Source organism: Bos grunniens, chromosome 6 (genome assembly GCF_055505025.1).
Source record: "Bos grunniens cultivar Pamir isolate PY7600 chromosome 6, Bosgru_T2T1.0, whole genome shotgun sequence".
Lineage (NCBI taxonomy): Eukaryota > Metazoa > Chordata > Mammalia > Artiodactyla > Bovidae > Bos > Bos grunniens.
Genome location: NC_141170.1, coordinates 10,774,406 through 10,846,494, shown reverse-complemented (window position 1 = coordinate 10,846,494; position 72,089 = coordinate 10,774,406). Strand labels below are relative to the sequence as shown.

General features: G+C 39.3%; 1 long non-coding RNA gene and 2 pseudogenes across 3 annotated transcripts; 1 reads left to right on the top strand and 2 right to left on the bottom strand.

The window, feature by feature from the left end:
* Positions 1-264: 264 nt before the first annotated feature.
* LOC147370268 (transcriptional adapter 2-alpha pseudogene) lies at positions 265-1,650 on the bottom strand (annotated as a pseudogene). The gene has a single exon (XR_015166087.1). The product of XR_015166087.1 is annotated as a transcriptional adapter 2-alpha pseudogene (transcript).
* Positions 265-2,262, bottom strand: LOC147370267 (transcriptional adapter 2-alpha pseudogene; annotated as a pseudogene). Its single transcript, XR_015166088.1, has one exon. The product of XR_015166088.1 is annotated as a transcriptional adapter 2-alpha pseudogene (transcript).
* Positions 2,263-36,128: 33,866 nt separating this feature from the next.
* On the top strand, positions 36,129-48,724 carry LOC147370266 (uncharacterized). The gene is made up of 3 exons (XR_015166086.1): positions 36,129-36,275; positions 45,574-45,722; positions 48,425-48,724. It is a non-coding gene; the product is annotated as an uncharacterized LOC147370266 (long non-coding RNA).
* The last annotated feature ends 23,365 nt before the right edge of the window (positions 48,725-72,089 follow it).

The following is a 72,089-nucleotide window of genomic DNA, read 5'->3' as shown; positions in this document are numbered from 1 at the left end:
CATTAGTTTTTACCAATGGAATTACAGAGTAAATTACAGAGCAAATCTATGAATATTAAAGTAGAGGAAAAAATTATTGTGAAATGCCACCCTGAGTAGGATGCCCACTCTCAATTCCTTATAAATCTAACAATTTGGATTATTCCTCAGGATTCAGCCACAGAGGTAGGTCAATTACCATCCTTCCAGCCTAGAACTGTTCCAAACACACTTTTCCTTAGAGCTTTCTAAGAATGACTATCCTCATTATATTGGTTGTGAGACTTTTCTTTTTTTTTTTTTAAGTAGCAAAACATTTTAATCAATTCTAAAAATAACAGAGACATTTTATATCCATTGCTACCTCCTCAAAAGTCTTCTGCAGATTAGACAGTCGGACTGCAGATTATAGAGCCAGACATTCAACAAAGTGCAGTTTGGGACAAGACCATCATGGGGAGGTTTTCCTCCTTTCTACTCATAAACATGAGTTGTCAGCTTAAAAAGAAACCCTCAGACAGAAAGAGAAAGCTTTCTCTCACTATAACCTCTTTATTTCAAATCTATCTGTAACGTGAAGGCAAAACATAATCAGAAAACCAACCTCCCAAGCAGGTACAAGGATCTGAGCTGGACTCCTGGGATTACACACTGGTTTAGTTCTATTTCTACTAACACTGTGATGTGAGGTACTATGGTTCTTGTTTTAGTTACAAGAGGTGTTAGGAATGAATGCCCACACACAATTAACAATAGCTTATCTAGCACATAACTCTGCAGCACAATACCAACAACAGGAGTATTTTAAAGCCGGGTGGAGAAGAAAGCAGACACTAATAAAACTGAAGATTTCCTTTGTTCTTCCCCTCTTTTCACAATGAGAATTAGGTTCAAAAACAAGGCTCCAGAATGCCCGTGCGGTCCTTTGGCCCGCCACACTCCTGGGGAGCCTCAGGCTTTGGTGATGTATCCTTCTCGGATGAGGAAATCATAGATTTTCCGGGTTTTGTTCACGTCTATCTTGATGAGTGCTCTTGCCTGTGCCAGTCTCAAGCCTCCTTGCTTGTTACATTCGTTCAATAGAGCAGACTTGTATTCTAAATAGGCTCCCAGGACCAACCTCACCATCTGACAGAGCTCCTTTTCTTTCTCATTCAACTTCTCTGTGCCAGGGAGGCCCGTGAGGTTCAAGGGCAGTGCACTTCGTCTACCTGAATTCGAAGTCATGGGAACAGAAGGACTCAGGCCAGAATCAATGTCAGCCTGCCGGCGGAGCCACTGCTGGCAGGCGCTGCTGTCCTGGATGTACTGGAGGACCTCAGAGAGCATGGTGCGCTTGAGGCGCTCCTCTTCACGAGTCTTCTTGAGGTGATCGTAGGTCCTGGCACTACAAAAATTGGTAATGCCTGCCGTCCTGTATTCCTGGAGCCTTTTGATTTCCCTTCGGAGTTCAAATTCCAATGCATGGCTTTCAATGAACTTGTCATGCTCCACCAGCCCTACTATCCTTGCAAATCGCCTCATTGTTTCATAAAGATCTTGGACTTCCTTGGGATATCGTCGTTCCATTAACTGAAACTTCCTAAGGTTGATTAATCCATGGTCTCTTATAATTTTTTTTCGTCTTTGTCGCTCCTTTAACCTGGAATGATAGATATCCACTACAGCCATCTTCAGAGCGTGTAAAATGTCCGAGTCATCTTCGACAAAATCAATATCTCTCAAGTCCCACTCCGCATAATTGTCAAACTCCTCAATGAAATCTGCTCAAGCTGGCACGTATCCTGCCATGTCCCGAGAAAGCAAGGAGTCAAAGGTAGGTCGGGGAGGGTCATCTGCAGAGTGAAATGGAATGGCTGTGTCAGCAGTTTTTGCCTCCTCTGCTTGCTTCAGGTTCAGCAGGGTAGATGCAAACAGAGGGTTATTGATGAAATGCTTCATATAGTGCTTCTCACACTCCTCCTTGGTTTTGGTGCACATCTGATTGGCTACATCCTGCCAATTTCCAAAGCCACAGTCCATCACAGCTTCTAAAAGAGCCATTTCTTCTTGAGCAGTCCAGCTGGGATCAAGAACAGGAAAATCTGAGGTCATTATTTCATAAGTATGATCACTTTGATGTTTCTTGTACTCAAATCCTCGTGTGAAACACTGTAAGCAGAGGAAAAAAGGAGGTGGACCACATTCTGCACACTTGATATAAGGCTCCATGAGGTAGGAGGAGCAGCCTCGGCAAGGTGGCTTATCAGAGGGATCACTGCTAAAGGAACCCAATCGGTCCATTCCCTAGTTGGCAAAGACTCTGTTGCTTTGATCTTCTTTAATTTGAGTTGCTTCAAGGAGATTTCACAACTTGCCAATACCAAAGCTGATGACCGCTCCTTGTGAACAAACAGAAGTGGCACCTAGTCCCGCGAGTGGGGCTCACGGCCGGCGGACAAGCTCCCCAGAGCACCTCGTGCCTCACCTCAGCTGGTTGTGAGACTTTTCAAATAAAATCTTCATCACAAGCTGGGATTCATGATTTCAAATGACCTAGATGCACAGCCTTAGATTTTACAGCAGTCCAGTGACCAGGAGGCTGGAAGGCTGGTTACTTGGACTAATTCTTTGCCATTTAGTGATTTGTCTATAACACACAAACAATTTAAACTGTGTAATAACTTTGTTATAAACACAAATGTATTTAGAAGAGAAGGGAGGGGTTTCTAGATAAAGATAAAACATACTGATGTCTTAGGAACACAAGAAAATATTTTTTAAATAATAGAATAATTTAATTTGTGAGAATTCTGTTTGTAACCAGTGTTTCCAACATATTATATGTATATGCATATATATGTATATTCATATATATGTATATATATATGGCTCATGTGCTCAGTTATGTCCAACTCTTTGTGACCCCATGAACTCTCCATGGCTCCACTGTCTACGGGACTTTCCAGTCAAGCAAGTGGAGTGGGTTGCCTTTCCTACTCCAGGGGATCTTCCCAACCTAAGGACTGAACCTATGTGTCTTGTGTCTCCTGGATTGAAGGCAGATTTTTTTAACACTGAGCCACCTGTGGAGTTCATGTGTGTGTATATATATATATGAGTTTATATACATATATAACATATATACATGTGTAATAGATACATATAACATATATATTATATATATTGCATATATGTGTTATATATTTACTGTAATACTGTGGTACATCATATTTATTATTATTTTTTTAATCTATGTATAAGTGGACCCATGCAGTTGAAATCCAGGACCTGTGAACACCCTAGATTTCAATTGCATAGGTCCACTTATGCAGAGATTAAAAAAAAACATAAATATGTAGCACAGTACTGTGTAATCTGTGGTTGACTGAACCTCTGGATGTGAAACTGCAGTTATGGAGGGTGAACTGTGCAGTGACATGTGGATTTTTCACTGGGCATGGTTGGACACCTCTAACCCACTGCATTATTCAAAGATCAGGTGAATAAATAGCATTCAACCTTTAAATTTGCCAGCAATGTTTTATTCAGTCCTCATAATAATTCTAAGTGCTATTAAATACTGTTATTAATTTAAAACATATGAAACTATGTGTAAAGGATTTGGCAAGTTGCAATGGCCAGACAGCTGCTTAAGTGAAAAAACTCCAAATCTAAGTCTCTCCGAGTCTATGTTTTTTCCAGCAGGCTGACTAAAAGTCACATATACAAGTTCTTTGGATTCCAGCCATGATATTCTTCCACTTAAACAACTACATTTATGGTTTTCTGTATTTTAAACTTTATCAGATTAGCACACATGATGTCATTTTGGAAGGTGTACCCTAAATAACAGGAGTAGATTGAGTGATGTGGTGGTGATTTAGTCGCTAAGTCATGTCTGACTCTTCTGACCCCATAGACTGTAGCTTGTCAGGTTCCTCTGTACATGGGATTTCCCAGGCAAGAATACTGGAGTGAGTTGCCATTTCCTTATCCAGGGGATCTTCACAACCCAGAAATCGAACCCAGATCTTTAGCATTGCAGGTTGATTCTTCACTGCCTGAGCCACCAGGGAAGACCAAGTGGTTACACATGCATTATTTAGGTGCTTTATAGAAGTTAGACATGGAGTTCCCACTCCTGTAGATTCTGATCCTGTATAATGGGATGTGACTTGAGAATCTGTATTTATAAAGACTTCCTAGGAGATTCTGACCACAGCCAGTACTGAGAACTGCCGTCACTGTGTCATTCTTTCACATCTTTCTACTAACACATTTCCTCTTCATTTATACAATTCGTACCTCCACTGCTTTGCTCCTGCTCAACCCTTGGGCTTGAGAAAAGATTGTTTTCCCAATTTCTTTTTTTTTAATTATTTTATTTTTTAACTTTACAGTATTGCATTGGTTTTGCCATATATCAAAATGAATCCGCCACAGGTATACATGTGTTCCCCATCCTGAACCCTCCTCCCTCCTCCCTCCCCATACCATCCCTCTGGGTCATCCCAGTGCACCAGCCCCAAGCATCCAGTATCGTGCATCGAACCTGGACTGGCGACTCATTTCATATATGATATTATACATGTTTCAATGCCATTCTCCCAAATCATCCCACCCTCTCCCCCTCTCCCACAGAGTCCAAAAGACTGTTCTATACACCAGTGTCTCTTTTGCTGTCTCATATACAGGGTTATTGTTACCATCTTTCTAAAATCCATATATATGCGTTAGTATACTGTATTGGTGTTTTTCTTTCTGGCTTACTTCACTCTGTATAATAGGCTCCACTTTCATCCACCTCATTAGAACTGATTCAAATGTATTCTTTTTAATGGCTGAGTAATACTCCATTGTGTATATGTACCACAGCTTTCTTATCCATTCATCTGCTGATGGGCATCTAGGTTGCTTCCATGTCCTGGCTATTATAAACAGTGCTGTGATGAACACTGGGGTACACATGTCTCTTTCAGTTCTGGTTTCCTCAGTGTGTATGCCCAGCAGTGGGATTGCTGGATCATAAGGCAGTTCTATTTCCAGTTTTTTAAGGAATCTCCACACTGTTCTCCATAGTGGCTGTACTAGTTTGCATTCCCACCAACAGTGTAAGAGGGTTCCCTTTTCTCCACACCCTCTCCAGCATTTATTGCTTGTAGACTTTAGGATCCCAGCCATTCTGACTGGCGTGAAATGGTACCTCATAGTGGTTTTGATTTGCATTTCTCTGATAATGAGTGATGTTGAGCATCTTTTCATGTGTTTGTTAGCCATCTGTATGTCTTCATTGGCGAAATGTCTATTTAGTTCTTTGGCCCATTTTTTGATTGGGTCATTTATTTTTCTGGAATTGAGCTGTAGGAATTGCTTGTATATTTTTGAGATTAGTTGTTTGTCAGTTGCTTCATTTACTATTATTTTCTCCCATTCTGAAGGCTGTCTTTTCACATTGCTTATAGTTTCCTTTGTTGTGCAGAAGCTTTTAAGTTTAATTAGGTCCCAATTAGAACCTTTTGGCATCGAGCTTCTAATGACTCTTCCTGCTCCAATCTTGACCTACCTATAGAATCCGTCACTGATTAGCCTTAATCCACTTTGGCAGGGCCCCTTCCAAGTGTGCCTACAAGCTATCTGAAAAGAAAATCCTGTTTTTCTGGAAGAAATCTAATCCAGAGGTGGACATCCTGTACTTACTCTCTGTTTAAACAGCGTGACATTAAAAATATTTCACCACTGGAATGCAATGGATTGTGACTGAGCAGAAGAGACACTGGCTGTAAGAGACACTCACACAACCTTACCAGTGTGTACCCTCACTAGGCAGAAGCCATGGATATAAGCACTTTGTCTAAATAAGAAATCATGAAATGTGGTGCAGTTCTTGTAAATGCAAAAAAAAAATAATAATAATAAAAATGCAGTATTAGAAGAATGGATATTATTAGTTTCTTTCAGTCCTTATTTTTATCCTCTGTTCGAAAGTTACGTAAATTAATTTTCTGCTTGGCTTTTGAAGTTATAGTGTGTACCTTGCTTGATTTGATCATGTGCTTTGGGACTGGAGATCAAAAATCACAGAAGTTATTTATTCTAATGATATTCAATTTGTCTGTTATTTTGAAATTAATTTCATGGATTCATAATCTCTAGATTATCAGCACAAAAAGGACATTATTTTAAACATGAAGGGATGGGGCAGAGAAAACAAGGGCTTGAGTTCCCAATTAACTCACTAAATAGTGAAGTGGCCAGGCCTAGAGATCAGATCTGCTGAGTTGTCACAATTTGCTGCTGGTTTAATACAGAGCTCATGCTTTGTTTTATTTATTTATTTTCCCAGCCTAGTCATTAATTTTCAAACTAATCCAGAGCACTTTCCCATCACATTTGCTAGACAATGGCAATTTAAAATGTTTGGTTTTTGTTTTCCCTTGGTAAGAATCTTTCTGCATCTGAAATGTGCATACTGAAAAAAAATAACATAATTAGTTATCTCTGAATTATTCAAATCTTCAACTGCTGAAAAATTCTGCTCACCAAGGGAAATGAAAAAAATGATTCATTAATAGAAAATAAATAATGAATACAATGTAGAACAAATTCACCTACATTAGTGAAAATTTTGGAAAAAATAGTTTTTAAATTCCAAATACTGTTTTCCATGAGTGAAATGAGACAGGGTCCTTCTAGGAAGAACCATCCCCCCGTATAGAGAAGTTATCCCGGAGACCTCACGGATTCAAACAAAGCTAATAGTGCCAGCAGTGGACAAGGATAACACTATTATAAGATAGCAACAAAGACTGGTCAGGTTCTGAAGTTTCTTTATCGGTGATTTCAACAGGTCCTTAAGCTTTTCTTGACCTCCTGAGACTGACTTATATGCCCTTGTGTGCGTGTGTGCTTAGCCGCTCAGTCATGTCTGACTCTTTGTGACCGCATGGACAGTAGTATGCCAGGCTCCTTCAGTCCATGGAATTATCGAGGCAAGACTACTGGAATGGGTAGCCAGCCATTCCCTTCTCCAGGGGGATCTTCCCTACCCAAGGATTGAACCTGGGTCTCTCACATTGCTGGTGAATTTTTTCCCATCTGAGCCACCAGGGAAGCCCACCTTCCTACATCTGTAGCTCACATAATCCTACACGGTACGTCCAACAATGTAGTGGATGTTCTCATATACTTGTTTGCATCCCGTGATGGACTTGAATATCAGAAGTACATGGAACGAGTATTTGTGACAAGGTCTAATATATATTAGGTGTTCAATAAATGTGTATTGAATAAAGAAACAGCAAAATAGATTTCCAGTAATTGGTCAACTTGGAGGTATCAGGACTCAATTTCAGATGGACCATCCATTTGAAGGTCCCTCTCCTGAAGAAGGGATAGGCTACCCACTCCAGTATTCTTGGGTTTCCCTGGTGGCTCAGACGGTAAAGAATCCACCTGCAATGCAGGATACCGGGGTTCAATCCCTGAGTTGGGAAGATCCCCTGGAGGAGGGCATGGCAACCCACTTTAGCATTCTTGCCTGGAGAATCTCCATAGACAGATGAGCCTGGGGGACTACAGTCCATGGGGTTGCTAAGAGTCAGGCACAACTGAGTGACTAAGCAGAGCAGATATACCATATCTAAGCATACCAGATGGTATGTAATACATACCATCTCAGTACCTTAAGATATTGAAATAGGTGTTTTCGTCCCTGATATAACAATAGTATAAAACTGAAGCTATAGTATTATCATATAAAAAGAGGGTGCATGAGGTCAAAATCGAAACACACAACCAACTTTAGTTTTTTAAGCCTGAACCATACAAAGGGAGAAAAGTGATTGTTTCCTATCTGCATCTTTGGAGTATTTGGATTAAGCCACCAACGAGCCAAAGTTTCCACTAAACTTTTCAGTTTTCCTTTGCTGTTGTGCCAGTTCGAGCCACATTTCTGTTCTGTCACTTACAAACCAAAGAGTTTAAATTGACATGAAGAAATATCAAGAATGGGAACCTGACCAACTGTTGAATACATCCCTCCTTCCTGATTGGAGTTTGTGCAATACAGAACCCACTATTTAACGGACTGTTGAGGTGCCACAGAAAACCACAAAGCAATCTGTACCTTTGGGCTCACTTCCTGGCTGGAAATTCAGCCCTGAGTGTGCCTGTAATACAACGAACTAGTGTCATGAGATGGTGCTCCACAAACTGGTCACCAGTATTTCATTTGGACATTTTTTTGACATATTCACCAGTCACTGTTACAATTATTTGCTTGTTAAATTTTTATACTATTTTAATCATACAGCATTTATGAATAATACATGCTATCATTTATTGGACACATTATGTCATTTCTATTGCATTAAAATAAATGCTCATAAAGATTGAAGGTGGGAAGAGAAGGGGATGACAGAGGATGAGATGGTTGGATGGCATAACCGACTCAATGTCATGAGTTTGAGTAAACTCCAGGAGCTGGTAATGGACAGGGAGGCCTGGCATGCTGCAGTCCATGGGGTTGCAAAGAGTCAGACACAACTGAGCGACTGAACTGAGCTGAACTGAGTGAAATACAAATGGGGTGATCCATGTGTCAACTAAAATCGTGTCACCTAAACCATTGGTAAGCATCTTAAACTCACAGAAAAGTTAATATTAAGGCTGTACATAAGGCTCCATAAGAGTACAAAGAGAAGGTGTTGAGAATCCACCATGAGTACATTTGAATTTTCAAACAATCATGCCAGCAGAGAAGAGACGAGCAGTTTGCAGGAATGAGTCTGAGGCTGCTATTCCTCTTAAAAGCTACTGAAGATACCTGTGAGAGCTGATCAGTGACTCTTCTAAGATGGTATTCATGGGAATGTATCAGAAGGGCCAGATAAGAGACAAGTTTAAGTGCTACAATTGCCAAGATTTGGTACCTGCTTAGAGTGATATTAGCAGCAGCAGAAGCAGCAGCAGTAGAGTGATATAAACACACACGAAGAGTTTGGCTAATTAGGCTAACGTCTGTGTGCAATTTACCAGGGCAGGAGATCAGAAAGAAGAGAAAATGTAAAGATGAATCAGGGGAAATTATAAAAATTGTTTCTGGGGATAAAGAACTTGACTGACTTTTGATCTGGCAGGTGGAAGCCTTATAGGCAATATAATCTGATTCCTGAAACACAGTTTACAAAAACCAAACTTCAAAGGCAATGAGCACATTGTAAAAAAGGCTTCAGTACACCCATGCTTTTTAATGCAAATTAAAATAAATGGGCACTTTTAAAATTGGCATTTCTTAAAATTAAAATTCTCCAGTTCAGCAAAAGTGAAAAAATATGAGCACTCTCACAGTTGTCTGGTATGAGTTTAAAGTGGTTTAACCTTTCAGTAATGCATTTTGAGAGCAGGAGGAGAAGAGGGCGATGGAGAATGAGATGGGTGGATGGTATCACAGACTCAGTGGACATGAGTTTGAGCAAACTCTGGGAGAAAGTGAAGGACAGGAAAGCCTGGCGTGCTGCAGTCCATGGGGTCGCAAAGAGTCGGATAGGACTTAGCAACTGAACAATACAACAATGCATTTTGGAAGGTATACTAAGGCTTTACCAGTGAACAAGCTTTTTGACCTGCCATAGACACATTTAGGAATTTATTCTAAGGAAATGGCAAGTGATATATGCAAGCAAAAAGTATGATTAAGGAACCATTTCACAATTGTAACCATTTTACAATTGTAAGCAATTATAACCTTCAAATTGGTCAAAAAGCAATTAAGCCAACTGTGGTGCATTCTCTAATGAATTAGTGTATATTAGTGTATATTAATGGAGAAGGCAATGGCACCCCAATCCAGTACTCTTGCCTAGAAAATCCCATGGATGAAGGAACCTGGTAGGCTGCAGCCCATGGGATCGCTAAGAGTTGGACACAACTGAATTACTTCACTTTCACTTTTCACTTTCATGCATTGGAGAAGGAAATGGCAACCCACTCCAGTGTTCTTGCCTGGAGAATCCCAGGGACGGGGAAGCCTGGTGGGCTGCCGTCTATGGGGTTGCACAGAGTCGGACACAACTGAAGCAACTTAGCAGCAGCAGCAGCAGCAGCAGCAGCAGTGTATATTAAAGTAGTCTTAAATGATGTGAGGAAATGTACACATTATTTAGTAAATTAAAAGAAAATCCATGTCCTGGAACAATGTCACAATTATGATCTCTATCTTTGTAAAAGACTAATGCTTTCACCAAAATCTTAATAGAGTTATTAAATCTATTAAGACCATTATTATTGTCTATGGGGAATAAACAATAATAATGCTTCTGGCTTATAATCATAAAAATCATGAAAATAGAAAATACCATACACACATATCTAAGAGAACAAAGTGTTTCTGGGACTGGAATGGAGCCTGGGTTAATCTGACCTTTCCCTGGTTGAGACCAACTCTGACTCTTGAAGGGATCCTCAGGATAACATTTTGCTAAGTCATGTCCAACTCTTTGTTACAGTATGGACTACAGAACATCAGCCTTCCCTGTCCTTCACCATCTCCCAGAATTTACTCAAACTCATCTCCATTGAGTCAGTGATGCCATCCAACCATCTCATCCTCTGTCACCTCCTTCTCCTCTTGCCCTCAATCTTTCCCAACATCAGGATCTTTTCCAGTGAGTTAGCTGTTCACATCAGGTGGCCAAAGTATTGGAGCTTCAGCATCAGTCCTTCTAACAAATATTCAGGGTTGATTTCTTTTAAGATTGGCTGATTTGATCTTCTTGCTGTCCAAGGGACTCTCAAGAGTCTACTTCAGCACCAGAGGTCGAAAGCATCAGTTCTTCAGCGCGTGGCCTTCTTTATGGTTCAACTATCACATCCGTACATGATTACTGGTAAAACCCTAGCTTTAATTAAAATGGCAGACTAGAAACTGTTTTTCCCCACTGTCCTGAATGATAGGACCCTTGCTGGGGATTGGACTTCTGGCAATGACTAAGTACTGAAACTGGGCTCTGAAAAGGTACTTATTTTCACTCTGTTTCATTCTTCAGTCTAGTTATCATCTTAACCCTAGATGATATGAAACAATGTAATAACATAATTGTTGATAACAATAATTTTGTAACCATTATATTAAAATAACTGTCATTAATGATGGATTGCTTTCATAATCTCTTTTATTTTAAAGCCGTGTATAGTTAGTAAAGCAGCATCATGTGAATCATCTCGTCCACATAGAAATAATGCAAATCACATTTATTAGGCCAACATGGTAGATCCACAAACTGACACATGATAAACTTGCTCAAAGACATCTGCTAATAACTGACACAGCATTTTCTGCCTGTAATCTTCAAGCATGGATTCAGGAGCTTCTCCTCTTATCTGCTGTGCAATCCCAGAAAAATTTCTTTAACCTTTCTGCCTCAGGTTTTCATTTTTAAAATGGATATAGCCAACAAAGGTCCATGTACTCAGAGAGATGGTTTTTCTAGCAGTCACGTATGGATGTGAGAGTCGGACCATAAAGAAGGCTGAGCATAGAGAAACTGATGCTTTTGAACTCTGGTACCGGAGAAGACTCTTGAGAGTCTCTTGGACTGCAAGATCAAACCAGTCCATCCTAAAGGAAATCAATCCTGAGTATTCATTGGAAGGACTAATATTGAAGCTAAAGCTCCAATACTTTGGCCACCTGATATAAAGAGCAAATTCATTAGAAAAGACCTTGATGCTGGGAAAGATCGGGGGCAGGAGGTGGAGCGGTTGATGGAGGATGAAATGGTTGGAAGACATCATTGACTCAATGGACATGAGTTTGAGCAAACTCTGGGAGATTGTGAAGGATGAGGAAGCCTGGCATGCTGCATCCATTTGGTCGCAAAGAGTTGGACATGACTGAATGACTGAACAACAACAACGACGACCATAATAATACTGGTCAGAAACAGACCAGCGTGACAAGGTAGAGACCTATCTTAATGCAGATGCTTCTTATTAGAATTCTACTGGGCATGGGCAATAAGAGAACAGGTGTCCCTTCAGGACATCTTGCTGGATCAAGACTTTAAACCCAGTGTTCCAGTCCTGAAGCAGACTGTCCTGTCACGTAGCAACATAGGGCCACCCTGCCGGGAGCCAGTGTGAAGAGCTCTGCCCGTGGCAAAGGTCATGAGGAAGGAGGCTCGGCATACGCAAAGGCGGGATCAAGCCTCAGGAGTCCCCCTGGAAATTCTCGAGCATCTACCCCCAAAACCAGAGTCTGCTTATTTTCTGCTTTGTGCTCTCACCTACGCCTCTAACTTTATGCGGGGCTGTCCCCCACTACCTCTCTCTGAGAAAAGAGTTAACTTACAGCTCCAGTTAAAACTCCTTTCGAAGTCCTCTAGCCTGCCTGAATAGGTTTTTCCAGCCACATGTGATTGTTCAGAGACTCCCAACTGTGAGAGGCATGAGATGTTCTAAACTGTCTAAATACAGATTCCTTTGAGCAGTTAAAAGATTGATTAGAAATTGTATTGATGAAGGGTTTTTCACTTGTTGGGCCAATGTTTGCTGCTAAGTCTCCATATCCCTTACCTACTGTGTCCCTGGCAGTGTATTGATTGATATAATTGATGTATAGAAATGTAAGTAGTAGCTTTAATGTTTGTAACCTTGGATCCTTGAGTTAATTCTTTTTCTTGTTATAGCCCCCCACACCTTTGCCCTGTAGGAATGCAACTTTATCTAATGTTTTTGGAGGGTGGCGCCTGACTAATCACCTTTAGAGAAAAATAAGTTTTCTGAAGAAAGGGTCTTAAAATGTTAACAGGCCTCCGGGCCAGAAGATGATGCAAATCACCTAAACTTTTGCATATGATAAGTTTGCAGGAAGAAAGCCTGGCTTACTGCATGACTCTACCCCTTCCCCCATTATCCTCTATGCATAACTTAAGGTATAAAAACTACTTTGGAAAATAAAGTGTGGGCCTTGTTCACCAAAGCTTGGTCTCCCCATGTCATTCTTTCTCTCACCTTCTGGCTGAATTATTCAGCTTCTTTTCTCCACTGAATTTCCTCACTGAGCTATCCTTATTTAACCACTCTTTATATCTTTAATTAATATTTAAATAAGCTGTTGTTTCCTGATCGCCAAAGCTGTCTCCCCTTTGAATCCCCTGGATCCACCGGGGCTGGACTCCAGCACCACCCTTGGTTTCAGGGCTCTCCCTCTGTCTTTGCAATGTTCTTTCTGTCATAGAACTCAGCATGCTGTGTGGTACTGGTCTGTCTGCCATTCTTTCTTCCCACTCCAGAAAAATGGGGGTGCCTGGATGGTTGGGTATATGCCTCCACCTCGGTCCCTCTGCTGCGAAGAGGGATTTTGGCACATGGCAGGCTTCAGGTTAATAGTTCTGTTGAGTAGATGCAGATTTTCTGCAGGCTGTTAGAGTGAGTCAAGTGATAAGAATGTGAAAGGGACCCAGTCAGTTTAGGCGAAACGTGAAAATGCTAGTCATTCAGTCACTCCAACTCTTTGCGATCCCATGAACTGTAGCACATCAGGTTTCTCCATCCATAGAATTCTGCAAGAAAGACAAAACTAATACAATTATGTAAAGTTTAAAAATAAAATAAAATTAAAAAAAAAAGAAAGCCAAAAAAAAAAAAAAAAAGAATACTGGAGTAGGTTGGCATTTTGCTTCTCCAGGGGATCTTCCTGAGCCAGGGATAGGACCTGGGTCTCCTGAATCACAGGCAGATTCTTTACTGTCTGAGCCACCAGAGAAGCTACATACAGATAAAGATCCATAAGTAGATGATTACATTTAGATAATATGTTCATGTATTTGGAAATTTGATGAAGAAAGAAAAGTACAAAGGAAAAAAAGAACATTTTTCAACCATCCAGATTTATTTTCTTCATTATCATTCCTAACATTTGCTGACAAATTTATATAACATATAAAATATATAATGAAGCAATATATACAAAGTATAATCAAATATTGTTATTGCTTACTTGCTAAGTCGTGTTGGACTCTTTGTGATCCCATAAACTGTTGCCTGCTAGGCTACTCTGTCCATGGAATTTTCTAGGCAAGAATACTGGAGTGGGTTGCCATTCCCTTCTCTAGGGGATTCTCCTGACCCAGCTGCATTGGCAGGCAGATTCTTTACCATCCCCACCAGGGAAGCCCATGATCAAATATTATATGCATGTATATTATATAGACACATTATATTATTATATACATATATACAGAACACATACACACTCATATATAAACACAAGCCTGTTCTAAATATTTCTGCATGTTAAGTTATTTTGATCCTTACCATTCCGTGTCAGAGGTTCTATTATTCCTGTTTCACAGATGAAGTAACTGAAGCTCAGAGTGGCTAAATTGATGACGCTCGGCATTTGGGTCACATCGCATTCTGCTTTCTGTGTTGTGTGCGTGCATATGCGACAGGCAACACAAACATAAATATCCTTTAAAGGGCATCCATTTGTGTATTTACTCAAAACTTTTTGAAGTAGCACCATATTCCAAATACAGTTCTAATCGGTGGGGATAGTGAGAAAAGTGAGAAAAACGCAAGTGCTGGGTCTTTTTGAACAGAGGGATGAGTGGAGTGGAGCAGTGAAGCGGTACATTCTGGCACCAGCTGGTCCTGGAGCCAGTCTCGGCTGTGGTGCTCACTCACACTGGCATCCTCCAGCAGGGAACTTGGTCTATCTGTGCCTCAGTTTGTTTTTTTTTTTAATCTGAATAATGGGGATAATAAAAGAAAGTGCTAAAAGAATCCTAAAGGAGATCAGTCATAAATATTCATTGAAAGGACTGATGTTGAAGCTGAAACTCCAATACTTTGGCCACCTGATGCAAAGAACTGACTCATTGGGAAAGACTCCGATGCTGGGAAGCATTGGGGGCAGGAGGAGAAGGGGATGACAGAGGATGAGATGGCTGGATGGCATCACCGACTCAATGGACATGAGTTTCAGCAAGCTCCAGGAGTTGGTGAGGGATAGGGAAGCCTGGTGTATTGCAGTCCATAGGGTTGCAAAGAGTCAGACATGCCTGAGAGACTGAAGTGACTGAATGGGGACAATAGAGGCCCATACTTTTAAGGGCTGTCTTACGTGAGTAAACACACTTGGAGTTCTTAAACAGACAACCCAGGTGCACTGTCAGAGTTGTGTATGTGATTTTACCTTCCAGAGGAAGGGTGAGATAATACTTACACAAATCAATGTAACAATAATAAGCACTGCAGAGAGAACTAAAGCAAGGCCACACCACAGTGCTTGGGTGGCTAATTTAGATGAGTGCAAGACACTTGTATTCCAGTATGAATGGCAACATGGAAAAGTCATGGATCCCAAGAAAGAAAAACAGGTTGTAACTATATGGTGACTGATACTAACTAGACTTACTGTCAGGAGTATTTCACAATATATACAAATACTGAATTGTTGTGTTGTACATCTGAAATGAATGTAATATATCAATTATACCTCAATTTTTTTTAAATTTCTTTCCCTGATACCCATAAAGAGATACAGTCTCTTTTCCCTTCCTTAGGTTTAATAACTGTTATGAATTTGCTATGACTGGTGTGTGCCTTTCAAGTTCATGCTTAAAAAATTGATTATTCAATATTTCATAAGTATGAAACCTTTATGAGGGACAACATTGTAAATATATGTGTGTATTATCACCTCTCAAGAAATAAAACCTTCCTATTCAGAAAGGCATAATCCATCAGTGTGAGCTGTCATTTTCTATCTGTTTTTAAAACAATACAGTGGGGTTTATATTGTTTAGAATTTTAAATATTGTCCTGAAATTACCCTATGGCTGGTGGTGGCTTAGTCACTAAGTCATGTCTGACTCTTGCAACCCCATGGACTGTAGCCTGCCAGACTCCTCTGTCCATGGGATTTTCAAGGCAAAAATAGTGGAGTGGCTTGCCATTTCCTCCTCCAGAATTTACTCTATAGCTTTCCTTTTTAACTCATAATTTTGTCTGTGAGATTAATCCACTGGATGGATATAAATCTAATTAGCTATTTTCTGCTATGTAGACCCTTTTGTGTCTATTCCACAATTTTTGTTCTGTTTTCATATTGCATTTATTATTACAAACAATATAGACAAGGGCATTGTTGACTTAAAAAAAATGCACAGTGAGAGTTGAGTTCATTTCAGTTCAGTCACTCAGTCGTGTCTGATTCTTTGCGACCCCATGGACTACAGCACTCTAGGCCTCCCTGTTCATCGCCAACTCCTGGAGTTTACTCAAACTCATGTCTGTTGAGTCGGTGATGCCATCCAGCCATCTCATCCTCTGTCGTCCCCTTCCCCTCCTGCCTTCAGTCTTTCCCAGCATCAGGGTCTTTTCCAAGGAGTCAGTTCTTCACATCAGGTCGCCAGAGTATTGGAGTTTCAGCTTCAGCATCAGTCCTTCCAAAGCATATTCAGGACTGATTTCCTTTAGGAAGGACTGGTTAGATCTCCTTTCAGTCCAGGGGACCCTCGAGAGTCTTCTCCAACATCACAGTTCAAAAGCACCAATTCTTCAGCACTCAGGTTTCAGTCCAACTCTCACATCTATACATGTCTACTGGAAAAACCATAGCTTTGACTAGATGGAACTTTGTTGGCAAAGTAATGTCTCTGATTTTTAATATGCTGTCTAGGTTGATCATAACTTTTCTTCCAAGGAGCAACCATCTTTCAATTTCATGGCTGCGGTCACCATCCACAGTGATTTTGAAGCTCAAAAAAATAAAGTTTTTCACTGTTTCCACTCTCCCCATCTATTTGCCATGAAGTGATGGGACCTGATGCTATGATCTTAGTTTTCTGAATGAGAGTTGTGTTTTATTTTTTTCGGGGCAAAATGAGGACTGCAGCCAGGGAGACAGCACCCAAGATAGTCCTGAAATACTGCTCCAAAGAGATAGGGAAGAAGGACAGTATTTATGTGATTTTGGTAAAGGGTGAGTACATGCAATCAAGAATACATTTTTTAATAGAAAGTTCCAGCTGGTCTCATGAAACTTCTGCTAGTCACGAGAAAAAAATCATCACCATGAAGGATTTTAGTGCTTTTCTAGATATAAGGGATAGAAGAATTGGGCTCATAAAATCAGCTCCTAAGAATATCTACCTAAAGACCTGTCCTGCCAGTTTTCCCAGAGCAAAGACTGCCTCATTTCTGCTTCCCACTCTGGATTCCTTTTAGGCAGGGGTGAAGTTCAGCACCTGCAGCAGTACATGATTTAATTCTTATAAAGGTGGATGGCAAGTGCCCATGCTGCTGCTAAGTCACTTCAGTCGTGTCCGACTCTGTGCGACCCCATAGAAGTGCCCATGGCAAATGCCAATTTGTGGTTGACAGCATTCTTGTATATATCGCTTATGACATGCCATGCAAAGCTTATCTAGGAGTGAAATGCTGAGTCATGGTATACTTGCCTCTTAAACTTTTATAGATAATACTGAATTGCTTTCCAAAGCAATTGTACCAACTTACACTCATATCACTAGGATATATGGGCTCCCATTGTTCTACAGCAAGGCCAAAACTTGCAATTGTCAGACTTTTAAATGTTTTGCAAATTTAAGAGGCATACAATGGTATCTCATTGTGAATTTTAGCTTCTTTTCCCAGACTACTAATGAGGTTGATCATCTTTGCTCTTATTTTTTTTTTTTTTTCCAGTCTACTGTGTTTTCATTTTTAGCACAGTGACTTAGGTCATTTTTCTAACAGGTAGCTTGTTTTATTTTCCTTACTGATTCTAGGAATTCTATATAATGATTGTATGTGTGGTAAGTAACCATCCCATGTCTTTTTTCTTCTCTTTGACTAGTTTTGTGATTGTGTATTTTGATAAAGTAAATTTATATCAATAATTTATGCAATTAAATTCATCAGTCTTTTTCTTACTGTTTCATGTTTCATAGTAGTTATTTATGAAGTCTTACTGGTATAATAATATTATATAGCCTTTTTCAAGTTTGAAAACTTTTTTACTGCATGAGGGATAAAAGAATTATTTTCTCTCTCTCTCTGTTTTTACTCACTCCAAGGGCAAGTCATATTTGCATTCAAGTTGAATTTTTTTCTCATCTCTAAGTTCACTGAGGATGTGGCCCATAAATCCTAGGTTGGTGCAGCCTTTTTATTTGAGTTGCTCACTTTTTTCAGGCCCAAATTCTTGCCTTTCTCCCAAGTATAAATTGTACTCAATAGGAGTCTCAAAATTACCAGCGATTAAATAATGGTTTGGGGTGGCTACTAATTTCCTTGATAATCACTCAGGATTCAAGATTCTGGCTTCATTTTGAGCCTAAGAATTTCCAAAATTTTCTTGCAGTATAATTTACTCATTTGAACAGGTTTTTAAAAGACTTTTTTTATCATAATGTTTATATATCTGTATCTATATATAGATTTATTTATTAGCAAAAAAAAAGTTCTTTTTTCTTTCTCGTGTGTGTGTGTGTTTTCTTTTTGAGATACCTAGCCAGCCTGGGCCCAGTCAATCAAGGCTAACTCAGTGACCACATGGACTGTTGCCCCTTAAGACTCCTCTGTCCATGGAATTTTCTAGGTAAGAGTACTGAAATGAGTTGCCATTTCCTACTCCAGAGAATCTTCCCAATCCAGGGATGGAACCCATGTGTCTTGTGTGTCCTGTGTTGGCAAGCAGATTCTTTACCAACTGTGTGACCTGGGAAACCTGAAGATATCTATAACATTAATTTTTTTTTTTCTTAAAGAAGTCTCAGGATGGGGAGCATGTGATTTTTTTAAAATTAATAAAAAAAAAGAAAAAAAAATAATGAGGGGAAAAAAAAAAAAAAAAAAAAGAAGTCTCATAACTAATTTTTTTAACCTTTAACTATGCACGTGAAAATATGCTGTTGTCGCTGTTCAGTCACTAAATTGCATCTGACTGTTTGTGACCCAATGGATTTCAGGCTCCTATGTCTTCCACTGTCTCCTTAAGTTTGCTCAGATTCATGTCTGTTGAGTCCGTGATGCTATCTAACCATCTCATCCTCTGGCACCTCCTTCTCCTTTAGCCTTCAATCTTTCCTGGCATCAAGGTCTTCTCCAATGAGTTGGCTGTAGGTATCAGGTGGCCAAGGTATTGGAGCTTCAGCTTCAGCATTAGTCCTCTCAATGAACATTTAGGGTTAATTTCCTTTAGGGTTGACTGGTTGGGTCTCCTTGGAACTAGGGTTAGGGTTAGGGTCAGGGTCTCTCAAGAGTCTTCTCCAGCATCACAATTCAAAGCATCAGTTCTTCTTCAATGTTCAGCTTTTTTATGGTCCAACTCTCACATTCATACACGACTACTGGAAAAACCATACCTTTGACTATATGGATCTTTGTTGCCAAAGTGATGTCTCTGCTTTTTATACACTATCTAGTTTTGCCATAGTTTTCCTTCCAAGGGGCAAACATCTTTTAATTTCATGGCTATAGTCATGGTCTGCAGTGATTTTGGACCCTAAGAAAATAAAATCTGTCACTGCTTCTACTTTTCCCTTTCTATCATATTCACCATGAAGTGATTGAACTGATCTTGGGATTTTTTTGATTTTTGAGTGTTGAGTTTCAAGCCAGCTTTTTCACTCTCTTCTTTAAGCTTCATGAAGAAGCTCTTTAGGTACTCTTCACTTTCTACCAATAGAGTCATGTCATGGGTATATCTGAGGTTATTGATATTTCTGCTGGTAATTTTAATTCCAACTTCTTATTCATCCAGCCCAGAATTTGCCATGATGTACTCTGTATATATGTTAAATAAGTAGGGTGACAATGTACAGCCTTGTCTTACTCCTTTCCCAATTTTGAACCAGTCAGTTGCTCCATGTTAGATTCTGTTGCTTCTAGACTCATATACAGGTTACTCATGAGACAGGTAAGGTGCTCTGGTACTGCCGTCTCTTTAAGAATTTTGCATTTTGTTGTGATTCACACAGTCAAAGGTTTTAGCAAAGTCAAGGAAGCAGAAGTAGATTTTTTTTCTGGAATTCCCTTGCTTTTTCTATGATTCAACAGAGGCAATTTGATCTCTGGTTTCTCTGCCTTTTCAAAAATCCGGCTTGTACTTCTGAAAGTTCTCAGTTCCTGCAGCACTGAAGCCTTGCTTGAAGGATTTTGAGCATAACCTTACTAGCATGTGAAATGAGTGCAATTATACAGTAGTTTGGACATTTTTGGCATTGTCCTTCTTTGGGATTGGAAAGAAAAATGACCTTTTCCAGTCCTGTGACCACTGCTGAGTTTTCCAAATTTGCTGACATGTTGAATGCAGCACTTTAGCAGCAGCATCTTTTAGGATATTAAATAGCTCAGCTGGAATTTTGTCACCTCCACTTGCTTTGCTCATAGTAATGCTTAATATACAGTATTTATTTACTTGTTTATTTAATTGTTAAGAAATGTTTTCTCATTAGAAATAATTTCTAATGAGAAATGTTTTCTCATCAGAATCTGGTCATGAATGGTTCATTCCTTTGATAAATATTATTTTTATATTAAATTAATTCCCTAACATGAAATCTTAGTGGAAACATTTATATGGAAAACAAGAGAGTCCTTTGAAAAGTTGTTAGCAAAAATATTAGTATAAAAATGTTTATAGTGTCTGTGGTCTTAAATCTGTATACCTACATGGAGGAAAGTTTCCACATTCTGAAAACATGAATATTGTTTCAGTGTATTTCTGATATTAATAACAAGATGAGATGGTTGAAAGGCATCATTGACTCAATGGATGTGAGTCAGCAAGTTGCAGGAGATAGTGGAGATCAGGGAAACCTAGGGTGCTGCAGTCCACGGGGTTGCAAAGAGTCAGACACAGTTGAGTGACTGAACAGCAACAGCAACATCTTCATTAAATCGTCAGTCATCTTTCCTTATTTTGTTTATTGATTATTCCCAATCTCTTGCTCCATAGCCCCAGGCTGTCCCAGGCTGGTCCTTCTCAAACTCTTTCCCCTATCAGATCAAACACATCAAATGTGCAGCTGTATCCCGTGGTGGCCTTTGACCATCTCATGTAAGGATGCTTTGTGTGTGGGTTTTATCTGCATTTTTGTCACCACCAAAACTAAAACCGCTATTTTACTGAGCACGTACAATGCATCAGATGGCATATTGAATAATTGATGTCATGAGAAAAAAAGTTTTAAATTCCATCTTTAGATTAAAAAACCAAAAACTGAAACAGCAAGGTCAGAGAGCCTCTCTATCCACCAGGCAGAGTTTGGGTTGTAGTCAGCTCTTTCTGTCATTCACTGAGATATTGCCCACCATAAGAAGCAATCTGCAGGACACAATTGCTACTGTGTGTCAGGGATCAAATACAATATTTTCCCAATCATTCTGCTTGTGATTTCTCTGAGATATTTTTTAAATAACCAAGACATTCTGCTTTGCGGGCTCAGTCTTCATGGGTTGCTCTTTCAGTGTTGCGTCAGTTAGCTAATGCTGCATCACAACCGCCTCAACACTAGAAAGGTGAAATGAGAGTCACGTTAGCAATCTTACAATCTTGTGGGCTGGATGGATGTTTCTTCTGGTTTGATCTCTGCTGGACTTTTTCACGCATCATTGGTCAGCTGTGAGCCAAGCTGGTTTCAGGGCCTGGGATGGTCTCACTGGTGTTTCTGGTAGCTAGTTGGCTGTCAGTAGGATACCTTGCTTGGAGAAGGCACTTGGATCCCACAGGCCAGCTTGGGCTCCTTCATATGGCAATCTTAGGATTCCAGGAACAGCAAGTGAGCAAGCCCTACTCACAAGTGCTTTTAAATGGCTCATTGAGGTATTTGCTAATACCCCATTTGCCAAAGCAAGTCACATGGCCAACTCAGTTTCACATGATGAAGAAAAGGAGTCTGTCACAGAGCAAAGCGGAGTGCATTCAGGCACAGAAAGATTTTGCAGCCATTTTGCAATCTATCACAATTATGATTCACTGTTTATGTTTTACTTGCTATTTCACACATCCTGAAAATAAAGAAGTTGTGACAATCCTTTCACATGAGCATGCCTTCTGCAAAAATCCCATGATTACTTTCTGCAAGGTGTCTCCTATGGGGATTGTTACAAACCCTGTTGCCTTCAGGTGGAAAAAGAACACTTTTAGGACTTAGTGCTCATGGAAAATCTCACCTCATCATTCATAAACCTTGTTTCCTGAGTCTTGTCAAATATCCCACCCCTCTGTCCCATTGCTTGATGGATATCACAATTGGATTCAAAATCTCTCTGCTGTTCCTCTTACTGTGATCCTGTGGTTAAAGTGACATACTCATTTAGGTGGGCATGGCTTTAGGATTGGAGTTAATACCTTCTCTAATTCTCTGGTAATACAGTTTAAGTCATAGCCTCTAAATAAGATATATACATATTTTAATTGAGATCCTTTCTTGATTATTCTGGAATTCTGGTAAATGTAACTACTTATTAAGCAGATTCTCATTGCTATTAGAAAAATAAACACACACACACACACTCCCATCTATGATATATCTTCTAAATGATACCAGAAAATGGGTATACATTTCATCTTCTTACTCACTAGATAACTGAATCTGAGAATTTTTTTACATAAACTGATTTAGAATCAAAGATACTGGTTTCAAATTGAGCTTTACCAATTAAAGACTGAGCAAATTTGTCTAAACTTAATATATTTAATCTAAAAATAATGCTAAGTTAATATGTACATCATGCTACTTGGGCTTCCCTGGTGGCTCAGATGGTAAAGCGTCTGCCTGCAATGTGGGAGACCTGGGTTCAATCCCTGGGTCAGGAAGATCCCCTGGAGAAGGAAATGGCAACCCACTTCAGTACTCTTGCCTGGAAAATCACATGGACAGAGAAGCCTGTTAGGCTACAGTCCATGGGGTCGCAAAGAGTCGGACACGACTGAACGACTTTACTTTCTTTCATGTTAGTAGAGCATGACATTAGACAATGCATGTGAAAAAGCACTGTAAGCTTATCAGTTCAGTTCAGTTCAGTCGCTCAGTCGTGTCCGACTCTTTGCGACCCCATGATATGCAGCACGCCAGACCTCCCTGTCCATCACCAACTCCCGGAGTTCACCCAAACTCATATGCATCAAGTCGGTGATGCCATCCAGCCATCTCATTCTCTGTTGTCCCCTTCTCCTCCTCCCCCCAATCCTTCCCAGCATCAGGGTCTTTTTCAATGAGTTGATTCTTTGCATGAGGTGGCCAAAGTATTGGAGTTTCAGCCTCAGCATCAGTCCTTAAAGAGTATTTACGGAAGTCAGTGTGTTTCAGTGGGAAACTGTAGAGCCCTGGATTTATGAGCTCGGTCAGTCTTGGACTGGAGTTAAACGGGGTGGAGGTGGGGGAATGAAGAAAAAGGGGTGTATCACTAATTTTTAACTCCAAGTTCAGCTGCATAAACATCTTTAAACACAAACAGCCTGCCAGACACAGTGACCATTAGTGCTATGGAAGTTAGATCTTGGATTAATGGCACTTACCAAAAAGAAAATTTAAAAAAGTGATTTTCCCAAATAAATTTAAACATCCAATTTTCAGTGCTTGGACTAGAGTACTTTTGTTCAAGTATCTTTGCTGTAGAATTTCTAATATTGGTTTTCTTTAAGATAAAATTTTCATCCAGAGACTTGATAACAGAGGAAAAATTGGGCATGGAAATATTTTTGTTGTTGTTCTGTCACTAAATGGTGTCTGACGCTTTGTGACCCCATGGACTGCAGCACTCCCAGGCTTCCTATCCTTCACTATCTCCCTGAGTTTGTTCATTGAGTCTGTGATGCTATCTCACTGTCTCATCCTCTGCCACCCACTTCTCCTTTTGCCTTCAATCTTTCCTAGCATCTTTTGTCCCAGGGTCTTTTCCAATGAGACAGCTCTTTGCTTCAGGTGGTCAAAATATTGGGGCTTCAGCTTTAGCATCATTGGACTGATGCTTCCAATGAATATTCAGAGTTGATTTCCTTTAGGATTTGACTGACTGGATCTCCTTGCAGTACAAGGGACTCTCAAGAGTCTTCTCCAACACCACAATTTGAAAGTATAAAGTCTTCAAAATCCACATGTTCATGTTTAATCACACACCTTTACTTTCTTCACTCGTAAACCAAACTGGGTGGATGGAGAGGATTCCTTCCCAGCTATCCAATGTATCAGTTTCTTTTCATTGATTTGTGAGTTATCACTGGATTCAAGCCTGTGAATGAACAGATAATCCCCCCTTCAATCCATCTTTCAGATCTACCCCGTGCAAATATTTTCTTGTTCATTAACCATTCATGAGCATTTCTTCAAAGTACATTGAATTATTCATACACAAATAGATATTCAGGAACTCTGTGACTGCGAAGGCTTAGCATGGTCTGATAGTGAAATACGCTTTAGTAGTTCAAGAATTTGAAGTTACAAAATGTCTCCTACCTAAAGAATGATTTGTGGAAGAAGAACAAGGTTTTGGCTTCCCAGTAAACAACCTCAAAGTGAAGATGATACCTTTGCCTCAGTTTGAAGAATATAAAATTTAGTAATTCCTCTAATAGCTGTTATACACATATACATACAAACACACACATACACCCACATACATATAGACATGGATGTATATATTTTCATGAATTTTGATAAAATTTGGCCAGTTAATATTTTCTTCGTATGTTTCATCAAAACAAATAATCAAAACAAACAAAAATCTGACCTCGTTATCAAAGCAGCATCCCTGTACTCTTTCCTGAGGAGGATGGCAACAACAATGGTAAAACTAGTAACAGCAAGAGAAAAAATTTTGCCCATGCCCACAACTCAAAAACTACTGCTCAGTCTTTTTGTCCAAAAGCAGGCATTTAATAACTTCAATTAAACTTTCAGTGAACTTCAATTGAGAGCCTTCCTGAAGGCCTTTCCCTAAAGCAACCACTACAGTATCATAAAACAGCTTTGTCTTTCTTTTTCTTTTTTTCTTTATTTTCTCTCTCTCTCTCTTTTTCTTTGACTCTTTCCAGCAAAAGAGCAAATCAAGTGATTGGCATTCAGTGAAAGAGGGACCACCTTACCTGCAACAGGCAACTTCATTTCTCAACACAATTATTTTTGTAATTGCTTTTTTTTAAAGAGGGAAACCTATATTCTCAGTAACAACAATAGCACTGGAAAACTAATTATAGATCCTCTTTCTTTCTGTAATTTAGACTGAGTTGTATTCATAAAATTATTTTCTGCCAGAAAAAAAAAAATATACTGCTTCTAGCTGCATGTTTCATTTTCAGGGCAATGAATATAGAAAGATTGACTTCTCCTAATTTCTCCCAGAATGCAGTGAATTTAAGTGCTCACAGGAATTGGGCTGGATGCATTCTTATTAAAATTAGGAAATATAATGAGGAATTTCAACCAGCTATCTGGGTTGACATAAGCCTCAGGAGCAGCAAGGAGAAAAGGAATGTCATCTGTGCCTCATTAGGGGTCAAGTCTGCAGAGGGATGGACTACATCACCCAGAATTCGGCGTTCTCAAAGGACATCTTATCCTTCGTCAAGTATCTCCACTGACACCATCTGTAAACTGCAGGATTATTCCTTTAGCAACTTTAAATATAAATCTGTGGCACTACAGGCAAACTCTGTCCATTCCTAAAATGTCAAATTAGTCACTTTTTTTCTTTTTGAATGAGACATTCTTCCTTGAATTGAGCCTTCTGTTTCTCTGACAGAATAAAGTTTTTCTACAAGAATAAGCAGTTACCTGTGTGCATTAATAAATTCTGAGCAAAATAATGGCCGTTTGCACAATCCAAGTGTTCCTTCTTCCTTTTAAGCATTTAATGAGGATACTTGGTGTATAGGCAACAACAAAAAAAATGAATCTTTAAAAAAAGCTTTTTTTAGCACTTTTTAAAAAAGATTTTTAAAATTAATCAGTTTTTTTTTTTTTTTTTGGTTGCATTGGGTCTTTGTTGCTGTGCTTGGGCTTTCTCTAGTTGTGACGATCACTACTCCTCATTGTGGTGAACAGGCTTCTCGCTGCAGTGGATTCTTTTGCTGTGGTCCACAGACTGGGTGTTTGGGCTTCAGTAGTTGTGGCACATGGGCTAAGCTGCTTCATGGCATGTGGAATCTTCCCATATCAGGGACCAACCCTTGTGCCCTGGATTGGCAGGTGGATTCTTATGCACTGCGCCACAGGTAAGTTCCGCCCCCCTCCCGAAAGGAACATTTTAATCAAATTGTTAAAGAGAGATTTTATTCATTTTTACTAGAATGACTACTGTGTATGATGGTGAGGGAGCTTCTACTTATTGTCTGCAGTGATTCGTGAATGTGCTATACATGTCATTTTGGGGACATTTTTAAAACACCCGTGGCAGATTCAAGTCAATGTATGGCAAAACCAATACAATATTGTAAAGTAAAAAAAAAAAAAAATTAAAATAAATAGATAAAAGACAAGTTAAAAAATAAAACTTTATTCTAAAATAGTTTTAAGTTTATAATAAAACTGAGAGGAAGGTACAGAGATTTCCCATAAATCCCCTGCCTCCATACATGAATAAGTGAAAGTGAAGTTGCTCAGTCATGTCCAACTCTTTGCGACCCCGTGGACTGTAGCCCACCAGGCTCCTCCGTCCATGGGATTCTCCCGGCAAGTATACTGGAGAGGGTTGTCATTTCCTTCTCCAATACATGAATAGCCATCCCCATTATCAACATCTCTTACCAGAGTGTCACTTTTTTTTTTTTTTTTAATCAAGGATGAACCTACATTGACACATAAGAACTACCCAATGCCCATAGTTTTCCTTGAGGCTCATTCTTGGTGCTGTACATTTTATGAGTTTTTTCAAATGTATAGTGACAAATATCCATCATTAGAGCATCATGCAGAGTAGTTTCACTGCCTTAAACATCCTTTGTACTCTGCTTATTCACTTATTTGTCCCTCAACCTGGCAGCCACTGATCTTTTATTGGCTCCTAAGTTTTACCTTTTCTGGAATGTCATATAGTTGGAATCATACAGTATGGAGTGTTCTTAGATTGGCTTCTTTTCTTAGTTATGTATTTAAGATTCCTCCATATCTTTTTGGGCTTCCCTCCTGGCTCAGTTGATAAAGAATCCACCTGCAATGTGGGAGACCTGGGTTCGACCCCTGGGTTGGGAAGATTCCCCTGGAAGAAGGTATGGCAACCCAGTCCAAAATTCTTGCCTGGAGAATCCCTATGGACAGAGGAGCCTGGCAGACTCCAGTCCATGGGGTTCCAAAGAGCCGTCTCGATAGCTAGTTTCTTTTTATTTCTGAATGGTATCCCAGGTCTGGATGTACCAAAGTCTCTTTATCCATTCACTACTGAAGGACATTTTGCGGATGCTGAAATATTGTTGCATGTCTGGGATAAACCTGACTTGATCATGGTGCATGATCTTTTTAATGTATTGTTGGACATAGATTGCTAGTATTTTGTTGAGGATTTTTGCATTTATGTTTATACTTAGCCTGTAATTTCTTTCTTTCTTTTTTTTTTTCTTAATAATTTTGTCTGGTTTTGGTATCAGAGTGATGGTGGCTTCATAAAATGAGTTTGGAAATTTTCCTTCCTCTGCAATTCTTTTGGGACAGTTTTGGAAGGATAGGTGTTAACTTCTCTGAATGCTTTATAAAACTCGCCTGTGAAACCATCAGGTCCTGGACTTTTATTTGTTGTGAGGTTTTCAACCATCATTTCAGTTTCAGTGCTTGTGATTGATGTGTTCATATTTTCTGTTTCTTTCCAGTTCAGTCTAGGGAGACTGTACCTTTCTAAGAATCTATCCATTTCTTCCAGATTGTCCATTTTATTGGCATACAGTTGTTCATAGTAGTCTTTTGTGATTCTTACTGTTTTTGTGGAGTCAGTTGTAGCTTTTCCTTTCCCGTGTCTAATTTGATTGATTTGAGTCTTCTCACTTTTTTTTTTCTTTCTTGGTGAGTCTGGCTAAGGGTTTATCAACTTTGTTAATATTTTCAAAGAATCAGCTTTTAGTTTCATTGATCTTCACAATCGTTTTCTTTGTCTCTCATTTATTTCTGCTCTAATCTTTATGATTTCCTTGAAGGGCATCTTATTTACTTCCAAATTTTAGTAATTATGAGTAAAACTGCTATAAACATCTGTGTGAAGTTTTTCTGTGGGTGTAAGATTTTAGCTCCTTTGTGTAAATGCCAGGAGCATGGTTGCTGGATTACATGGGAAAACTGTGTTTTGTTTTAGCTCTGTAATTAATCACCATGCTGCTGCTGCTGCTACTAAGTCACTTCAGTCATGTCCGACTCTGTGTGACCCCGTAGATGGCAGCCCAGCAGGCTCCCCCATCCCTGGGATTCTCCAGGCAAGAACACTGGAGTGGGTTGCCATTTCCTTCTCCAATGCATGAAAGTGAAAAGTGTAAGTGAAGTCGCTCAGTCGTGTTCGACTCCTAGCGACCCCACGGACTGCAGCCCACCAGGTTCCTACGTCCATGGGATTTTCCAGGCAAGAGTACTGGAGTGAGGTGCCACTGCCTTCTCCGATTAATTACCATATTATCTTCCAAAGTGTCTGTAGCACTTTGTATTCCCACAAACAACATATGAAAGTTCCAGTTGCTCAACATCCTCATCAGCATTTGGTATTGTCAGTGTTCCAGGTTTTAGCCATTCTAATAGATATGTAGTAGTATCTAACTGTTTTTTTGCTTGCATATTTTATTTTGAATTTATCTGATGACATATGCTGTAGAACATCTCTTTATATGCTAATGTGCCATATATATATATATATATATATATATATATATATATATATATAATTTTTTTTCCCATTTGGTGAGGTAACTATTAAGGTCTCTGGTCCATGTTTAATCAGGTTGTTCAATATCTCATTTGAATTTCTGTCATGGATGTGTCACAAGCTGAGATACTCTTTTGTACCTTCAGAAATTCAGGTACAGAGAAGTTAAAAAATGTTTTCTGGTTACACACAGCCTGAATTAAAATTCCTTCCTGAGAAGGTTTGGCACGCATGCTCAAAGGTTGTTGTCACACTGCCTTCTGGAAATAATGTGGAGAGTTAATAGAGACAATTAACACTTGGTACCCCTGCACTGTGCAGCTCACGTCAGCTCACTCCAGTGCTGCTCCTGGATGATCTTACAGATCCTCTTCATCCCTTGATCTCCTTACCCCATAATTATTGAATCTATCCTGATTGTGACGGGAGTCACTTATGCTGCTTGTATCCTTCTCATATGGGGGTAAGTACTAATATTATTGCCCCTTCTTAGGAGTAACTAGGTTCAGGCCCTTCTTTTCAAGTCACTGCTAGCTTGCTTTCCAAGTGTTCAATGTCTACCTTAACCTCAACCCAGACACAAAGGCCTTCTTACTTATGGACCGATTTTTAGACGCTCTGACAACCTGGACTTCTATGTATCACTAATTGTCCAGGTTGAGATGATAGCTGATTTTAATATCATGCCTGATAGCACCTCCCACCCCCCAGCTGCCTCCCATGGTCCAGTCACTATTCCCCTGAGAAAACTCACAAATAGAATAACTATAGAAAGTGTATAACTGCAGATCACGGAAGCTAGAGGCCACATTCTGGTGGAGGAGTAGCGGTTTCTCATGACAACATCATGGATAAAGATATGTCGAGAATCCCATTATTAGATCTCTTCCAGATGCTCTCAGCTTTGAACAGGAGCAGGTAGGAGGACAGTGGCAAGTCCAGTCTTCCTGTAGTTCCTGTCACCTGGGTCCTTTCACTCAAGATCTGTTCTGTCACTTCAGTCTGACTCAGGGTCATAGCCTGGAGGCTCCTGAAGACAACATTAGCCTTTAACTCTTTGATTTCTGATCTTAGGAAAATCTTCAAGTATTTTCATTTTTTTTAGGTTTTATTTCCTTTGATAGAATTGAGGCAAGATTCAATGTTGTCAACAGTATATTAACCCCAGAGAAAAGCAATGAAAAATCATAACACGAGATACCATGAGCGATTCACCCTTAAAGATAGAGATACCTGTAGCTTCAAAGGCCTTCTGCAATCTCTCTTCTCCTGAATTTATTTCTAGGGTCCCATGGCAAAGCTGAGCCCAGGTTGTCCACAGTGGGGAGGTGTGTCTCAGGTCCCCTGGGAAGAAAACACACCTCTCTTCCCAAAGAGATCCATTTGCTTCCCTGCTTGCTTTATTCACCTGTCCTCTCTTCTACTAGTGCTTTCTGGGGTCACCAGAGAGATGGGTTTTACACTGAGTTCACCCAGAAGTGGCTCCAGATAGGAGACTCTGAGTGAAAGAGTTTATTTGGGAAATTGGGAGGTGACCTAAGGCATGAGGAATGGAACCTCAGTACTTAGCATTTGATGGTGCTAAGGATGGAAAAGAATGTTTCATATGTTCTTGAATCAAAACACTGAAACAAGAGCTGAGTTGTGGGGACTTCCCTCGTGGTCCAGTGGTTGAGAATACACCTTCCAATGCCAGAGACATAGGTTCAATCCCAGATTCCACATGCTGCAAATAAGACCTGAAGCAACTCAATAATTAAATAAATAACTAAAAAATATATTTTTTAAGGAAAAGCAGACTTTTTTAATAAAGAGCAAGGATGGGGTATAGATCAACAAACAAAAAATGAAATATGAATTGCATATTGAAATGAATAATAAGGCCAAAGCATTTAAAGAGACCTACAGTGTGGAGTCAGGTAATTTGAGGCAGATGGTTGACAAAGGGAGCAATATATAGTGCTTGAATACTTTATGGAGACACTTTCATAGATTTGTTCACATCTGTATGCTCCAGCATCTAGAAAGAGTATGGTATCAGTCACAGAGTGATTGGATGAATGAGTAGCATAGTGAATTATCCGAGGGTGAGCCTTGTGAGATATTTACGGAGGGACAGCAATGCAAACATGGGTCAAGAATAGAGCTATTGCTTCCAAAGCAGAGGGTATCCTCTCATACTTTTTTTAAATTTTTTATTTTGCCTTGCCAATGATTGCCTTCCTTCACAACAGCAAACTCATCTTACCAGTCCTTGTGCAAATCTGACACTTCATTAACTCTGCCTCACCAGTTACCTTGTGTTTCCATTGCTGGAGACTTTCCTTCCTTTAGATTAAAGACACCCCTTCAACAAAAGTGATATCTCTAATCTATAACCGACCCCAATCCCTCATGTCTCCAGAATGCCTTTGAATAGCATTTCATCCTGGACACACACACACACACACACTTGGTCTATAAAAGTCCTCTGATAATTTTCTAGTTAATGAAATTCTCATACACCTTCATCTTGCAGAAGCTAGTGTCACTTCCATTAGCTCCTCACAGAATTTGGTCTGACTCATTTTTATTATATCTAAGTATTACTATATATATATATATATATATATATAATATATTATACTCTATAGTATATCCATTATACTCTATGGCTGTTTAATTAGAACTTATATCTTGTGGTATATTTACTTTGGCTTTTTAATAATTACAACAAGGATCATGTATGTGTGTTTGTGTTCTGTAAATTTAAAATGCAATCTATAGATGCAACATTCATCTTTAGATCTGAGAAATAAATCATGTCAAGAAAGATCTAACTATATGGAGAGATAATCCATATATATGGATTGGAAGACTCAATATTTTCAAAATGTTCATTTCCCCCAACTTGATCTATAAATTCAACATAATGTCAATTAAAAAAAAAACAGCAAGTTACCTTGTAGATATCAATAAGCTGATTTTTAAGTTTATATAGAGAAGCAAAAGACCCAGAATAGCCAGCACAACATTGAAGGAGAAGAACAAAGTTGTAACACTGACATCACCCAACTTCAAGACTCCCTATAAAGCTATAGTGATCAAGGCAGTGTGACACTGGCAAAAGAATAGATGAATAAGTCAATGAAACAAAATAAAAACCTCAAAACAGATCCAGACAAGTATAGTCAACTGTTCACTGACACAGGAGCAAAGGCTATTTAATAGAGAAAGGATGGTCTTTATGAAACATGGCACCAGAACAACTGGGCATCTATATACCAAGCAATACTTTAAATATATACATCCAACACTTTGGCCACCTGATGCAAAGAACTGATTTATTGGAAAAGACTCTCAGGCTGGGAAAGTTTGAAGTCAGGAGGAGAAGGGGATGACAGAGGATGAGATGGTTGGATGGCATCACTGGCTTGATGGACATGAGTTTGAGCAAACTCTGGGAGTTGGTGATGGACAGGGAAGCCCGGTGGCTTCAGTCCATGGGGTCACAAAAAGTTGGACATGACTCAATGACTGAATTGAACTGATACCAAGCAATGAATCTAGATACAAACTTAATTCAAAATGGGTCATACACAAAAATATAAAATGCAAAACTATAGAGCTCCTAGAAGATAGCATAGGACAAATGTAGAGAAACTTGGGTTTGGAGATGATATTTTAGTTACAATATCAAAACCATGAGCCAGTGATTTAATTAACCTTAGTTAGTTAGTTAGTTCAGTCCCTCAGTTGTGTCTGACTCATTGAGACCCCATGAACTGCAGCACCCGAGGCCTCCCTGTCCATCACCAACTCCTGGAGTTTACTCAAACTCATGACCATTGAGTTGGTGATCCCATCCAACCATCTCATCCTCTGTCATCCCCTTCTCCTCCTGCCCTCGATCTTTCCCATCTTCAGGGTCTTTTCAAATGAGTCAACTCTTTGCTTCAGGTGGCCAAAGTATTGGAGCTTCAGCTTCAACATCAGTCCTTCCAATGAACAACCAGGACTGATCTCCTTTAGGATGGACTGGTTGGATCTCCAGTCCTTTATAAAATATGTGTTTCAAAGATGCTTCCTCAGTTTGTAGATCATCTAATTCTGTCAAAGATACTTTTAAGAGAATGAAAAGATGATCTACAAATTGAGGAAGCATATTTGAAACACATATTTTATAAAGGACTACATCCATACTATACAAAGAACTCTTAAAATCCAACAATAAGAAAACAGACAACCCATTAAAATAGGGAAAAGATCTGGAAGCCTCACTAAAAAAGATATACAGATGGAAAAAAGCACATGAAAATATGTTCAACATCAAATGTCTTCAGGAAGTTGCAAATTAAAACAATAACATAGCACTACACATCCATCAGAAGGGCTAAAATCCAAAACATTGGCAGCACAAAATGCTGGCAAGAATCTGGTGTAAAAGGAGCTTTCATGCACTCTGGGTAAGAATACAAAACAGGCTTCACTGATGGCTCAGTGGTAAAGAATCCACCTGCTGATTCGAGACATGGGTTCTGTTCCTGGGTCAGGAAGATACCCTGGAGAAGGAAATGGCAATGCACTCCAGTATTCTTGCATGGGAAATTTCATGGACAGAGGGACCTGGCGGGCTACAGTCAATGGGGTCACAAAGAGTCAGGCATGAGTTAACGACTAAACAGCAACAAGAATACAAAATGGTACAGCCACTTTGGAAGATGGTTTGGAGATTTTTTTTAAAAACTAAGTATAGTCTTACTAAACAATTCTGTAACTGTGCTTCATGGTACTTACCCAAATGAACTGAAGTTTTGTGTCCACACAAAAGCCTGCATACACATGTTTGCAGCAGCTTAGTTCATAATTGTCAAAACTTGGAAGCAACTAAGATGTGGTTCAACAGGTGGATAGATAAACTGTGGTACATCCAGATCATGGGATATTATTCAGAAATAAAAAGCAATAAGCTCTCAAGCCATGAAAAGACCCAAAGGAAACAAGGGCCTGTTGCTAAGTGAAAGAAGGCAATCTGACAAAGGCTCCATACTATGTGATTACACTTATATCAATTTATATATCACAGTTTATATACGTTTTGGAAAAGGCAAAATTAAAGTGACAGTAAAAAGTGGTTGGTAGGGTCTGGTATGGGGAGAAGGTAGGATGGATCAATAGGTGGAACACAGGGCTTTTTATGGCAGTGAAACTATCTTATACGATAGTATAGTGGTAAATATATACCAATGTGTATTTATCAAAACCGATGAAATATATAGGGCTTCCCTGGTGGCTCAGACGGTAAAGCATCTGTCTGCAATGCAGGAGACCCAGGTTCGATCCCTGGGTTGGGAAGATCCCCTGGAGAAAGAAATGGCAGCCCACTCCAGTATTCTTGCCTGGAAAATCCCATGGAAGGCGGAGCCTGGTAGGCTACTGTCCATGGGGTAGCAGAGAGTCAGACACGGCTGAGCGACTTCACTTCACTTCATGGAATGTATAACACAAGGAGTGAACCCTAATGTCAACAAAGGTCTTCAGCTAATAATAACACTTCGGTACTGGCTCACCAATTGTAACAAATGTTCCACACCATTGCAAAACATTATATATTATTAGGAAAATTTGGGGAGTGGTAGTCATAAGGAGGTATATGACAAATCTTTGTATTTTCCATTCAATTGTTCTGTAAACTTAAAATTACTCTAAGAAAACAAAGTAGGTTAAAAAATACTACCAAATAAATCCCAATAAATAAACGGGTCATGCCTTTATGTCCTGAAGTTTGAATAAATTGATCTTTGGAAATTTTGCATTTCATTATTGCCTTACAAATTTAAAAAAGCAACAAACAAACAAACTCATGAAATACCACTCCCCAGAAATAAATACCAGTATATTTGGTAAATGTTAAAGAAATGAATGTTACCTATTTCTCTGGTCACTGTTCAGTTCTGATATTTAATTAACTATGATCTTACAGGAGTGAAGTATTTTCAAACCAAGTTCTGTGTTTCTCCTAAGTCCATTTCAGAGTATCCTGTGTATAGTCTCTGCTGAACACATTCTTTTATTAATTGATTCATTGATCAACGTGGTGCCTCTCTCCGAGACTCCTTCTGCATTTATGGCTCCTCAAATCTCAGTCCCACATTTATGATTACTATCAATTGAGTAAAAGGAAGTGTTTGCATACACAGAAAGCTTTGTGATTGCCTCAGAATGACTGCAAGAAGCAGGGGAGAAGGAAAGAAATAGAACAAGTATTGACAGATTCTGATGCCAGTCTTCCCCTCTGTCTGTGACTTGTGGGCCAGACAGAGATCTCCTCTAAGCCTCACTCTCTTCTCCTATGAAATGGGTCATTATTTAAGCAGACGCATCACCCTGCTCACAGCACATTAGGTAATTCTTAATTCTTTATCTCTGCACCATTCTTTTAGCTGACTCAAGAGCTCTCAATCTTGCGCTGGACTCCTGCCAAACCAGTTAAATAGGTTTATTTTGATTCTGCCTCTCAGTTTAAGCTGTTCTTTCTGACCGAACAAGCCCTGGAGTTGAAGGCTTCCTATATATAAACAACGTGACTCTCCTTTTTTTGTCAGAGACTCTATTTTTAGCTTTAGCAAAATCACCAAGATTTTGTGTCTGTTAAATTCATGCAGCAGAGACTTTTTTTAACTAAAAAGTGGGATGCAAAATCATTTCCTGAAGAATAAAACTTTGCCCTTTAAATTTTTCCTTAAGCAGTTTAAAGACACATAGATAATGAGACTATCTACTATGATGTTGAAGCTGAGAGGGTCTTAACAAATTATCTGGTCCACCTTCTCTATTAAAGATGTGAAAATTGTGTATCACAAAGAAGCAATGTTCAAGGTCACACAGTTATCAGAAATGAGATTAACAGCAAACTGCCTTAGTCTGTTTCACACACACAAAAGAGCAGATAAAACTGCTTATGAGATTATTATTGATAAGTTATGTATAAATGCATAAATTCTACTATTCATCTGGAGCCTGTGGGTGGAAGTTTCTTAAAATTAAAATCTCTGAATGAATCTGATATTCCAAAGGGTATAGCTTTAAGGCAGATATAAGTTAGAAAACATGTAAGCATGGTATTTCCTTGAAATTTTGTTTCCCTGTGGGCAGAGAAATAATAATATAAAGGTTCTAGCCATGTTAAGTATTTCTTGCTTTATGACTTCTCTGTTCTTGAAGGTAAATACTGCATGCAGGTTGCTACTTGTGAAATGGGAAGGCACAGACAAGTCCGGATCTGAACACTGCTACAAATACACTTTCTCAGGCTGCCTCCTTCTCTGTATTCGTTTCTTCCTTTCTCTGCTCAGCAAACTCCAGGAGATGGTGAAGGACAGGGAAGCTTGGCGTGCTGCAGTCCATGAGGTCTCAAAGAATCAGACACGACTTAGCGACTGAACAACAACTGCTCAGCAAAACTTTTTACCATAATTTGAATGGTGAGTTTAAGACATAGATTTGAATTTCAGGGAGGAAAAAGCTCTCTAGTTTTAAACTAGAAAAGACTAGTTTTGTTTTGTTTTGTTTTTTTAACTTGAAAAGATTAGGGTTTCCCTATGGCTCAGTGAGTAAAGAATCTGTCTGCAATGCAGGAGACCCAAGTTCAATCCCTGGATTGGGAAGATCCTCTGGAGAAGGAAATGGTAATCCTCTGCAATATTTTTCCCTGGGAAATCCCATAGACAGAGGCGCCTAGTGGCCTAAAAGCCATGGGGATGCAAAGAACTGTACATGAATTAGCGACTAAATAGTAACAGTCCTGACTTTTATTTGCCTTTATAATATCCTGATGACCTACCAAAGAGAAGCGGCTAACTAAGGCAGGACAACTATCCCTGGGTCTCCAGGATTTACACCTTCTACTATCTTAACATAATCCAACCTTAATTGCACCCTATTAAATCCTTAGTAAGCACACCTGTAATGTACCAGACACTACTTGAGGTACAGTACATACCTTATTTCTAGTCTTCAACAACCCCTGCAAGAAAATAGAGTGGAATGCTGACTGCCAAGTCTCCTTATTTTCTAACACTAAAATGTGGTGGTGATTTAGTCCCAGTAGGTGTATGGGAAAGCTCATGTGTGTACTTAATCACTAAGTCATGTCCAATTCTTGGGACCCCATGGACTATAGCCCACCAGGCTCTTCTGTCCATGGGATTTCCCAGACAAGAATACTGGAGTGGGTTGCTATTTCCTTCTCTATAACACTAAAATGGATGGAAACAAATGCTGGCATTGAACAAAATGATACACTGTATTCATCATTCAAGTAACACCACCAAAGGCAACCTCAATCCTACAGCTTAAAGATGCCATTGTTTACAGTTGACCCTCCATATCCACAGATGGGTGCCCCACAGACAGGGAGTGCCAACTCTACTATGCCGTTTTATATAAGAGACTTGAGCATCCACATATGTGAGTATCCTCAGGGGTCCTGGAAACAGTTGGATATTGAGGAACAACTCTATTTTATACTTAGGGAAACTGAGGCTCATGGAAATTGTATTTGGTGCTCAGTTTCTAAGGGCTTAGTTGTAACATAACAGAGTCTAGCTCAGGGATTGCATTTTCATGTATAAATCTTCCCGTAACAGCAAGGATCTATATTTGGCTTGAGAAATGATTGATGTTCCCTTTGAGAAAACGCTTTTTAAAGATACACACATTTGTTCATGGGTGTGCCTGAAGTTCTGGGAATGAAGCAGAGCCGTGGAGAGCCAGCTCAGTGGTTATGAGGAAGTTATTAAGACTCTCCATCCTGACCTTGCCATGGCTGAAAATAAATAGCAGCCTTCCTTAGAGATTTCTGGAAAAAAAAATAATAAAACTCAGGAGGAGGGGCTGTGACTAAGGTGTCATGAATCCAGTTTTCCTGACCGGATAGGAAGGTCATGAACAAGGTAAGTAGAGAAAGCCTAATGACAACCAAAGCATGTGATTTAAGGAAATCACCAACTGCTGTGCATAGAGTGATGTTTTCCAGAGTGAGTTACTTCAAAGTCATGTATGCAGTACTCTTTGCTCTACCTAGAGCGTCAGTATTGTCTTTTCTGCCTTGTAAAAATATATTTGTTAAGGCAATGACCCAGGTAAAAAGTCACTTCTGTGAAAGCTGTATTCATTCCCTAGTTACTCTTTCCTTCCCATGATAATACATATTATTCTGTATCATAAATCTGATAATTAAGTTATCATTCTCTGCTTTTATTCATTTGGGTGCTTTCAAGGAAGCAGCACTGCTATGAGTAATGTGAAAAAAAAGGATACAATTTAAGGATTAAGTCATAGGCAATTGTGGGAAGTGGAAATGAAGTGTAAGGAAGACAGTTGCCTTGATGTCTGGCAGCGAGAGCTAAAGTCAGTGAAGGTCAGCAAGGCCAGTAGTTAGGGAAAAAGGTGGAAGTAAAATTACAAGCCGAACCCCGTAATGAAAACTGGAGTCCATGAGAACAGACGGGAACCTACATCTGTCACTGCCTCCAGCCTCAACAACGTGGGTGACCTGAAGACGAAACTGACATCCTTTGTCACAAGGCTGAAAGTTTACCCTGCCTAAGATTTGAAAAAATATCAAGAAATCCAGCAGGAGGTAGAGCAGCTGCAATTTTAGCACAAAATAAAGGCACTGGATTTGTCCCATGCTAGCAATTAAGTCAGCATATTGGCAACAAAATATAAGTGTTGCAGTGGTTTTTGTCACCTAAAACCAACATGTGGAAAATAATAACTGTGGTTTCACTTCTACATTCCAAAGTGCACTCATTTTTTTTTTTTTCCTTGTGCTACTTTCTGAATGTGGCTTCACATAGAGAGGAGAATTCTGGGAAGGCCCAGTTTAATTAAATTAATACAGTGTGAAGCCATTCTAGATTGTGATCTCCTCATGGAGATGTTGCTGCATGTCATATTCATTTTTGTAAGCCGTTAGAGTGCATAAAGAGACATTACTTTGCCAGCAAATGTCCATCTAGTCAAGACTATGGTTTTTCCAGTAGTCATGTGTGGATGTGAGAGTTGGACTAGAAAGAAAGCTGAGCGCTGAAGAATTGATACTTTTGAACAGTGGTGTTGGAAAAGGCTCTTGAGAGTCCCTTGGGCTACAAGGAGATCCAACCAGTCCATCCTAAAGGAGATCAGTCCTGGGTGTTCATTGGCAGGACTGATGTTGAAGCTGAAACTCCAATACTTTGGCCACCTGATGCGAAGAACTGACTCATTGGAAAAGACCTTGACGCTGGGAAAGATTGAAGGCAGGAGGAGAAGGGGACGACAGAGGATGAGATAATTGGATGGCATCACCGACTCAATGGACACGAGTTTGGGTAGGCTCTGGGAGTTGGTGATGGACAGGGAGGCCTGGCGTGCTGCAGTTCATGGGGTTGCAAAGTGTCAGACACGACTGAGCGACTGAACTCAACTGAACTGAACTGAAAGTGCATAACAGGCTTCCCTGATGGTACTAATAGTAAAGAACTCACCTGCCAATGCAGGAGATGCAAGAGACACTGATTAAATCCCTGGGTTGGGAAGATCCCTTGGAGGGGGGCACAGCAGCCTACTCCAGTATTCTTGCCTGGAGAATCTCATGGAGTTATAGAGTAGGATATGACTGAAGTGACATACAAAGTGCATAATCCTATGTCTAGAACATAGTAGGGACTTGTAAAAAATTTTAAAACTCAGCACCCAAATTCTTGCAGTTGGGCCTATGTACCTTCTGCTTCTGAGCCTGAAGTAAAGGCTCTTTGCACTTCCTGCTTCTTGGGACCCTGGCTCTTAGATCTCAGTCATGCCACAAGGAAGCCCAAGATACATGGTGAGACCATGACCTGCCTATCAGCTCCAGCTGAAGTCCCAGCTGACAGGCTATATCAATTGCTAGACACGTGAGTGTGGAAGCCTTTGCAATGACTTGGAATTTAGACAATTTCTAATTATACCCATATGAGAGATCCTAGTAAGTACTTCCCAGTTAACAGAGAATGCTATATAGTGTGTATATAGCTCAGGCTAGTCAATATACAGAATTTCAAAGACAATAATAAAAGCATTCTCATTATTTTAAGCCACACATTTTGGGGTGAGTTATGATGAATAAATATTGGATTGAACAAAAAGTTCATTTGGTCATTTCCATAAGATTGTACAGAAAAAAACAAAGGAACTTTTTGGCCAACCCAATAGATACTTGTGAGAGTTGGACTGTGAAGAAAGCTGAGTGCAGGAGACTTGATGCTTTTGAACTGTAGTGCTGGAAAAGACTCTTGAGAGTCCCTTGGACTGCAAGGAGATCCAACCAGTCCATTCTGAAGGAGATCAGCCCTGGGATTTCTTTGGAAGGAATGACACTAAAGCTGAAACTCCAGTAATTTGGCCACCTGATGTGAAGAGTTGACTCATTGGAAAAGACTCTGACGCTGGGAGGGATTGGGGGCAGGAGGAGAAGGGGATGACAGAGGATGAGATGGCTGGATGGCATCACTGACTTGATGGAGGTGAGTCTGAGTGAACTCCGGGAGTTGGTGATGGACAGGGAGGCCTGGCGTGCTGCGATTCATGGGGTCACAAAGAGTTGGACACAACTGAGAGACTGAACTGAATAGATACTTGAAATAGATATTAGTATCAAAAGAGGGGTGCTGCCATAATAAAAAGCATGTGACAGTTATCATTGGAATTTAACAGTGAGAAGAAGCTAGAAGAATCTTGAGGAGACTGCTAGTAAAGGCCTAAAATGTGTCAAAAAATCTTTCAATGAGGGTTTGGAGAAAAGTAAGGATAATCTTTTTAAAAATTAGAGGAAGAGAATTTGTATAGTGGCAGAAAAAAAATCACACAAGCACCTATATAAAATACTGATTAGGAAATGCAATAACTGACGATCTCAGAGACTTTCATGCAGTGTCTTGATAGAATGGAAGAAGAAATAAATGAGCTTAAGAACAGTTAAACGTAAAGACACCAGGGCTTGCTGCTTCAAATTCAAGTTGTTTTCTATCCCCAGCCTCTCCAGACAGCAAATGATTCTAAAGAATAACTTTGGACATTGCCTGGAGAATCCCATGGATGGAGGAGCCTGGTGGGCTACAGTCCACGGGGTCGCAAAGAGTCGGACACGACTGAGCAACTTCACTTTGACTTTCACTTTGGACATAGACCAAATATAGAATAGGCTGTTCTGTGACCTGAAAACAATCTAAGCAGTGTCTCATAAAAATCTTCACACAAATAAGAGCTAATCTATGGATTTTAAGGTGACAGTTTGCAGATTCTCTCCATTAAATGGTTGGATCTCTGATCATCTTCAGATCACTTTTTGACAGCAGCTTCATAGGAAATTGAAGTCAGGAAGAGTTCTTCTAATAGAGATGCAGGATTTGCTTTATTCATTAGAAAAGACCCTGATGCTGGGAAAGATTGAAGGCAGGAGGAGAAGGGGACGACAGAGGATGAGATGGTTGGATGGTATCACTGACTCAATGGACATGAGTTTGAGCAAGCTCCGGGAGATGGTGAAGGACAGGGAAGCCTGGCGTGCTGCAGCCCATGGGGTCACAGAGAGTCAGACACGACCGAGTGACTCAACAACAACAACAGTGGAAGAAACCACATAAAATCTTTTGAAAAATCACAACTATTGTATTTCACAATTCCATTGGTATTCTGGTAGGAATTGCATTGAATTTGTAGATTGCTTTGGGTACTTTGGTCATTTGAACAATATTAATTCTTCTAATCCAAGAGCAAAGTATAGGTATGTGTTTTCATCTTTTTTTGTGTCATCTTCAGTATCTTTCATAAGCATCTTACAGTTTTCCGAGTACAGATGTTTACCATCTTTGGTAGGGTTATTCCTAGATGTTTTATTCTTTTTGATGTGATGATAAATAGGATTGTTTATTTAATTTTTCTTTCTGTTATTTTGACATTAGTGTATAGCAATGCAACATATTTCTGCATGTTAATTTTTCATATTTCTGTATATTAATTTTGTATCCTGCCACTTTACCAAATTCATTGATGAGTTCTAGGAGTTTTCTCATGGCTCATTTAGGAGTTTCTAATATAGCAAGTATCATGTCATCTGAAATAAATTTGTTATGGAAGCATCATAATTTGGGTTATAAGGAAATTGAGGCAATGCAAAGCAAAAAGAATGTTAAGACACAGATTGAAAAGATTAATTAATTGTAAAGTCAATTTTCTTATGAAAAATGATACATGCCTCAGAGGAGGGAACCACAAACCAAGTACTGAAACAAAGCCTGGGAGAATCATTCCCAAACGGGAGTAAAGTACCAAACTCACGCATCAAGGAAAACTTCCCAGCTGAATTTAAAGTTTCTATGGACCAGTAACTTCTCCATGTACTTGGTGACCCTCCTTGCTCTAAAGGAACGTAAGTAGATGCTATTCTGTACCGGCTCCACCGTTGTACATTTAGTGAACACGGAGATCAGATAAGGTGTCATTTGTCATTTATAGGTCTTTAGATTGAAAGAATCCAAAATCCCAAAATCTGTATTTAAAGCACTGTATTCAAGGAATGTGAGGTGAGGTAGACCTTAGGAAGCATCACCATGAACAAAACTAGTGGAGGTGACGGAATTCCAGTTGAGCTATTTCAAACCCTGAAAGATGATGCTGTGAAAGTGTTGCACTCAATATGTGAGCAAACTTGGAAAACTCAGCAGTGGCCACAGGACTGGAAAAGGTCAATTTTCATTCCAATCCCAAAGAAAGGCAATGCCAAAGAATGCTCAAACTATCTCACAATTGCACTCATCTTAGATACTAGTAAAGTAATGCTCAAAATTCTCCAAGCCACACTTCAGCAATACATGGTCTGTGAATTTCCAGATGTTCAAGCTGGTTTTAGAAAAGGCAGAGGAACCAGAGATCAAATTTCCAACATCTACTGGATCATTGAAAAAGCAAGAGAGTTCCAGAAAAACATCTATTTCTGCTTTATTGACTATGCCAAAGCCTTTGACTCTGTGGACCACAATAAACTGTGCAAAATTGTGAAAGAGATGGGAAGACCAGAACACCTGACCTGCCTCTTGAGAAACCTGTATACAGGTCAGGAAGCAACAGTTAGAACTGGACATGGAACAACAGACTGGATCCAAACAAGAAAAGGAGTATGTCAAGGCTGTATATTGTCACCTGCTTATTTAACTTTATGCAGAGTACATCATGAGAAACGCTGGGCTGGAGGAAGCACAAGCTGGAATCGAGATTGCCCAGAGAAATATCAATAACCTCAGATATGCAGATGACAGAACCCTTATGGCAGAAAGTGAAGAAGAACTAAAGAGTCTCTTGATGAAAGTGAAAGAGGAGATTGAAAAAATTGGCCTAAAGCTCAACATTCAGAATGGCATCTGGTCCCATCACTTCATGGCAAATAGATGGGGAAACAGTGGCTGATTTTATTTTTCAGGGCTCCAAAATCACTGCAGATGGTGATTGCAGCCATGAAATTAAAAGACACTTGCTCCTTGGAAGGAAAGTTATGACCAATCTAGACAGAATATTAAAAAGCAGAGACATTACTTTCCAACAAAGGTCTGTCTAGTCAAGTCTATGGTTTTTCCAGTAGTCATGTGTGGATGTGAGAGTTGGACTATAAAGAAAGCTGAACACCAAAGAACTGATGTTTTTGAACTGTGGTGTTGGAGAAGACTCTTGAGAGTCCCTTGGGCTGCAAGGAGATCCAACCAGTCCATTCTAAGGGAGATCAGTCCTGGGTATTCATTGGAGGGACTGCTGTTGAAGCTGAAACGCCAATACTTTGGCCACTTGATGTGAAAAGCTGACTCATTGGAAAAGACCCTGATGCTGGGAAAGCTTGAGGGCAGGAGGAAAAGGGGACGACAGAGGATGAGATGTTTGGCATCACTGACACAATGGACATGGGTTTGGGTGGACTCCAGGAGTTGGTGATGGACAGGGAGGCCTGGAGTGCTGGGGTTCATGGGGTCACAAAGAGTCAGACACAACTGAGCAACTGAAATGAACTGAGCTCAAGGAGCCTATTTAAATGAAAATATTTGAACTTTAAAGCTCAACATTCAGAAAACTAAGATCATGGCATCCGGTCCCATCACTTTATGGGAAATAGATGGGGAAACAGTGTCAGTCTTTATTTTTCTGGGCTCCAAAATCACTACAGATGGTGACTGCAGCCATGAAATTAAAAGACCCTTACTTCTTGGAAGGAAAGTTATGACCAACCTAGATAGCATATTCAAAAGCAGAGACATTACTTTGCCAACAAAGGTTCATCTAGTCAAGGCTATGGTTTTTCCTGTGGTAATGTATGGATGTGAGAGTTGGACTGTGAAGAAGGCTGAGCACTGAAGAATGGATGCTTTTGAACTGTGGTGTTGGAGAAGACTCTTGAGAGTCCCTTGGACTGCAAGGAGATCCAACCAGTCCATTCTGAAGGAGATCAGCCCTGGGATTTCTTTGGAAGGAATGATGCTAAAGCTGAAACTCCAGTACTTTGGCCACCTCATTTGGAGAGTTGACTCATTGGAAAAGACTCTGATGCTGGGAGGGATTGAGGGCAGGAGGAGAAGGAGACGACAGAGGATGAGATGGCTGGATGGCATCACTGACTCAATGGACGTGAGTCTCAGTGAACTCTGGGAGTTGCTGATGGACAAGAAGGCCTGGCATGCTTCGACTCATGGGATCGCAAAGAGTCGGACACGACTGAGCGACTGATCTGATCTGATCTGATCTAGTGCCATGATGTGATAAAAGTGTGTGACCTTGGGAGTGAGTGAATGCATTTTGAATCTGGGAATAATGTCCATAATTGAGATTGGATACTGGACTGTGGAGGTTTTAAATAAAGACTGACAGATTTAATTGAACTGGATCCTGTGACTGCTCTTCTAGTAGATTGTAGCAAAAAGGACATCTTGTGCAGGCTATAAGGAACTGGCCACGTCCATTTCCTGCTCTGGGACTCTTGCCCTTAGAATCCATGTGCCACACTGTGAAGAAGCTGAGGCTACAGAGCAATGCCATGGCAAGGTGTTCCAGCAAAAGCCCTAGTTGTGATTCCAACTAATGATGAACATCAAACACCGGACATCTGAACGAGGAAGTCTTTGTATAACTTCTGTCCTACCCTGGACTAGTTGCAACCCTGCAGGAAGCAAGATCTGCTAAGATGAGTATAGTCAACCCTAGAATTCTGTAAAATAATTAAAAAATATATTTCCAGATAGCTGGAATAGTAGTTAATAATTTTTGATGAAGGAATAAAATAAATAATGATGAACTCAAGGTTTCTTATTATTAATCATATTTTGTGGAGTGTTTGGTATTTCAACTAATTTCCTAGGTAAGACTGAATATTTAAGAGTTCAAGGAACTGCTTTTCTAGGACACAGAATTACCTTCTTTAATTTTCCATTTCAGTCTTCTTATGACTGTATCACTGAGAAATAGTACTCTTCTTAAAATAGATCACTGATTAAGAGTTTTATTTGTCATTATTATCATAGAAATATAGACTGTTTCTCCTTTCTCAATGCTGGTAATGTAATTTGATTGAAGTAGGAAATAATATGCATGAGTATCTGGATTAACCTATATATATATATATATATATATATATATATATATATAATTAACAGTACTCCATTCCCATTTTTTTAAGAAAAGCAAGACAATGAATGTCAATGATGTGCTTGCCCTTTTTTCCAGGATGCGACATTTAAAATATCGGTCGTTTCTTCAGAAACAGACTCACAGACAGAAGAGAACAGTGTGATTGCTGAGGAGAAGGGGTTATATGTATCGGAAGTTTGGGATTTGCAGATGCAAACTACTCTATATAGAATGGATAAAACAAGGTGGGGAACTATATTCAATATACTGTAATAAACCATAATAGAAAAGAAAATGAAAAAGCTGAATAATTTTGCTGTACAGCTGAAACTAACCCAACATTGTAAATCAACTATACTTCAATAAAACACATTTCAAAAATAAATTATGTCTCCTTTCTGAAGGACTCATTAACTAGTTAAGGGTCAAGATGAACAAACATGAAATAAGTTCAGACAGCACCATATACAGGAAGATAAACCAGACTTAGAATTAGGAAACTTTTATTCTAGATCACAGATTGGCATTTTTTTTTTTTTTTTTTTTTTTGTAGCAAGTCAGATAGTAAATAATTTAGGCTTTGCAGGACATAGAGTCCCTGTTGCAATTACTCAGCTCTGCTATTGGAGCATGAACACAGCCATAGATAGCATGTAAATGAATGAGTAAGTTCTGTTCCATTAAAACTTTATGAGCAAAAGCAGGGGCCCCACTGGGTTCAGGTTGTCATTTACTGACTCCAGTTCTAGACCTCACCTAAGTCATGGAGCAGCTCTAAGCTTCATTTTCCTTATCTATAAAATGCAGATAATACTACCAGTTTCCTGACTTTGCCAGTGTGAAGAGGTGTTAATGGAACACCTGCGGACTTTCCATGAAATCTTTGTTGTGCTACAGAATATTATGTTAGTTGTCAATATTGTGATTTTATTCCAAAGCTCCTGGCTCTGATCTTCGCTATCTTTTATACATTTCTTGGGAAATCACAATCATCCTTTTTCATTTTGGGCTGGAGAGAAGTCTGTTGGGTTCAATCCAGTCCCTCTTAGCCTTGATATCAGGCAATCATCTTCATTCTGTGACTCACGGTATGCTCTTTTATAAATTGTCTTTCCCTAACACTGCTAAGGCTATGGTTTTTCCAGTGGTCATGTATGGATGTGAGAGTTGGACTGTGAAGAAAGCTGAGTGCCAAAGAATTGATGCTTTTGAACTGTGGTGTTGGAGAAGACTCTTGAGAGTCCCTTGGACTGCAAGGAGATCCAGCCAGTTCATTCTAAAGGAGATGAGTCCTGGGTGTTCATTGGAAGGACTGATGCTAAAGCTGAAACTCCAATACTTTGGCCACCTCATGTGAAGAGTTGACTCATTGGAAAAGACTCTGATGCTGGGAGGGATTGGGGGCAGGAGGAGAAGGGGACAACAGAAGATGAGATGGCTGGATGGCATCACCGACTCGATGGATGTGAGTCTGAGTGAACTCCGGGAGTTGGTGATGGACAGGGAGGCCTGGCGTGCTGCAATTCATGGGGTTGCAAAGAGTCGGACACGACTGAGCAACTGAGCTGAACTGAACGAACACTATTCTCTAAATTAGCTGTCATCACTTTCTTCAATATACCTTGCATCATTCTCTTCATAGTGTTTATCACAATCTGAAATTATCTTGTTTTTGTATAACTTGGCCTCATGATTGTTTGTGAGGCCCTTTAGGATAAGAATTTATTTTCTGATTTGTTTAATAATATCTCCTCAGAACTTAGGGATGTACTTTCCACACAGTATGGATTCAATACATACTTGTTGAACAAACTGAATAAATGAAATGCACAATGTTACCTTACCCTATATGGAAAGGTGGAATTGCTGTTGTGTACCTGGTTGGAACACTATAATTTCCAAAATCTGGACCAGAAAATTTACCTTTTATTTCATTCAGCAAAGTGTAGATACCTATTACAATATGTAAGACTTTATGAAGAAATTGACAGAGATTAATTGAGAAGGCCATAACTGTAGAGTGAGAACTATATCCTCTGCACTGAACTTGAACATAATCACACACAGCATATCTTATGTAGTATATTGTGAAATTGTTGCCAAAACTTGGCCTCTGTTCAACAGTACCAAACAGAAACATGGAGACAGAGTTTTGGGTGAAGTAACACCCTACTCCAATACTCTTGCCTGGAAAATCCCATGGACAGAGGAGCCTGGTAGGCTGTAGTCCATGGGGTCGCTAAGAGTCGGGCACGACTGAGCGACTTCCTTTTCACTTTTCACTTTCATGCATTGGAGAAGGAAATGGCAAGCCACTCCAGTATTCTTGCCTGGAGAATCCCAGGGACAGAGGAGCCTAGTGGGCTGCTGTCTATGGGGTCGCACAGAGTTGGACACGACTGAAGCGACTTAGCAGCAGCAGAAGCAGAAAAGGGTAGCTTTTATTGCTTTGCCTGGCAAAGAGGGCCATAGTGGGCTCATCCCCTGAAGACAGTGTAACCCACCCTGGAAAGGGTAGTGAGAAGTTTTGTAGTGTTCAAGAGCATGGTGTGATCAACTTATGGACCATTCTTGGATTGGTTGGCATCAAGATGAAGTTTCAAGCATCATCAACCTCTGGTTTCAATCCATCTAGGGTTTTGTTCTTGTGGTCAGCAGTTTTAATCTGGAGCAAGGTCTGGTTCCTATAAAAACATCTCAGGAATGTGTGCCTTTATCTATATCTTTCAGGAAACTGGGAGTTTGGCGATTCTGTTATGTGGCAGAATTATAGTCTAAATTGTTACTAGTTCCTTAGCCCAATAGCTGTTCTTTGTTTCCACATCTTTATATTTCCCAGTTATTAATTCTTGAGTCTGCATCTTACTTCAAAAGACAAGGGCACAGGGGCTTGTACATGGTTTCAGAATTCTGATATTAGCTTGTATTTTTTTTTTTTTCCCCTTAGCTCAGCGTGGTTTCCTGATGTGAGGAGCCGACTCATTAGAAAGGACCCTGATGCTGAGAAAGACTGAAAGCAAAAGGTGAAGGAGGCAGCAGAGGATGAGATGGTTAGAAAGCCTTCACCGAGTCAGTGGACATGAATTTGAACAAACTCCAGGGGACAGTGGAGTACAGGGAAGCCTGGTGTGCTGCAGTCTATGAGGCTGCAGAGCTGGACACAACTTAGTGACTGAACAACAGCAGCATTGCTTTGGGAATTGCATTTCCTCTGCTCTGAATTAACATGACTCCTTTTATCGTTCCAGGTCTGTTTGTTTATTTCCATGTGCTCTGGACTTCTCTGTCCTGGAGACAGTCCCCTGTCTATTTCAGTGCCCTTCATTATACCAGTTAGAGAAAGTTTCCCATTTCTGCTAGTTTAGTTATTACAGTTCATTTTATAAGAGTGTGCTTTGTCAGCTGCCTGTTTGCAGAGTTGGTCCCTCAATACGCTCTTTGCCAATCCCTTGCTATACTGCAGTTGTCAATTTTCTCTGTTTTGTTCTTACTCTGCTTTTTTGATTCTTTTGGGGAATTAAACTGAGGTTCAAGATACTTGTGTGCTCAGTCATGCTCAACTCTTTGGAACCTACTAGGATCTTTTGTCTGTGGGACTTTCCAGGCAAGAATACTGGAGTGCGTTGCCATTTCCTCCTCCAGGGGATGTTTCCCACTCAGGTATCAAACCCACATCTTCTGAGTGTCTTGCATTGCGGGCAGATTCTTACTGCTTGAGCCATTGAAGTTCAAGGATCACTTTTTTATTCACATACATTTGCCAAATTGAGTTTAAGTTGAAAACAGATTGCCTAGAAATACAGATGATGTAACACTCTTAAATAATCAATTTGGCTAAGGCAGATCAAGAGTTTACTCAGAATCCATTTCAGCCCCAGTAATATGTGGACACAAACACTCCAGCATTCACTACATGCTTATGGAAAATCAAAGAGGTTTCTGAGGAATGCAGAATAGTGACAAGGGGTGGGTTTCGGGTCATTTTAAATTAGATGTCTTAAAAAGAGGAGTTAATTAACAATTAAGCTGAGTTAGTTAATTAAAGCATGTAAACTTTAAAATATCTGTGCATTCTTTTCCTGTAATTGTGCCATGGTATATTTAGAATCAAACACAAAATTTTGTACTTTTATTTAATAAAAATTAGGCATAAACTCCAGAAGAAAAAAAAAATCTGAATTTCTAAAAACTTAGTTGCAGATCTTTCCAAAGAATGAAGGAAATCCACCTGGTGTCTTTTCCACCATTAAATGTTGATGATTCAGGGACTTCCCTGATGGTCTAGCGGTTTGGACTTTTCCTTCCAATGCAGGAGGTGCAAGTTCCATCACTGCTGGGGAGGAACTAAGATCCCACCCGTCTCATGGCCAAGGAACCAAAACATAAAACAGAAGCATCGTCATAACAAATTCATTGGAGATTTTGAAAATAGTCCATATCAGAAAAAAAAAAATCTTTAAAAAACTGTTGATGATTCAGTGCAAAGGCAGAACATTTAGGGTTTTCTTATTGAATATGGTGATGGTAGAAAGGCAATAAATTTAACATAGATTATATCCAAGCTCCATAGACTCAGATATGGTAAAGAAAGCTATTCTGTATATTTTCTTTGTGCCATTTTTCTCCGCCTTTCTGTTCTTAATCTGGCAGCACTTTGTGGAGGTGTGGTAACAGATAAAGCATGGGGGTTTGTTTGGGCTGGCTTGCAAAGTGATTTGAAAGCCTTCTCAAAGGTTTTCAATGCTGGCTTGAAGGGTACCTGGTAGACACTGACAGGTTTTAAGCAGTAAATTACTTTGTCGAATTTGCAGTTTAAAAGCTACCTCTGGCTGTGGTGTGGGGGATGGATTTGCAGTGTGCTGAAACTAAAGGCAAGGAGAAGCTTCTGGAACATGATGCCACTACCTCTAAGAACCAGAGTAACTGAAATAGGAAGCAGGATCCTGCGAAGAGGGTGGGGCGAGAGATCAGGTTCTGGGACACCTCTTCTTTTTTTTAATGTATTCATTTTTAATTGGGGGATAATTGCTTTACAGTATTGTGTTAGTTTCTGCCATACATTAAATGAATCAGCCATAGATTTACATAATTCCCTTCCCTCTTGAACCTCCCTCTCACCTCCCACCACATCCCACCCTTCTAGGTTATCACAGAGCTCCCTGGGTCAAAGAGCAAATTCCCACTGACTATCACTCAGGTGGATCAGTGGGTAAAGAATCCATCTGCAATGCAGGAGACACAAGAGCTATGGGTTTGATCCCTGGATCAGGAAGATCCTCTAGAGAAGGGCAGGGCAACCTATTGCAGAATTCTTGCCTGGAGAATCCCATGGACGGGGTCGCCTGGCAGGCTACAGTCCATGGGGTCGCAGAGTCATACATGAATGATGCAACTGAGCACGCACACATCTTTTCTTAGAGATAGCTTTTGAGTGCCTCTCTTGGTCTGGCCTTTGGTCAGTATGCCGGCTCCACCCCTTACCCTCTAACACTCCAACATGGAGAGGGGTATAGAAAATCAACCTAACCATAATCTAGTTCTGATATTCAAAAAAAAAAAAAAAAAGTCACCTTGAGTCTTTGCTTGGCCAGAGGTACTCAGTTCAGTATCTGCTGACACTTTATCTTCAGATTATAAATCAGACTTAGAGTATGTGTGCAAAACACACGTGCACACACCCTCTTACCACTCAAGTCCTCTTATATTGTAAGCTAATTATGGAACCTGTGGGCAAGACAGCTGGAGCCACGGCTGCGGTCACTGGCTTCTCCTGCCAATTCTCACATTTGACTCTGACCTTCTAGGACCGGGGCACCTCCTTTCCCCTCATAGTCATTGGATACTTGCAACAGAATAGGATGAAGGCAGGGCAGGAACTGAGTCAAGTTTCTCTTGGAAGCTGAAACACGGTAGAATGTATAAAGCTGATATTCAGCTGAGCGATAGGGCTGAGCAGTGAAATCAAATGTGGAAAGTGCTGAATCGCTTGATTCTAAAAAACGACTGAAAGGCTCACCCCACAAAATGCTACTTCAATTAGAGCCAAGAAATCAGAGATTTAGACACCAGGGCCTTGCTTGCTATTTGTTTTGTATGACTTAACTGTGCATGCAACAAATTATGACATTATAATATTGATGTTGATAATAATGATTATGCAAGAAGGGTAACAATGGAATGTGGCAATAAAAAAAGGGGAATTTTCCCCCCACCCCACCATTTCTCTGCTCCTCTCAATAGTTCCTTAACTGCATGTGACCTAGGAGACAAAATGGTGCTGTTGCCTCAGTGGAGTCCAATTCCTACATTAAATATTCCTAACTTTCCTACCACATGTTCCTGAGAAACAAGTCAGCCATGCCTTCTGTGTTCAAGAGAAGAAGTGATCTGTCCTTGCACTTAGAGGGAAGTCTGGATGCATTAGACAGGTGAGAAAAAATAGTGTTAATAGTAATAGCTCTTCAACTTAGGACTTGTCCAAAGGGCTTTGGAAGATGTTTTAGACTCAATTTAAGTTTGAGAGTTGACTTCATATTATATTGCTTATATGTGAAATCTAGAAAAAAATGTTACAAATGAACTTATATACAAAACATAAATATACCCACAGACATAGAAGACAAACTTATGGTTATCAAAAGGGAAATGGAGGAGGGAGTGATAAATTGTGAGTTTGAGATTAGCATATACACAGTGCTCTATATAGAATAAACACCAATGACCTACTGTATATCACTGGGAACTGTACTCAATATTTTGCAATAATTTATGAAGGGAGAGAATCTGAAAAAGAACATATATTTATTTTTTCTGTATACTTTGCTGTACACCTGAAACTAACACAACATGGTAAATCAACTGTACTTCAATTAGAAAGCAATATAAGTATTGACTCCAAATCCCACTCTTATTAAGCCCAGATTAACAGCCTCTGTGTGTCAGCTACAAACTTTTGGGATGCCCTTCATATCTCACATTACACTGGATTGTCATGAACTCTGAATCAGAGCAGATGATATTATTTCCAATTTGTAGATGAGAACTATGAGATTTGGGGAGACAAGAGAATTAGCAACCAGCTAGTAAATGTTAGAACTAGAATCATGACTAAGGTTCACTGAAGGATTTTTCACTCCCTGCTTGAGGGTATGCTCTAGGATTTTGCTTCCAGGCCCCACTTGAACGAGTTCTACTTAGGTTATCTTCCAGTGGCATGCTGTTCCCAGGAAAACCAGTTGATAAAGCCCATGCCTGGTAGCTCTTATATAAATTCTATCCAGTAACCCTCAATCAGAAACCTAACACTTTATGTCAGAAACCAATTTTGTGAAGTAAGAGTGGCAATGTTTAGTAACACAGAGCTGAACACCAGGACACCAAGACTATGGTCTTGTCCCAGGTGTGTCTTACATGATACCAAGAAATTCATCTGCTTCAATATTCTCCTTGTTGTTGTTTAGTCACTAAGTCATGTCTGACTTTTTTGTGATCCCATGAACTGTAGCCCAGCAGGCTCCTCTGTCCATGAGATTCCCCAGGCAAGAATAATGGAATGGATTACTATTTCCTTCTCCAGGGGAACTTCCTGACCCAATGGTAGAACCTGTATTTTCTGCATTGGCAGGCAGATTCTTTACTGGTGAGCCACCAGGGAAGCTTTTCTTTCTTGTTACATAGGGAAATAAAGTCTTCCTGGCCTAGAAGGCAAATGGATGAGAAAGCATGTGTGAGCTTGTTTCCTAAGTGTGGGGTGTTGTAAACGGTAAGATTTTGGTGTAAGTAAGGGGCAAACTGCACAGGGTCTCCCCCACCTCTCTGGCCAGAGTCTTCCCACCCTAGGAGGGTGACTCTCTCCCCACTTTCTTTCCTCAAAGTTCCATGTCCAGGCATCACAAAGAAGCCACACGTATGTTCCCACTGCTACCCAGGAAGATAGAACTCCCTCCTAGAGGTTAGTCATCCCAACTCAGTACCTTGTCATTCCTTTATCCATTCATTCATTACATATTTAGTGAAATATTCTTTGAAGAACTAAAGACATGGGATTGGAAAACAAGGTCTCCCCCTCAAAGGATGTAGCCCAGCAGGGAAAATCTGCATGTAAATAAGCTACTTCAGGCCAATTTAATATATGCTTTTGGGTTGGTGCGTGTACTTCAGAATAGGCTTTCATGAGATAATCGGACACAGCTAAACCAAGATGGCAAGCCTTTCCCAAGAAGGCCATCCTTCTGCAAAACATGCTGGAGAAAAAGAATAGTCCAGACAGCACAAGGGAAATGATCTCCAGGGAAATCCCTACTGCCTCTGTAAGAGCAATAACCATGTCTAGGCAGCAGGTATATGTTTTCTGTGCAGTGCTGAATTCTTACAGGCTCCCCAGGAAGTAGTGTTGTATCCACTGTGTACAGAAGTGGAAAGAGAACAAAAGCACATTTGGATAACATAAGTGTGCGTATTGGATCACTTAGCTGGTGAAAGGCCAGGACTTGTAACCAAGTCTATTTCAAGTTCAAGGCCATGCTATTAACCATTGCAATTCAAAACTTACAAGCAGAGGCCCTTACAGTGTACTGTTCAGAATTACACAGTTAAAAAGTGGTTAGTTGCTGCTGTTTAGTCACTCAACCATGTCTGACTCTTACTACCTCATGGACTGTAGCCTGCCAGGCCCCTCTGTTCATGGGATTTCCTAGGCGAGAATACTGGGGTGAGTTGCCATTTCCTGCTCCAGGGGATCTTCCTGGCCCATGGATTGAACCCACATCTCTCCTGCCTTGGCAGACAGATTCTTTACCACTGAGCCACCATGGAAGCCCAGAAAGTGGTTAAGCTGCAAATAAAACCCAGTTCTGTCTGGTTCCAACCCTTGTGCCCTCAACCCTTCACTGTCCTGGAAACACATGTGCAAATGTTTAAGAACAATCACTTTGGAGATCATTCTGTTAGTCTGCTGGGGTTGTCATAACAAAGGACCACAAACTTTGGGTGGCTTTAAACAAGAGAAATGCGTTGTCTCACAGTTCTGGAGGTTGGAAGTCTGAGATCAAGGAGTAGGCTGGATTGATTCTTTGGACAGCTCCGAGGAATAATCCATTCCAGGCCTCATTCCTGGCTTCTGGAGGTTGCTGGCGTTTATGGCCATTTCTGGTCTGTACATGCATTAGCCTGATCTCTGCCTTCATCTTCACATGGGCCTTGTGTGTGCCACTGTGCCAAAATCTCTCCTCTTTATTTTTTTTGTAAGGACACCAGTCATATTGAATTAGATCCCCACCTTACTCCAGTATCAGCTCCTTTTAACTGATTCCATCAGTGATGACCCCATTTCCAAACACACTGACATTCTGAGATGCTAGCGGTTAGCCTTTTCACACTTGAATTTTGCCAGGACTTGATTCAATCCATTATAGCTCTCCAGCAATGCTGAGGCTCCCAATGCAGATGAAGAAGCTGCATCTTTCTGTGTTTGGAGAGACAGATGAGGAAGAATCATGGAGACTCCATTCCAGTTTTATTAAGGAGTTTTTTTTTTTCTCTTTGAAGAGAGACCGAGATGACTATACGAATTGCTATGGTTGTTGTTTCTACCAGAGTAAGTGTGCTACCTTCAAGTCATAGCACAGCCTTTTTAACGCCCTTAGAGGGCCTCCATGCGGGCATGATTGGCACTGATTATGCATAATAGACTAGGCAAGAATCTAGCTGCCTTCAGTGCTCTCCTTCAGCACAGAGGATCCTCACAGCAGCGCCGCACCAGGAACCCACCTGCCAGGCACAGCCCAGGGCCGCCTGTGTCTCTTGCATCATTCATTAGCAGGTGTCTTTGCCTCAGCTCACAAAACACAAGAGTCTCGAGCAAACAAGAACTCACGTCTGAGATATGGTTCGGAGCTGCCAGGACATCTCCTATGAGACAGACCTCCATCAGGTTCAAGTTCTGGGGAAAAAAGAATAAACGAGTGACACCCCAACTTTCTTGTCTCAGGATGGCACCCCGTGTTCTCCATCATCCTGTCTTCCAGAGAAGGCCTCTCTTCCAAGCTAGATTCGAGTCCCTTTCATTTATCTTCACAACAGACGCTCACAGTTCACTTTGCAGACGGTTACACATGGGGGCTAATTTTAGGGATTATCTCCTTGGAGTTTATTTTGGGTTTCAGAGATTTGCATTGAGGTCTGTTAATAAGCCCAGCCTGGGACTTCCCTGATGGTCCAGTGGTTAAGAATCAGCCTGCCAATGCAGGGGATGCTGGTTAGATCCCTGGTTGGGGAAAATCCCACATGTCTCAGGACAGCTGAGCCTATGTAACACAACTACTGAGGCTCGCAGCCTAGAACTTGTGCTCCTCAATGTGGGAGGCCACGACGGTGGGAAGCCTGAGCATGGAAACAGAGAGGAGCCCCTGCTCCGGGCAACTAGAAAAAGCCTGCATGTAGCAACGAAGACCCAGGGCAACCAAAAAAAAAATATATGTATATATATATATACATGTGTGTATATATATGTGTATATATATATATATATATATATATATATCTAAGCACAGCCTACAGGGCTGTGTGCATATGTGTGTGTGTATGTGAAATTTATCAACCTTCTTGAGTAACTCTCAATACCAGTTTTTTCAGAATATTTTCTATGGATTGCTAATTTCATGCCAGAATTCAAATGGAAATTTAAACCAAAAGAAAGTTGCTTAGTTGCATCTGATTCTTTGTGACTCCATGGACTAGAAAATCCATGGAATTCTTTAGCTATTCCCTTCTCCAGGGTATCTTTCCCACCCAGGGATCAAACTCAGGTCTCCCACATTGCATGCAGAGTCTTTACCAGCCACCAGGGAAGCCCAAAAGAAATCAAAAGAACATAAAGATAAATAGTGGAGCTTGCTTGCTTTTCACCCCATTTATTCTGTTGGTGACTTTTCAGTGGTGATTTTTTTTTTCCTTACCCTGTATATTTTTATGTCAGACTCTGATTTCTGAAGCTTTATTTTTAGTCCTCATAAGGAACAGCATTGATTTTCATGCTATGTTCTAACCTCTGGAGCAGTTCTGTAGGTTAGCTCAATTTCATAAAGACTGGAAAACTGGAGCTCAGAGAAGTGACTTATTTTACCCACTTGGTAGGAAGGTGTCAGAAACAATGCCAGAATCCATGTTCCTTTGTCTCAAGGCTGGTGCTACTTCCTTAGTGGCTCCAAGGTCATGTACAGTCTGCACTGAGGTCCTTTTGGATAGAGGCTCGTGAATGACCCAGGCAGAGTTGAGATTAAATCCATATGGAAACTTCAGGACAACTGTGGAGATGAAAATAGACTCCTCAGCTCGACTTGGCCAAATCAACATTTGTCAGGGAGAGCCCTGGGATTGGGGATTTTTTGCACACACTCCTTGACATTGTGGTGATTTTAAGGCTTTGATATTATTAGACCTGAGGTCAGAAAGCCCGGATGTTATCTGTGACTGTCATGAGTCACATATTTTTAAGTAGAACTGTTAGTTCTCTGAGTCTTTAACTATATTTGTAAAATAAAGACAAACATTGCTTAGTTGTAAGGAAAACATAATATCAACTTTCTGAAAGCATTTTTTGACTTATAATGAAGTAGAGATAATTGCTACTAGTATTTCTGAAAAGTTAGGTGACCCATTTGCGGGATCGCATGTTTTCCCCCAGTAAGTTCTGCTGTTTCAAGGAAGTGGAAAACGAAAAAAAAAAAAACACCTTGATTTAAAAATGTGGAATCAAGCCACATCTACGAGTGGCTTGATTCTGTATTCGAAAAGGACGTATTTGTTATGGTTCCACAGTTTCTGTCTTTGTTATTTTCCCTCAATACTTTATAAAATAACTTATCAAATCAAAAATTGATCTACATGTACTTTGGAGACATTTTAAATGCTCATCAAAACAAATGGAATCTAGTCAACATTTTTTTTTTTTTTAATACTGCTGTTGGTGATAGTTTGATTAACCATAGGCAGGTTTAATCTTCAAATCTCAGGCCCACGGTCTCTTCCCCAAGCCTGAAGTTATAGTAAGAGCTTGGCTAGGTTGGATTCAGGATTATCTGTCCTAAATCAGGGGTGTAGTGTTAGTTTTCATGATTATGGCTTCAATTACTCAGAGTAAGTCCTACTTTCCTGACCCCCATCTTCCCACTCCCCTCCAAATGAACTTGCTCTCTCTCAGGCTTCTTTTTTTTGGTTTCCCCTAGCTTTTTTAGATATAATTTACATATAACATTGTATTAATTTAAGATGTATAACATAATGATTATATATATATGTTATATAGTAATATAATGTAATAAGTAACAATATACATAATAATGTAATACCTTATAATATGTCTAATTATTTATATATAATCATTTTATTTATGTAATGGAATGATTACTCAATAGGTTTAGTTAACATCCATCACCTCGATATTTACAATTTTCTTTCTTTGTGATGAAAAGTTTTCAAAATTGAGTATCTTGGCAACTTTCAAATATATAATACTGTCAACTACAGTCCCCATGGTGCACTGCATCCCCAGAGCGTATTTATCTTATAACTGGAAGTTTGTAACCTTTGACCACCTTCATCCATGTTCCCTATTCCTATCCCCAATCTCTGGCAATCACCAATCTTTCCTGTTTCAATATGAGTTTTCTTCATTTTAGAGTCAACATTTACATGAGATTATACAGCATTTTCTCTATTTATGTCACTTAGCACAGTGCCCTCAAGGTATATCCATATTATTGAAAATGGCTAGATTTCCTTCTTCGTATGGCTAAATAACATCCCACTATCTCTAAATGCCACATTTACTTGTCCATTCACTTATCAAGGAACAATTTGCTTGTTTCCATGTCTTTGCTATAGTATATAATGCTGCTATGAACATGAGGGTGCAGTTATCCTTTCAAGATAATGATTTTGTTTCCTTCAGATAAACACCCAGGAGTGTCTTCTCTGGATCATTTGGTAGTTCTGCTTTTAGTTGTTTATGCTGATCCTGGTTCACGTTTCAAGTTTGGCCTGAGTATCATCTTGTCTGTGACTTGAACCCCCAATCTATATCTCATCTCCCCTAGATCTGGGGCTCCATACCCCTTCTTGTAACCTGTAGCTTACCTTTGAATAAGGAACCTTACCAAATTCAATAGGCTACTGTGAACAGGAATAAGCCTTATCTTGATAACCAGACTTTCCAGGCACTGCCTCTAATTTCAAACTTCTAAAAAATCTTGACTGTTGCCTTGCACTGGATCCCATCACCTCTCCTTTACTCCAGGATATGGCTTCAGAAATAATCCCCCGTCCTGTGTTTTAACTACTTTTCCTCTCTCTTAGATCATACATATCAACAACTATACATGCTTGTTATGTCAGAAGACAAGATGATATCTTTGATCCCATAGGACTTCTGGGCTACTGTCTCATTTTCCTGTGTTTATAGTAAAACTCTTCAGAGTATTGTATTTACTCACTCCCCTTTTACACTTCTTTTTCCTAGAACCCACTGTTAATCCACCATATCAGGAAACTACTCTTGTCAGTCTCTACCCAGTGATCCCACTATTGCTATGTCCATCTGTGAATATTCAGTTCTTTCCTCACATTTCCTATGAACCAAGAAATTAAAAGACTCTTGCTCCTTGGAAGAAAAGTAATGACCAATCTAGACAGCATATTAACAAGCAGAGACATTATTTTGCCAACAAAGGTCTGTCTAGTCAAAGTTTTGGTTTTTCCAGTAGTCATGCATGGATGTGACAGTTGGACTATAAAGAAAGCTAAGCGCCAAAGAATTGATGCTTTTGAACTGTGGTGTTGGAGAAGACTCTTGAGAGTCCCTTGGACTATAAAGAGATCCAACCAGTCCATCCTAAAGGAAATCAGTCCTGGATATTCATTGGAAGGACTGATGCTGAAGCTGAAACTCCAATACTTGGCCACCTGATTGAAGAACTGACTCATTGGAAAAGACCCTGATGCTGGGAAAGATTGGAGGCAGGAGAAGGGGACAACAGAGGATGAGATGGTTGGATGGCATCACCAACTCAATGGACATGAGTTTGAGTAAGCTCCAGGAGTTGATGATGGACAGGAAAGCCTGGCGTGCTGCAGTCTGTGGGGTCACAAAGAGTCAAACATGACTAAGTGACTGGACTAAACTGAACTCACTATGAGTAATAATACAAGGGTCTGTCTACCTCACCTTGGAGTGTTTTCTTCATTTGGCTTCAAAGATTCTACTCCTTCATTTCTCCTACCTCACTCTCTTCTCTTCTTCATTCTTCTCTATTAGTTCTTCTTCATCTTTCCAGTCTCCAAATATTTAAAGATAGGTACCTCTATCTCTCTGTTTCTCTTCCTTGTCTCTGTTTCACTTCACCAAAGTCAGATTTACTGTGATGTAATTTGCAGCAATAAAGCTCTCCCTTTTTTGGTGTTTGGTTCTGTGAAATTTGATAGACACAGATATGCATGTAATCACCACCACAATTGAGATTAGAGCATTTCTATCACCCCACAATTTCCCTAACTCCTTTGTAGGATAGGGCTTCCTTGTGTGCTACAGTCCATGGGGTCAGAAATGACTTAGCAACTGAACAACAACAACAAATTAGATTGAACAGATTCACCATAGTTTATCTATACCAGTCAAAACACACTGGGCTATTTCCAGTTTCAGGCAATTATGAATAAGCATTCACATACAAATATTTGGCATATGCTTTCATTATTTGGGGAAAATACCTATGAGTAGAATTACTATGTCATATTGTAAGTACATGTTTAACTGTATTAGACACTACTAAACAGATTTTCAAAGTCACTGTACCATTTTCATTACCTCATCAACCCAGAATCAGAGTTCAATTTGCTCTATATTTTTTTTTCCATCACTTGGTATTGCCAACTTATTTCATACTCTAATTGAGGTATGGTGATAACCTAAGGTTGTAAAGACTTTCTCCTATGTTTCTTTCAAAAGTTTTCTAGCTTTATGTGATATATTCATATTTATTATTAATTTTGAGGGTTTTTTAATACACATATATAGCATGAGGTATGGATAGATTATTTTTTTTCCTGTTAGCACACTGTTTCAAAGTTAGGGAAAAAATAGTCAGCCTTTCACTATTAAGAATGATATTAGCTGTAGGTTGTTTTTAGGTGACCTTTATCAGATTGATAAAGTTGACTTTAGTTTCTAATTGGTTTAAAGTTTTCAACATAAATGCATTTTATAAAATATTTTGTCTATATCTCTTGAAACAATTTTATTCTTATTTAATTCTCTTGATATTATGAATTGCATTGATGGATTTTAATTCAAACTAAATTTAGATAGCTGGGAGCTCCTTACTGTGGTTCTCTTGCATTTTTGCATAAGTTGGAGTGTATAGAACACATTTTTGGTTTTGGTTATGAGCCTTACACTTTCCAGTGAGTACTTTGGGTAGATTCATTAAAATGCTGGCCAAATTCCCTTCCAGGACTGAAAGTCTTATTCTTCCATCTGCTGGGAATATTGCAAAAGATGACCATCAACTATTAGCCCTCTATAAGAATAGCCATAGCTGATAAAACATCTGCTTCACCAAAGGTCTGTAGAGCCTTTGCAGGACATCTACACAGTCAATCACTGATCAATATAGAGGTGTAATAATATCCAGGATGCACAATAATGTCCAGGATACACAATATCCAGGTGACCTGTATAAGGTCAACCAAACAACCTGCAGCTAATATTATTCTTAATGGTTGCTATTCCTTGTTGTTCAGTTGCTCAGTCATGTCTGACTCTTTGTGATCCCATGGATTGCAGCATGCTGGGATTCTGGTCCTTCACCATCTCCTGGAGCTTGCTCATTCTCAACGGTGATACACAATCTTGCAACAATGCTGAAAGTCCATTCCAGCTCTAGAACCTTCCAGGAGACATTACTGAAGCCATCTTCAGAGCCTTATCATAGCTGAACTTCTCCCCTTGCCCCGTGTTGCTTCTGTATTTTCCCTTCCATAGGGAACCTAAGAGTACTCTCTAATAAATATCTATTATGCATATTTTCCTGGTGACATAAACTGAAACAAATTATGGTGATGTTGTAACTTTTCTGCTTTTGGGGCTTCCAGATGCCTGCTTTTCTTCCTTCTGCTTTCCACCATTCATATCCATTTCACAGTTATTGGTAGTTTGTCTCTATCTGCTTATTCCTGGGGTATGTGAAGATACTTTATCACACGGTTTTTTTTGGAGAAATTGTCCATTGTGTTTTAACGTGGTATCCTAGTTTTTCTCTTTGTTTTATTTGGGAATGATGAGAGTTGAAATCTTTGATCCAAAAGCTACTGTGCTTCTACTACTATATTTGTTCCAATACTATCTCCCAGTGCACAACCCTTTAGAAAATATTTATTTAAAGAGAAGGATAGAGATGAGGTGGTGGCTTGAGAAGGAAGCAGATTCAGAAAAGACAATTTAGGATAATAGATTCTCATTAATTATATTTTTTAATTTAACACTGAATTGAGGAAATAATGTGAAAAGGACAAGTAATCATAAAACCTGAGTTCAAGTCCTGATTTTAATAGGTGTCTTTTGATCTGAGGAAATTGCTTATTCCAATTAAATATCAGTTTCTGTGTCTGAAAAGTGAAAATGCAAATGCCTTCCCTAGCTATATTACAGGCATATTGTGAGGATAAAAAGTCCACATTTCAAGTGGAACCTCCAAATAAACACGAAGCAAGTTAAGAGTAACTTCCCATCAGAAAGTCTTATAGGATATGCACAGTGTGGCAAATTCAACCACTGATGGAATTGACAGAAAGCCAGTAAGCCAAAAGAAATTAGCTGGCATGCATTAACTCCAACAGCACAATTTCTCAAGCAGTTCCAAGTGGGATAAAGGAAGACAGCTTGGATTTTTTCAGTTTTACCATCAAAACCTCCAAAGGGTACAGAAAAAGGTTTTACGGAGGTTAATCTATGGCAAGCACAATTGACTGGTGCCGTTGACTTCAGAATGCAAATGTGTTTGTTTTGGCAAGGGGAAAGAAGATGAATAAAGAGTAAAAACAAAAGAGCCCATTTCTTCTGTAAATCTTTCAGTGTTCTTGCAACAATGAGGACTTTCTCTCCTGGGGAGACAAGATTCCTAGGAGGGAATGTGAAAAGAAAAAATTAAAGAAAGGGAAAAAAATAACACAAAACAAAATAACCTTAGGGCTCTAAGAAGTGTCCTCATTCTTGGCTTTGTTTTATATCTTAATTGTTGTTGTATTTCTGTTTTTCATAGTAAGTTTTCTGGGAAAAGCCACAGATTTCTACAATGCAGGCACTTAATCAATATTCAGTAGAGAGCATGTGGCCCCAAGCATTCTTGCATAGTAATTTTTAAAAATATATATATATATTTTAAAATAAACCACTGTCATATAACCAAATGCAGGATTTGAAAGCAAAACAAATACTTTTACTAAGGACTATTGCCAAAAATAATACAGGGAGTACTCCAAATCATGGAGTTTGACATTATAGAAATTCATATGATTTGGGGTCATTATTTAGACCTATATAAAATTGAATGCCCCAATGATTCTGAAGATTCATATACATAATCTCATCACTAAGCACTTGTGGGTTGGGAAGATCCCCTGGAAAAGGGAAAGGATACCCACTCCAGTAGGTTGGTCTGGAGAATTCCATGGACTGTATAGTCCATGGGGTCACAAAGAGTCAGACATGACTGAACGACTTTCACACACACAAAGCACTAGTATAATGCTATCATCTTTTACTCCAGCAGTACCATCAATGTACAGCACAATAAATATGAAATACCAAGATGCTACATGTAGCTAAAACGACTGTAACTGGGAGTAAGACATAAGGGTTGAGATATAGAAACATCTGTGACATGTCAGAAATACTATGCCCACATTGGAGTAGTGATCTTTATATCAGACAAAATAAACATTAAAATAAAGAATATTACAAGAGATAAGGAAGGACACTACATAATGATCAAGGGATCAATCCAAGTGGAAGACATAAGAATTGTAAATATCTATGCACTCAACATAGAAGCACCTCAGTACATAAGACAAACACTAACGGACATAAAAGGAGAAATTGACAGTAACACAATAATAGTAGGAGACTTTAACATCCCACTCACACCAAGGGATAGATCATCAAAACAGATGGAATAAGGAAGCACAAGTCAATAGTAAAGATTAATAAAACTAAAAGCTGGTTCCTTGAGAAGAGAGGCACAATTGACAAGCCTTTAGCCAGAATTATCAAGAAAAAAAGAGAGAAGAATGAGATCAAAATTAGAAATGAAAAAGGAGAGGTTACAACAGACAATGCAGAAACACAAAGGATTATAAAAGACTGTTATGAACAAATATATGGCAATAAGATGGATAACCTGGAAGAAATGGATAGATTCTTAGAAAAGTCCAATCTCTAAGACTGAACCAGGAATAGATAGAAATTATGAACAATGCAATTACAAACACTGAAATTGAAGCTGTGATCAAAATTCTCCCAAAAAACAAAAGCCCAGGACAGATGGCTTCACAGAAAAATCCTATCAAACATTTAGAGAAGAGCTAATGCCTATCCTTCTAAAACTTTCAAAAGATTGCAGAGGAAGGAACACTTTCAAACTCATTCTATGAGGCCACCATCACCCTGATACCCAAACCAGACAAAGACAACACACAAAAAAGAAAACTACAGGCCAATGTCACTGATGAACATAGAAGCAAAAATTCTCAACAAAACTTTAGCAAACAGAATTCAGCAACACATCACAAAGCTCATACACCATGATCAAGTTAGGTTTATTCCAGGAATGCAAGGATTCTTCACAAATCAATGTGATACACCATATTAACAAATTAAAAGATAAAAATCATATGATATTCTTAATAGATGCAGGAAAAGCCTTTGACAAAATTCAGCACCCATTTATGATTAAAACTCTTCAAAAAATGGGTATAGAGGGAACCTGCCTCAACATAGTAAAGGCCACATATGATAAACCTACAGCAAACATTGTTTTAAATGGTGAAAAGCTGAAAGCATCCCCCCTAAACTCAGAAGCAAAAAAAGGGTGTCCACTTTCACCACTATTATTCAACATAGTTCTGGAAGTCCTAGCTACAACAATCAGAGAAGAAGAAGAAATAAAAGGAATCCAGATCAGAAAAGAAGTAAAGCTCTCACTGTTTGCAGGTGACATGATGCTGTACATAGAAAACCCTAAAGATAGCATCAAAAAATTACTAGAGCTAATCAGTGAATTTAGCAAATTTGCAGGATACAAAATCAATACACAGAAATCACTTGCATTTCTATATACTAACAATGAAAAATCAGAAAAAGAATTTAAGGAATCAATCTCATTCCCCATTGCAACAAAAAGAATTAAATATTTAGGATAAGCTTACCTAAGGAGACAAAAGAGCTGTACAGAGAATAATATAAGATGCTAATGAAAGAAATCAAAGATGACACAAACAGATGAAGAAATATTCCATGTTCCTGAGTAAGAATCAGTACTGTGAAAATGACTATACTACCAAAAGCAATCTACAGATTCAATGTGATCCCTAACAAATTACCAATGACATTTTTCATAGAACTAGAACAAAAAATTTCACAATCCATATGGAAACACAAAAGACCTCGAATAGCCAAAGCAGTCTTGAGAATGGAGCTGTAGGAAGCAACCTTCCTGACTTTAGATTATACTGCAAAGCTACAGTCATCAAGACAGTATGGTACTGTCCCCAAAACAGAAATATAGACCAATGGAACAAGATAGAAAGCCCAGAAATAAACCCATCCACATATGGGTACCTTATTTTTGAAAAAGGAGGCAATAATATACAATGGGACAAAGACAATATATGGTGCTGAGAAAATTGGACAACTACATGTGAAACGATGAAATTAGAACACTTCCTAACACTATCAGTTCAGTTTAGTTTAGTCACTCAGTAGTGTCCAGCTCTTTGCGACCCCATGAATCGCAGCACGCCAGGCCTCCTTGTCCACAACCAACTCTGGAGTCCGCCCAAACCCATGTCCATTGAGTTGGTGATGCCATTAAACCATCTCATCCTCTGTCATCCCCTTCTCCTCCTGCCCTCAATCTTTCCCAGCATCAGGGACTTTTCAAATGGGTCAGCTCTTTGCATCAGGTGGCCAAAGTATTGGAGTTTCAGCTTCAACATCAGTCCTTCCAATGAACAACCAGGACTGATCTCCTTTAGGATGGACTGGTTGGATCTCCTTGCAGTCCAAGGGACTCTCAAGAGTCTTCTCCAACACCACAGTTCAAAAGCATCAATTTTCGGCATTCAGCTTTCTTCACAGTCCAACTCTAACATCCATACACGACCACTGGAAAACCATAGCCTTGACTAGATGGACCTTTGTTGGTAACGTAATGTCTCTACTTTTGAATATGCTATCTAGTTTGGTCATAACTTTCCTTCCAAGGAGTAAGCGTCTTTTAATTTCATGGCTGCAATCACCATCTGCCATGAGTTTGTAGCCCAGAAAAATAGAGTAACCACTGTTTCCACATCTATTTGCCATGAAGTGATGGGACCAGATGCCATGATCTAAGTTTTCTGAATGTTGAGCTTTAAGCCAACTTTTTCACTCTCTTCTTTCACTTTCATCAAGAGGCTCTTTAGTTCTTCTTCACTGTCTGCCATAAGAGTGGTGTCATCTGCATATCTGAGGTTATTGATATTTCTCCCAACAATCTTGATTTCAGCTTGTGCTTCCTCCAGCCCAGCGTTTCTCATGATGTACTCTGCCTATAATTTAAATAAGCAAGGTGACAGTATACAGCCTTGACATAATCCTTTTCCTATTTGGAACCAGTCTGTTGTTCCATTCCAGTTCTAACTGTTGATTTCTAACCTGCATAAAGGTTTCTCAAGATGCAAGTCAGGTGGTATGGTATTCCCATCTCTTTTAGAATTTTCCACAGTTTATTGTGATCCACACAGTCAAAGGCTTTAGCATAGTCATTAAAGCAGAAATAGATGGTTTTCTGGAAGTCTTGCTTTTTTGATAATCCAGTGAATGTTGACAATTTGATCTCTGGTTCCTCTGCCTTTTAAAGCAGCTTGAACATCTGGAAGTTCACGGTTCACGTATTGCTGAAGCCTGGCTTGGAGAATTTTAAGATTACTTTACTAGCGTGTGAGATGAGTGCAATTGTGCAGTAGTTTGAGCATTCTTTGGCATTGCCTTTCTTTGGGATTGGAATGAAAACTGACCTTTTCCAGTCCTGTGACCACTGCTGAGTTTTCCAAATTTGCTGGCATATTGAGTCCAGCACTTTCACATTGTCATCTTTCAGGATTTGAAATAGCTCAACTGGAATTCCATTACCTCCACTAGCTTTGTTTGTAGTGATGCTTCTTAAGGCCCACTTGACTTCACATTCCAGGATGTCACTCTAGGTGAGTGATCACACCATTGTGATTATCTGGGTGGTGAAGATCTTTTTTGTACAGTTTTTCTGTGTCACCTCTTCTTAATATCTTCTGCTTCTGTTAGGTCCCTACCATTTCTGTCCTTTATGGAGTCCATCTTTGCATGAAATATTCCCTTGGTATCTCTGATTTTCTTAAAGAGATCTCTAGTCTTTCCCATTCTATTATTTTCCTCTATTTCTTTGCATTGATCACTGAGGAAGGCTTTCTTATCTCTCCTTGCTATTCTTTGGAACTTTGCATTCAGATGCTTATATCTTTCCTTTTCTCCTTTGCTTTTCACTTCCCTTCTTTTCACAGCTATTTGTAAGGCCTCCTCAGACAGCCATTTTACTTTTTTGCATTTCTTTTTCTTGGGGATGGTCTTGATTCCTATCTTTTGTACAATGTCATGTAGTTCATTAGGCACTCTGTCAGATCTAGTCCCTTAAATCTATTTCTCACTTGCACTGTATAGTCTTAAGGGATTTGATTTAGGTTATACCTGAATGGTCTAGTGGTTTTCTCCACTTTCTTCAATTTCAGTCTGAATTTGGCAATAAGGAGTTCATTATCCTAACACCATACACAAAGATAAACTCAAAATGGATTAAAGACCTAAATGTAAGACCAGAAACTATAAAACTCTTACAGGAAAACACAAGCAGAACACTCAATGACATAAATCAAAGCAAGATCCTCTATGACCCACCTCCTAGAATAAGGGAAATAAAAACAAAAGTAAACAAGTGGGACCTGATTAAGCTTAAAAGCTTTTGCACAGCAAAGGACACTATAAGCAAGGTGAAAATACAACTCTCAGAATGGGAGAAAATTATAGCAAATGAAACAACTGACAAAGGATTAATTTCCAAAATATAAAAGCAGCTCATATAACTCAATGCCAGAAAAACAAACAACCCAATCAAAAAGTGGGAAAAAAGACTTAAGCAGACATTTCTCCAAAGAAGACATACAGATTGTGAACAAACACATAAAAAGATGCTCAACATCACTCATCATTAGAGAAATGCAAATCAGAACTACAATGAGATATCACTTCACACCAGTAAGAATGGCCATCATCAAAAAGTCTACAAACCATAAATGCTGGAGAGGGTATGGAGAAAAGGGAACAGTTTTATGCTGTTGGTGAGAAAGTAAATTGATACAGCCACTATAGAAGACAGTATAGAAATTCCTTATAAAACTAGGAATAAAAGCACCATATGACCCAACAATACCACTCTTAGGCATATACCCTGAGGAAAACAAAATTGAAAAAGACACATGTATCCCATTGTTCATTGCAGCACCATTTACAATAACCAGAGCATGGAACCAACCTAGATGTCCATTGACGGATGAATGTAAAAAGAAATTGTGGTACATAAACACAACGTAATATCACTCAACCATAAAAATGAATGCATTTGTGCCAGTTGTGATGAGCTGGATAAACCTAGATCTATTGTACAGAGTGAAGTGAGTCAGAAAGAGGAAGATAAATATTATATTCTAATGCAAATATATGGAATCACGAAAAATGGTTCTGAAGAATTTATTTACAGGGCAGCAATGGAGAAACAGATATATAGAATAGACTTATGGATATGGGGAGACAGGAGGAGAGGGTGAGATGTATGGAAAGAGTAACATGGAAACTTAGATTACCATATGTAAAATAGTTAACACATGGGAATTTGCTGTATGGCTCAGGAAACTCAAACAGGGGTTCTGTATCTATATAGAGGGATGGGTTGGAGCAGGAGATGGGAAGGAGGTTCAAAAGGAAAGGGATATATGTATACCTATGGCTGATTCATGTTGAGGTTTGACAGAAAACAGCAAAATTCTGTAAAGCAAGTATTCTCCAATAAAAAATTAATTAATTAAAAAAATACTATTCCCACATAGTATAATGGACAAAAGTGACTCCATAAATGTTATAGGGAAGGGCATAATATCACTGACAGTGAGGAAGATAGAAATATGATAATGCTAAAAGAAGCTACAGTTTTCCCCTCTTTTTTTTTCATTTTCAACAATATCATATATCAAACATGGGTTACAGTGTGAAAGAAACAACTTAGAACCCAAGATATGCTCAGGCTTTCCTGTCCTTCACTGTATGCTGGAGTTTGCTCAGGTTCAGGTCCATTGAGTCAGTGATACCATCCAACCATCTCATCCTCTGTCATCCCATTCTCCTCCTGCCTTCAACCTTTCCGAGCATCAGAGTCTTTTCCAATATGTTGATTCTTTGCATCAGATGGCCACAGTGCTGGAGCTTCAGCTTCAGCATCAGTCCTTCCAATGCATATTCAAGGTTGATTTCCATTCGGATTGACTGGTTGGATCTCCTTGCTGTCCAAGGGACTCTCAAGAGTCTTCTCCAGCACTACAGTTCAAAGGCATCAATTCCTCAGCACTCAGCCTTTGTTTATTGTCAAGCTCTCACATTCATACATGACTACTGGTTAAACCATAGCTTTGACAGGCCTTTGTTGATGAAGTAGTTTCTCTGCTTTTTAATACACTGTCTGAGTTTCTCAAGAACTAGTAGATCGTCCTCAATGGAGAAAGCATGGGAAAACAAGATCCCAAGGGAGAGAAATGCATCAGAAGAGAATTAAACAGAGAATTTCTTTCAATGACCTTGACTTCATTTGTCTAGACTGTGCTAGAAAAATGACATTTATAATACTGATTTTTAAAATTAATTTTTATTGGAGTATAGTTGATTTACAATTAGTGTTATTTTCAGGTATACAGCAAAGTGCTTCAGTTATATGAATCAGTTATAAATATATATCACCACTCTTTTTTTAGATTCCTTTCCTATGTAGGTCATTATAAAAAGTAGAGTTCCCTATGCTTTACAGTAGGTTCTTATTAGTTATTTATTTCATATATAGTAATGTTTATATCTAAATCTCCCAATTTATCTCTCCCCACTTTTCCCTTGGTTACTTAGGATACTGATTTTTTTGTTTTCAAGTCTCGAAGCTGATAATCAGAGAACTGTTGTTAGTGATTAGCTTGAAATTTGGGGGTAAATAAACTAGACTCCTGAAGTCTAGAGTCATGCAAATATTGTTTAATTTTTAAAAGTACTGTAGACAGATACAAAACATTGAGTTTAGTTATTAGAGACACTATTTATCATAATTCTTGTCAAAAATAATTCACCAGAAATTAAAAAAAAATGTTGAATGACAAAGTGAATCAGTACTTATGTAAAAAGCATTTGTCAATTAAAAAAATAGCACCAGGTTCATGGAAAATGAGTCAGGCCAAACTAAATGTATTACCGTTTTGACAGGGTTGTTAAACTCAGAAATAGATACATATTTTCACCTTGATTTTAGAAAACATTTGACAAAAATCTCATGATCCCATCATGTTGAAGATGTAAAAATGTGGGTTACATGACAGAGTAATAATTTAATTCATAGGTGATTGAATAAATTATGAGGAAAGAATTAATGAATCAATGTCAAACTAGTCAGAGGTCCCTAGTGTTGCATCTGAGGGTTTTGTATTTAATCCCATTCTGTTTAAGATTTTAATTAAGCACTGATATGATTGCAGGTATATAAACACATGTAGATAACATGCAGTAGAGAGTAGTATAAATTATCCTGAATGATAGAATCAAGACTCTGTGGAATCCTGACAGTGTTTTGTAATTATGTAAAAACAAAGAAGGAAATCTCATGTCTAATGGCCTTTTTAATGTTGTTGTTGTTTAGTCATTAAGCCATGTCTGACTCTTTCCAACTCCATAGACTGTAGCCTGCCAGGCTCTTCTGTCTCTGGGATTTCCCAGGCAAGAATACTGGAGTAGGTTGCCATTTCCTCTCTAGGGGATCTTTCCAACCCAGGAATCAAACCCAAGTCTCCTTCATTGCAGGCAGAATCTTTACCACTGAGCCACCAGGGAAGACCAATGGTCTTTTATTGTAAATAAAAATTCATCAGATGAGGTTGGGTCATTTACTCTTCTGCACCTTACTTATCTCCTTCATATCTCTGAGAAATCCAGCATAAACATAAGCAATACTTAGATCTACCTATGTGTACTTTTCATTAACATGTAAAATATGATCTGTCACAAGTTGTTCTCTGGGTCACATTGATGACTTACACTCTAGGCGACATGAGATGGTCCCTTAGGTATCTGCTAAGAGAAATGAAGAGAGTCCTTTTCTCTTTATTTGATTAAAAGCTGAAAATAAGCTTAAGAAGTCAGCTATTTGTTCACTTTCTCTGGCTACACCTTCCTTCTTTGAAATTATAAAATCCGAATTTAATATCCCAACCACAAGCATCCCATATCAAGACTGCCATCCCAAAATAGTTTTCCACTTGAATCAAGTCATATGCTTTCATTTTCCCCATGTGTTCATTCATTATTTCATTAATATATTTAACATTAATCAAATACTAACTTTGTACTGGAAAGAGTAAAATTAATAAAGTAATTCTTCACATTCATAATATCATAATTGATAAGGGTGACATCAGAAACAGTAATAGGTAATTATAATATGGTATGATGAGTTAAAGCATTGAAGAATATGGTGTTTGGGGAATAAATGGAAGAAAGAGTAGGATGTTCTGGGTTAAAAGCAACAGGTAGGCTAATGATATGTTAATATAATAAATTAATATTTATCCTACTAGGGCTTTCAAGAGAAGGCAATGGCACCCCACTCCAGTACTCTTGCCTGGAAAATCCCATGGACGGAGGAGCCTGGTAGGCTGCAGGCCATGGGGTCACTAACGGTCGATCACGACTGAGCGACTTCACTTTGACTTTTCACTTTCATACATTGGAGGAGGAAATGGCAACCTACTCCAGTGTTCTTGCCTGGAGAATCCCAGGGATGGGGGAGCCTGGTGGGCTGCCATCTATGGGGTCATACAGAGTCGGACACGACTGAAGTGACTTAGCAGCAGTAACAGTACTAGGGCTTTAACCCCAGAACCTAAATTAGGACTTTGGGATTAACATACACACATTTCTCTATATAAAATAGATAACCAAAAATATCTACTGTATAGCACAAGGAACTGTATTT